Source organism: Xenopus laevis, chromosome 9_10L, assembly GCF_017654675.1.
Source record: "Xenopus laevis strain J_2021 chromosome 9_10L, Xenopus_laevis_v10.1, whole genome shotgun sequence".
Lineage (NCBI taxonomy): Eukaryota > Metazoa > Chordata > Amphibia > Anura > Pipidae > Xenopus > Xenopus laevis.
In genome coordinates this window covers 5,416,102-5,480,974 of record NC_054387.1, presented here as the reverse complement: position 1 = coordinate 5,480,974, position 64,873 = coordinate 5,416,102, and the positions used below count along the sequence as shown (strand labels likewise).

General features: G+C 40.6%; 3 protein-coding genes and 1 long non-coding RNA gene across 6 annotated transcripts; all 4 read left to right on the top strand.

The window, feature by feature from the left end:
* The first annotated feature begins 6,884 nt into the window (after window positions 1-6,884).
* On the top strand, window positions 6,885-14,354 carry pyy.L (peptide YY L homeolog). Its single transcript, XM_018236992.2, has 4 exons — window positions 6,885-6,974; window positions 12,272-12,459; window positions 13,502-13,585; window positions 14,038-14,354. The coding sequence occupies exons 2-4, from the start codon at window positions 12,272-12,274 to the stop codon at window positions 14,063-14,065; spliced, it is 300 nt and encodes a 99-aa protein (XP_018092481.2). The 5' UTR covers window positions 6,885-6,974; the 3' UTR covers window positions 14,066-14,354.
* Window positions 14,355-18,579: 4,225 nt separating this feature from the next.
* On the top strand, window positions 18,580-22,040 carry LOC121398132. The gene is made up of 4 exons (XR_005964125.1): window positions 18,580-18,624; window positions 20,410-20,585; window positions 21,425-21,485; window positions 21,836-22,040. It is a non-coding gene; the product is annotated as an uncharacterized LOC121398132 (long non-coding RNA).
* A 1,237-nt stretch (window positions 22,041-23,277) lies between these two features.
* mpp2.L (membrane protein, palmitoylated 2 L homeolog) lies at window positions 23,278-36,929 on the top strand. 3 transcript variants are annotated; one of them, XM_041576671.1, is made up of 13 exons: window positions 23,278-23,390; window positions 24,752-24,871; window positions 28,710-28,801; window positions 29,061-29,213; window positions 30,792-30,941; window positions 31,185-31,412; window positions 31,725-31,856; window positions 32,265-32,370; window positions 32,985-33,053; window positions 33,287-33,448; window positions 33,777-33,979; window positions 34,147-34,275; window positions 34,392-36,929. In XM_041576671.1, exons 2-13 carry the CDS (start codon window positions 24,835-24,837, stop codon window positions 34,566-34,568), a joined length of 1,638 nt encoding a protein of 545 aa, XP_041432605.1. In that variant the 5' UTR covers window positions 23,278-23,390; window positions 24,752-24,834; the 3' UTR covers window positions 34,569-36,929. The 3 variants fall into 3 exon arrangements, with proteins under 3 accessions (XP_041432605.1, XP_041432606.1, XP_041432604.1); XM_041576672.1 differs by having other exon boundaries at window positions 23,278-23,403; XM_041576670.1 differs by lacking the exons at window positions 23,278-23,390; window positions 24,752-24,871 and adding an exon at window positions 26,557-27,104.
* Window positions 36,930-48,759: 11,830 nt separating this feature from the next.
* On the top strand, window positions 48,760-50,097 carry LOC108701762 (Ig-like V-type domain-containing protein FAM187A). Its single transcript, XM_018236786.2, has one exon. The coding sequence runs from the start codon at window positions 48,767-48,769 to the stop codon at window positions 50,045-50,047; it is 1,281 nt and encodes a 426-aa protein (XP_018092275.1). The 5' UTR covers window positions 48,760-48,766; the 3' UTR covers window positions 50,048-50,097.
* Window positions 50,098-64,873: the final 14,776 nt, after the last annotated feature.

Genomic DNA, 64,873 nt, shown 5'->3' with positions numbered 1-64,873 from the left:
TGTCCTTCAGCAATGATGGAATGTTCTTATGAAGATGCTGACTGTGGCATAGTGTCCTCTGTTTTTTTAAAACCAAGGAGAGGAGAAGCAGCAAAGTATTTTGGTAATTTTGTCTGGAAATCATCAAGAGCAGGGGTCCCCACCCTGTGAGCCTCATACAAATGTTAAAAGAGTTGGGGAGCAACACAAGCATGAGAAAAGCTTCTGTGGGTTGTCAAATAATGTCTGTTGTTGGCTATTTGTTAGCCCCTGTGGACTTCCATCCTGCAGGAGGCTCAGGAAGTAAGCTTGTATCTTTATGCCTCCCAAACATGTCTCCAGGCCAAATATTTAAAAATGAGCACTTGCTTTGAAGCCATTGGGAGCAACAGCAAAGGTTGGTGAGCAACAGACTCTGGTTGGGGGACCACTGATCTAGGAGATACTTAAGGCTGGACTTCCACCAAAAAAAATGACACAATAAATGTCTTATCAACATTTCTAATCGGGTATATTGTACCAGTTAAAAGTGTTTTTTAAGCCTAAAGTAGAATTATTTTCCTTTTCTGACACTATTCTGCATCACTAGCCCAACGAGAGTTCCTCCACGCTCAATAACACTTTCCTCTGCACAATGAATTCAACCTCATTCCTAGATATTGCACTCGGGAGGCCACACTACTGCCTCAAATTCAAGGTAAAAACAGAGGAAACAAAGGCATTAGCGCAGGAAGCCTCTCTTCTGTGTATGAGATGCAAATCATTGAGCTATTTCTATATAGTTCATACGTTTCCACCTTTGCTTTGCTAGTATTCTTCATGCTGTTCATCATGACCTCTTCAGTTGCAAACCCTAGGGTGTGCTCAGTAAGTATAACCCCTTATGGTACATTACTGTGCTTTCTATCAGTGGCATTATCCATGCCATTCCCCATATTCATGAGCACACACTTATACTTTGCAGCAGTACATTTACAGAATTCATTACAGTGTGTGCAATGACATTGGAATACTGGGTGGAAAGCAATGCATTGTGGGTACAATTTGTGGTGCAATTTCTTTAGAGATAATTTATTGGACCACACACACCCATGAACATGAAGAAACTCTATAAACGGAATATGACTGTACCCTAGAGACACAAAGCTCAGATTAAGGTCAGAATTCAATGAGAGTTTGGCCTCCCATCTGCTGTACTTTCCATATATTCATACGGTGGGTGCAAGAATCAACATCATGCAGGACGTACCAAGGAATCCCATCCCTTGCTGTTTGTGTTTGGGGAAGGTCTTATATGTTTGGGACTTCAGGCTATTAGCTTAACACTGATGGGAACCCCTAGCCACATATAATGTATGAAGGATGTGCCCTTGACCTGGAATGTTTACTCTCCTTCTATTTGCCTTGTGCAGACTATGCTGCCTTTATTTTCCCATATGAAGTCACAGAATAATTTCCTGTAACTCTTCTTCTTCTTATGACCCATCCATGGCAGCCTCTTTAGTCATTACCAGATTCAACAATTGGCAGGAAGAGCCTCAGTCATTCTGGTGCCTGGCAGTTGCTGCTCCCCAATCACAGCCTCTTGTTAGACAGTTGGCAGTTGGTAGGGTGGGGGCAAGGGGAATCCCGTATTGAAAACATATCCTACTTGTAACCTCTGATCATTAATCAACGAGTTCATGCTAACAAAACTGGTTATTAGTAGGTGGAAAAGTCTATAAGCGTGGACATGTATGTACACTTCACCAGTTCTATTTGTAGAAAGACAAGGAGGTTCCGACCTGATTGGAAGATTTTCCAGCTTCTTTGTACAAACAGATAATGTGAGTGGATACCCAATTAAAACTTCACAACAGTATCTTATCTGGACGTACAAGACTGGAGTTATGGAAAGGTCACATGTGCCTGGAGCTAGGACGACAGACCTATGGGCTCTAAAAATAATTCTACCTTAGACTTTGTCTGTTGCCATTAAAGCCTGAGACATCTGTTAATTTAAATGTGTTTATTTTCTATATCAATATATATGAGGCAGGGTTTAGTACCATGTGTCCATGCCCTGTGAAGAGGGGCACCATAACATATTGGCCACAAAAGCATATATTTGGACCTCTAGTTCTTTCCCATAGTCCACCCTATGTAGTTTCTCTATATAACTCCTCCTATTGCTCAATATAACTCTCCCTATAACTCCTCATATTCTTTATGTAACTGCTCAACCTAATGCCTCCTGTTTCTCTATGAACATCCTAGCTAAAACTTCTCTTATTGTTCTATATAACATCCTAACACCTCTAATACTTATTTCCCCAGTTCATCTCTGCCTATAGTTCCACTTCTTGTTGTGGACAGATATCTATACCCTAAGATGACCATACGTACCCCCAATTTGGTTTGGCTTTTATTCTCATGTTGACCTCACTGCCCCTCAGTCTAATCATATATTTCACTTTGAGGGTCAGTTTTGATATACCACCCTGTGATCCTATTGTAGTTTGATATGTATAAACTGAAAGTATAATCAGTGTTTAGATGGAACATTAAAAGATGGGGATGGTGAAGGAGCACCAATCCGCCTCACTTAATTTTATATATATATATTTGTTTGGTTTGTCACACCTGAAGGAACTGAACAAGCGTCTATGGCTACATCATGCAATATCTTTTTGTTGGCAGGTCAACCGCTCCACCTTTAGTAATTTCTCCTAATTCCTTCTCTTCTGTTGCTCCTCCATGCTGTTCATTGTGAACATCTCAGTCATGAGTCCTATGCCTCTCCAAGTCTTCACCAATCTTAAAATATTTCTTATATCTCTTCTTCCAATCTACTGAATTCTCCTGCAAGTCAAATTAGGTTCTTGCCCGGTTTTCCAGCACTGAAACCCAACTTTTCACTGAAGCCCCATCACCTTGTCTTGCTCAGTCTAATCTACTCAACTATTGCTCCTTATTACTTGTTAAACCTTTCTCTTGGTGCACCTTTAGTTTAGAAGCTCCTATGAGCAGATCCCTCCAACTGTTCCAGTTTATATACATGTTTTTCCCACGCCATTACACTGAGCAATGGAAAGGGGTGCTTTATAAATTAGGGATGCACTGAATCCACTATTTTGATTTCGGCCGAACCCTACAATCCTTCGCGAAAGATTCGGCAAATACCAAACCGAATCCAAATCCTAATTTGCATATGCAAATTAGGGGGTGGGAAGGGGAGCACATTTTTTACTTCCTTGTTTTGTGACAAAAAGTCACGCAATTTTCCTCCCCACCTCTAATTTGCATATGCAAATTCGGATTCGGTTCAGCAGTGCAGAAGGATTCTGCCAAATCCAAATCCTGGTAAAAAAAGACCGACTCCTGGCCGAATCCTGTACCGAATCCTGGATTCGGTGCATCCCTATTATAAATATATAATAATAATATTGGCAATTGTCTAATCTATTCTAAATCTAAAAATGCACTTTTTAGCCTCAGCTAGGTACTAAAAATGTACTGTTTGAGGAAAAATACACTTTTTTTTGTATTAAAGGTGCGAGGGCAGGACAGAGGGATGTTTATTTCTTCTGCCTGACAAACTGTCCCTTTCCTTGGAGAAGGCAGTGATTTTATTTCTTCTTCCTTCTGTATAAATCTCATGGCTGGCAGTGGAGACGTTAAGTATCCAAGGCCCATTTACAAATAACATTTTTGACATGGAACCTCTTAGCCCTCAGGGTTAGTGACAAATCTCATCAAATAAGTCAATTACTCTGCCTTTACATGGACCGATACATCATTAAAACTGAATAAAACGAGACATATCTCTTACCCAGATATCCTGGTTTTCCTATTATCTATAATGGAAACAAAGTCTAGGTGAAACCCAGCAAGCATTTAAAGAGACAGCGGTTAATGTCTCAATGGTAATTCAGGGGAAAAAATGACCTTATGACAATGACATGTCTAGAAGATGAAATCAAACTACAGCCCGTGAGCTGTTGAAATTACAACTCCCATCATCTTCGGCGATTTGGCAACACTTGGACAACCCTGGATTAAGGACAGTGACATATTTAAGGGCAAATCCGCTGGATACCCTGTGAGATGCCCTAGTCAGTCTGGGGGCATTATATAATGCATTATAGATGGGCATTAAACAAATGACAGCTCTATATTGTCCTCTCATGAACCCAATAGTGTTTATGCAATCTGTTAACATAAACCCATATAAATGAGCTCAATTAAAATAGAGGGGTATATTGTTTATTTATGATTTGGGGTACCAATCCAAAACTTTTTTCTCAACAACATTCATGCTATTTAGGCTGCAAGGGGGGAAAGGCAGCAGTAAAAAGTGATTAAGCTTATCAGAACACAAGTCACATGGCTGAAGCCACCTGGGAAACTAAGAACATGTCTATCCCTATGTCAAATTTTAAAATCAAATCTGTTTGCTCTTTTGACAAATCAATTTCACTGTAGGATTCTGCTGGAGGAGTGCTAATAACTGATGCATTCTGTTTTCCCGTGCTTTAATGGCTTTCTCTAAATTTTTTAAATCCTAAAATGTAAAGATAGGTTTCCTAAATATTATGGGGGGTCTTTGTAAGCCTTTTTTATAGGTAGAAAAAAATCTTGTATAATCTTGTATCTTGAGACTTGTGCAGGAATATGAAATATTGAAGGTCCAAAAGATATCTTCTGAAAACCTTGATAACTCTACAACAAGTGCCTCCAAAAGTTTAGCTATGGTTTATCTAAGGAAGTATTTCATATAACTTCCACCTCCTTTCTAAAACCCATTGCTCAAACGTGTCATATGCAGAAGCGTTGGAGATGTCATAGCCTGTAGAGCCAAGATCTATTTACACTAATGAGATGTCTAAAGCGATGGCTTACAGATGAGGCCTCAGCTTCCCATCGCACACTTTCATTTTGCCGTAAAGACATTACAGAGGATAGAAGTTTTGTAATAAGATCACGAACAGTTTGAAAGGTTAGCACACAGCTTTATTTGCGCAACGGCCGCTTAAATCGGATGAATGTCCCGGGAATGGAGGATTGCAGGAACCAGTGAGAGGACAGATAAATGGCTTGTGTATATTCCAAGCTGAGCATTATTTAATAATGCTACCCCATCCTTCCGCTATTATCCATTATAAAATATTTCCTGATGGAAAGACACTGAAGCCAAGATTATAGATTGATCCCTAAGGAGAGATTAGTCAATGGGCTACGTGCTATCGGATTCAATGTACTGACCACGAGGAACTCCCAGCCCTTATGTAGCAGCTACTTCTAATGGGCATCATCAAGTCTTGTCTTGGTCTTTGCTCAGTAACACTGCAAAAAACAATAGTATTTCTGTGGTCTGTAGGGTTTGAGACCATAGGTCAACCATCGACCATTCCATCAGAATACAGGATAGTAGGCTGTGGTTTGGTTCCTTTACTGTTGGGACACCAGTAGGACTTTATTCTTGTAATTGATGATACCCTTTATAAGAAATGTGGGTATATACAATGTTTAATTCACATGTGGTGACCTTGGAGGAAGGTTAACATATATGGCTGAAACTATGGATCATAATAAATAATTTTCCTTGTCTTGAAGAGTGCTCTGTTCATATATATATATATATATATTATATATATATATATATATATTATATATATATATATATATATATATATATATATATATATATATATATATATATGTCTGTCCAGTAGGTGCACACTAGGACTAGGACTGATGAAGGTCTTAGTGGAGCCATTGACTATTTATAACGCATTCTGTGACTTGTTGGAAGTCCCATGAGTACATGCTGTAGCTGTAAAGGGTGGGGGTCCAAATATAAAAGTGACAGCCAGAGGGCCTAACTGCTTGGGGGTCAGTATAAAATCCAGCGACCTTGAATGTAATGGTGAGGAAGTTGACAGATAAGTAAATCTGTGATGTTCATGGCATAGAACCGGGTAGGGCAGTGTCATACTAGGGTGTCCAGGGCCAGGCCAGCTCAGGGCCTTCCACCCTAGTCGTGAGCTTCGCCTCCTCTAAATGCCACCCCTGGGAGTGCCCTTGCCTGGAGTTTTCAATCAGGGTCGATGTGGCCGTGGAACCCACTAGATTTTTTTACAGTGTCCAGCCACCGAACCTGGAGTAGGGTCAGTGTATGTGTGAGATTCAATGCTTAGAATTGCGAGGGTCACTGAGGTTGCATTCATATTTTTGGGTCAGAGGATAACGCATGCAAGACAATATGACTAGGCCACAATAAGAAGAAATAAAGTTGTTACTGTCAGTTAGAAGAAGTCTCTGGATATAGGTCAGAGTATGACCAGTGTATGTGTGGGGGTCAATATGCCAATATTTATCATTAAACCAACTACATACAGTGTGCTGAAGAGAGGAGCATGAGTGGTTTTATCACTTGCAAAAGGGCAATATAGATAATGTCTAAAATGGGTTCAGCCATAAAACTTTAAGATTACATATCTCATGGAAGAACAAGCAAATGTACACACATATAAAACACAGACACCTGTCAGTTCTACATCCTACTAACATGACCCCGCCCATACAAATGTTATTTTCAGACAACCCCCCCAAAAAACAACAGATCATCCAACTTTCAATGAGTTCTATGTGTCCCCAAAAATAAATGAGAACAATTGCGTTGTAAAAGGCAGATGATTATATCATGTCTCTAAAGGTTAATAGACAATCTTCTCCACTCCCACGCACACCTTTTACCCATTGGAACCTCACAATAAGCAAAACATTGATCAGTTTAGGGATGAGTGAGTATCTGGTATTAAGGGACGGAGCAGGGACGTTTGGGGAGTAGGAGGGGCTGTCTTACTTCTCCAGTATCCACAAGAGATATAAAGCCATTGATGAAGAACACACAACAGATTCTCCTGAGCAGCCTACAGAGACAGAGACAGAGGGATTGAGGACTAATTGTACCTTCCTACCTGACTGCAACCTTTCTTCTCTTCCATCACACAGTGAGTATCTGGATGATATCTTTTTATACCCAATCTCATCCTCTCCATCTTCATTTCCATTGTTCTCAAGGAATACACATCTCCTGGAGGATTTAGGTCAGGCTGTAGAATTAACAATAAGACAATATTAAATAACAGACAAATACCATACAATATCTAAAATATCATTTGCACAGAAGTCCAGCACTATCCCAATCACAGGTAGAACTTAAAAGGACTTAACCCCTTTCCCAGGACTCAGAATTCCATCACAACATAACGACATTGGAAGAGAGAATTGGACAGATGAACTCTGATTGTTGGATTTTGGTCAGATTGGACATAACATTACAAACTTTATAAAGTGTTTGGCAATTACTGTCTTTAAATTTCCTATGAATTTGCCCCAAAGATATCTGCCTATATATAAGCAAGAAAGATGGGCTGAAGCAGGGGATTCCTAGGTGTAAAGTTAAAAGACAAGTAGCACTAGATTGCAAGCTCTGTTGGACAGTGGCATTTATATAAATACATTTATCATTCCTCTTATATCTACATTTTTACATTTTCATTATTACAGGAAATATTTCCAAGGTGTTTTGTTAGTTGGAGCCCTCATGGTGTCTATACCCCAATATAAATTTCTATAGACACAGGGTAGATTTATTTGAGGAAGAGAGAGCAAAGGGTATTTATTTTTCTCCTTTTATTAGCAACGTTCTGCATTTCTAGCTTGGTGCTTAATGCAATGCAAAGGATGCAGCTGTTTTTCATTGTGCAGTTAACTTATCGAGTATTTCATTCTAATGTGCTTTGTAAAAACACGTAGAACTGGAATGTTATGGCGACCGACGGGAAGAACTTACCTAAACTCTTTAGGGAAGTCTCTGTTTGACGGCTACTTAGATACATCATCAACCCAATTTGTAATGGTGCCAAAGCACTTCAATGTTCATGTAGCATTAAGTATTCACTGTAAGTGGTTACAGGCTTCTTTTTAAACTGGTGTCTACAACTAAATATATAGTTCCCACTCATAATATGTATAATTCCTTACGGAAACCATGGCAGGATAATATAAAGTGCCCTCTGTCCTGGTTTTTGTAGGAACTTCTCAGCTTAGCCTCCCCACATATCCAATAAAATCCACCTATGCCTTCAATCCTTTCTGTTCAATGGAATCTCTTTCTGTTACTCGGTTCTTTTGTTCTTCAAAGCTTCATTCAATAATAACAATTGACTTAATGGCTTTCTCTAATTATTACTGAGCCTTGGTTTCAGACCAATGGTGTCTTCACAGGACAGTGCTGATGAGGCGTTTCCATATGTCTCCTGGTAGTATTATAGGAAGATAGAATAAAGGGGTAATAGGAAATGTTAGAAATAGTATATGGGTTATATGGGACATTAGGCATAGCTGTGTAGAGGGATTATAAAACTGTATGGAATAGCACTAGGGGAGGTTTTATGGAGCAACAGAAGTAGGGAGGGTTATATGGAACAGTAGTTGCTAATGGTATATAGAATAATAGTTGGATAATAGAGATATGTTATATAGAAATAAGTAATGAGTAATGAGTAATAGGAAGAGCTATCAAGCAAGTATATATATATATATAGTAATAGGAATAGCCATAGAAAGGTTTATAGTGAGCAACAAGGGGAATTTTAGAAGCCTTATATGGAGTTATAGGTAGGGTTATATGGAGCAATAGGAGGAGTTATAGGGAGGGTTATATGGAGCAATAGGAGGAGTTATGGGGAGGGTTATATGGAGCAATAGGAGGAGTTATAGGGAGGGTTATATGGAGCAATAGGAGGAGTTATAGGGAGGGTTATATGGAGCAATAGGAGGAGTTATAGGGAGGGTTACATGGAGCAATAGGAGGAGTTATAGGGAGGGTTATATGGAGCAATAGGAGGAGTTATTGGGAGGGTTATATGGAGCAATTGGAGGAGTTATTGGGAGGCTGATATGGAGCAATAGGAGGAGTTATTGGGAGCGTTATATGGAGCAATAGGAGGAGTTATAGGGAGGGTTAGAGGGTTGTCTGAAGCAATAGGTGAAGTTATAGGGAGGGTTATATGGAGCAATAGGAGGAGTTATAGGGAGGGGTATATGGAGCAATAGGAGGAGTTATAGGGAGGGGTATATGGAGCAATAGGAGGAGTTATAGGGAGGGTTACATGGAGCAATAGGAGGAGTTATAGGGAGGGTTATATGGAGCAATAGGAGGAGTTATAGGGAGGGTTATATGGAGCAATAGGAGGAGTTATTGGGAGGGTTATATGGAGCAATTGGAGGAGTTATTGGGAGGCTGATATGGAGCGATAGGAGGAGTTATTGGGAGGGTTATATGGAGCAATAGGAGGAGTTATAGGGAGGGTTAGAGGGTTGTATGAAGCAATAGGAGGAGTTATAGGGAGGGTTACATGGAGCAATAGAAGGTGTTATAGGGAGGGTTATATGGAGCAATAGGAGGAGTTATAGGGAGGGTTATATGGAGCAATAGGAGGAGTTATAGGGAGGGGTATATGGAGCAATAGGAGGAGTTATAGGGAGGGTTATATGGAGCAATAGGAGGAGTTATAGGGAGGGTTAGAGGGTTGTATGAAGCAATAGGAAGAGTTATAGGGAGGGTTACATGGAGAAAAAGGAGGAGTTATAGGGAGGGTTATATGGAGCAATAGGAGGAGTTATAGGGAGGGTTAGAGGGTTGTATGAAGCAATAGGAAGAGTTATAGGGAGGGTTACATGGAGAAAAAGGAGGAGTTATAGGGAGGGTTATATGGAGCAATAGGAGGAGTTATAGGGAGGGTTATATGGAGCAATAGGAGGAGTTATAGGGAGGGTTATATGGAGCAATAGGAGGAGTTATTGGGAGGGTTATATGGAGCAATTGGAGGAGTTATTGGGAGGCTGATATGGAGCAATAGGAGGAGTTATTGGGAGGGTTATATGGAGCAATAGGAGGAGTTATAGGGAGGGTTAGAGGGTTGTATGAAGCAATAGGAGGAGTTATAGGGAGGGTTACATGGAGCAATAGGAGGTGTTATAGGGAGGGTTATATGGAGCAATAGGAGGAGTTATAGGGAGGGTTATATGGAGCAATAGGAGGAGTTATAGGGAGGGGTATATGGAGCAATAGGAGGAGTTATAGGGAGGGTTATATGGAGCAATAGGAGGAGTTATAGGGAGGGTTAGAGGGTTGTATGAAGCAATAGGAAGAGTTATAGGGAGGGTTACATGGAGAAAAAGGAGGAGTTATAGGGAGGGTTATATGGAGCAATAGGAGGAGTTATAGGGAGGGTTATATGGAGCAATAGGAGGAGTTATAGGGAGGGTTATATGGAGCAATAGGAGGAGTTATTGGAGGGTTATGGAGCAATTGGAGGAGTTATTGGGAGGCTGATATGGAGCAATAGGAGGAGTTATTGGGAGGGTTATATGGAGCAATAGGAGGAGTTATAGGGAGGGTTACATGGAGCAATAGGAGGAGTTATAGGGAGGGTTATATGGAGCAATAGGAGGAGTTATAGGGAGGGTTATATGGAGCAATAGGAGGAGTTATAGGGAGGGCTATATGGAGCAATAGGAGGAGTTATAGGGAGGGTTATATGGAGCAATAGGAGGAGTTATAGGGAGGGTTATATGGAGCAATAGGAGGAGTTATAGGGAGGGGTATATGGAGCAATAGGAGGAGTTATAGGGAGGGTTATATGGAGCAATAGGAGGAGTTATAGGGAGGGGTATATGGAGCAATAGGAGGAGTTATAGGGAGGGTTATATGGAGCAATAGGAGGAGTTATAGGGAGGGTTATATGAAGCAATAGGAAGAGTTATAGGGAGCTGTGTAATGAAACAATATGGAATTGATATGGGATTGGGAAGATTTATAAGGAGCAGTTATATGGTATATAGGAGAAGTTCTACATGAAACATTAGCATCAGATTTAGCACTTGAATTATAATGGAAGTGCAATACAGTATGTGATCAAAAAAGCAGATAAGGAAAATATGCATGGGACAATAGCATTTACTGTATTGTGTTATCTAGAGCAATACGTTATAGTTGATCAATAGGTTATTAAGGTTCTAGAGCAGGGGTCCCCAACCTTTTTTACTCGTGAGCCACATTTAAATGTAAAAAGAGTTGGAGAGCAACACAAGCATGAAAAAATCCATGAGGATGTCAAATAAGAGCTTTGATTGGCTGTTTGGTAGCCCCTATATGCACTGGTAGCCTACAGGAGGCTCTGTTTGGCAGTACATATGGTTTTTATACAACCAAAACTTGCCTCCAAGCCTGGAATTCAAAAATAAGCACCTGCTTTGAGGCCACTGGGAGCAACATCCAAGGGGTTGGTGAGCAACATGTTGCTCGCGAGCTACTGGTTGGGGACCACTGTTCTAGAGCAAGAGGTCATATAGACTAGTTAAAGTTGAAGGCAGAGGTTTTTGGGAACAAGAGTTCCAAAGAGGTTAATGGAACAAATCTATTATTTTCTAACCCACAAGGTACCCGATTTCTTAATTGTCTAATGGATGTTAAATAAAATGAAAAGCCAGAATGGCAACCCTGAAAATTGAATTATTAAGTAACAACATTACTAATGGCCTTCAGAGGAACATTAGTAGAATAAAGTTATTACTAGGAATGCACCGAATCCAGGATTCGGTTCGGGATTCGGCCAGGATTTGGGCTTTTTCAGCAGGATACAGATTTGGTTGAATCCTTCTGCCTGGCCGAACCAAATCGGAATCCTAATTTGCATATGCAAATTAGGGGTGGGGAGGGAAATCCCGTGACTTTTTAGTCACAAAACAAGGAAGTAAAAAAATGTCCCCTTCCCACCCCTAATTTGCATATGCAAATTAGGGTTCGGATTCGGTTCAGTATTAGGCCGAATCTTTCACAAAGGATTCAGGGGTTCGGCCGAATCCAAAATAGGTGTCATCAGTTATAAACGGTGAGTCCTGATGTCATTTCTGTCACATGACTCATTGAAACTTGTGTATTATAATAAATAAAGTACCCCCAGTTGTAAAATATGAGGATATTAGAAGTTACCTTCTGCCTTGTGTTTTTAAACTCCTCGGTAAGTTATAATATCCTTATAATTTACAAGAGGGGCTACTTTGTTCACTATATATACATTCAATATAATCACCAGATATGTACACAGTGCTGAGAAGATTGGGAAAGAGATGGTAGTGGTGGTTTCTTTGCAGATAAAAAGCTCAAATTTCCATATGTTGCAGTGAGGGTCACAATAAGGACATCCATGTACTCAGTCTTCTTGCTCTTCTCCACCAGATGGTGAACTCCATGAAGCTCTGCCCGATGATGGTCACTATGGCAGTGTGTGCATTGATATGTTTGGGCATGGTAGCACAAGGGTATCCCACAAAACCAGAAAATCCTGGAAATGACGCATCACCCGAAGAGATGACAAAATATCTGATTGCACTGAGGCATTATATTAACCTGGTAACAAGACAAAGGTCGGTCTATTAACTGCTAATAACTGTGAATTCTCTTTATAGATATTTACCCCTACAGAGCTCTTTCCTATAACTCCTCTTCAGTATAAACTACAAATGCACTGAATCTTTATAGGCCCCTGATAAGGCCTCACCTTGAATTAAGAAGGATATTAATGAGCTAGAGAGAGTGCAGAGACGTGCAACTAAACTGGGTAAAGAGATGAAAAATGAAACTATCAGGAAGGACTATCAAGGTTGGGGTTGTTTTCTCTGCAGATGCTTGTGGCACGATTACTCTTTACACGTACATTAGGGGACATTATACACAGGTAGCAGGGGCTTTTTTCCCATAGAAAATATCAAAGTGTATATATATATATATATATATATATATATATATAATATATATACACTTTTCGAACACAATTTGGGCCACTGGATAATTTAAGGTGATAGGTTTTTTTGTATGCTGTAATTTTTTTAGGGGATCGTACTCATTTTCATATGCACATAATTATAATGTGGATTTAGTGCTTCCCTAGTATAAACCTCGCTATAACTCCTTTTATTGCTTCATATAACCTTACCTAGATCTCATCCTATTGCTCTATATAACCCTCCATAAAACTCCTCCTATTGCTCCTAATAACCCTCCTTATAACTCCTCCTATTGCTCCATATAACCCTCCCTATAACTCCTCCTATTGCTCCATATAACCCTCCCTATAACTCCTCCTATTGCTCCATATAACCCTCCCTATAACTCCTCCTATTGCTCCATATAACCCTCCCTATAACTCCTCCTATTGCTCTATATAACCCTCCCTATAACTCCTCCTATTGCTCCATATAACCCTCCCTATAACTCCTCCTATTGCTCCATATAACCCTCCCTATAACTCCTCCTATTGCTCCATATACCCCTCCCTATAACTCCTCCTATTGCTCCATATAACCCTCCCTATAACTCCTCCTATTGCTCCATATAACCCTCCCCGTGACTCCTCCAATAACCCTTCTTATAACTCCTAATAAGATCTGTAACTGTTTTGGTGCGTAGATATGGGAAGAGGGACAGCCCAGCTGATAGTCTTCTGTCTGACCTTCTTACTGGGGACTTTGAAAATTACAATAGCAGATCAAGGTAAGAACTACCTAAATACAACATGGGGCAGGTAAAAGAAAAAAAGAGAGAAAGAAATTACTTCTCACATATAAATGTTACCTTCTGGTTGGTTGCTGGATTATTGGACCTGGAGAAAACTCTACACCAGGGTGTGGAATCAACATAAATTTACCCTTGAATGCACACTCTACTGTCTTCATTGTGGGGCAGTCTTTGCAACTACTGTATATGAGCAAGTGAAAAAATAGCAAGGGAACGAAACCCATGCTTGAGTGAGTTGTATCCAATGGTCCAAAAACAAAGCACAGTCATTCATGCTTCTAATGCAACTGACCACAGAATGTGAATATAATAGATACAAGTGTAGGAAGTCATGGGACCTTAGAAAGTAAGCTCCACTGGTGCAGGGACTGATGTGAATGATGAATAATCCAGCAGAATACTCTGACTCCTGTGCTCTCTGTCTCTAGGTTTGATGACTCTTCCTACAATTGGTGACCAATCAACGCATCTGCCCCTCTCCTCATTGGCTGACAGCTGCCCCTTCCTTCTTTTTAATGTATCAATTATTTTTACATCACAATGCATTCCGATGGACCCCGTGTCACATGTCCCTCCCCAGCAGGGTGTAAAGAGAAGGCTGCGATGCCCTTGCGAGATGAAATGTGTGTGAGCGTGTGTGTGTGTGCACGTGTGGGTGACGTTATGTGTGTCTTTGTGTGTTGCCTCTCCCATGACACAAAGTCCGTGATATTTCCAGAATTAAAAGCAAGTTTAATGGAACTAATACTAGTGTGGATGTGTTTTTATTAATAGGTAAATCTTCATGCAGTAGTGTGTTCAGTCCTTCTGGGTTAAAACAGTGGAAAGCAAAGCAAATGCACTCTTGAGTAATAAAGCCATGGACCTCTTTTAGCTTTGCTGTTTCCTAAATGAAGTAAAGGTGCAGAATTGTGCATGCTCTTGTAAAAGAATTCAGCTTCTGGGTTACTTATGGTGAGACAAAGATCCTTCCCCATCTTTATATCCATCCCCTGAGGACTTTCCTAATTGTAGAGGAGCCTATATTTAGTTGATATATGACCTGGAAACTCATTATGCTGCTCAAACAGCCCATTTCTATGATTATTTTTTGTTTTCTGAACTGCAACCCATGGGACCTTGGAAGAGCCTGAGAATTATTCAAAATACATATAAAAACATATGTTTATTCCTAAATGTTCTATCATTTATCAGGAAGTTTATGCACCGTCCCATACAGACATATACACAGCTACTTCTTTGGGGCTTATCTGCAGGTACAGGCCATTCATTTCTTGGTGCTGTTGGGAAAGACCACAGCCTGGTAGTACCATAAAATCAGATCTAGTTCATTTTGGTGATAAGGTCTGGCACTGTATGTAGCACTGGTACATTCCTCTGGTAGCTCTAGACTTGGAGTACAGTATGATCCGTGGAACTCTATCATTTGAAACAAAAGAGAATGATATTTTTGGTTGCGGAGGTTAGTCATGGTCCTCTTTTTTCAAGACAACAACTCACATTCACACTTTAGGATATGGCAGGTACAAAAAGATTCCTTTTAAGAATAAAACTTGTGGCAGCAGAATGCCATGCTTAACACAAACTGTGGAGATCCATATAGAACATTGCAGGCCAAGTGAAGGCCCATGTGTCCTATGTGGTCCTCAAAGTGATTTCTACGGACCATGGACTCAACATGGTTCTTTGTATGACCATGTCAATTAACCCGGCTCACGAATATTTATTTATATTGCATAAATCACCCACTTATATGTACAAATTTAGAAAGCACCGCTGTAAAACACAAAATTGATTATATTGATATAGGACAATGATTGTGAACCCTCAATACACCCTTCCTCTTTATCAGATAATATCTGATAATATACCCTGAAGGGACAATAAGAAAGCTGCATCGGAATCATTTATTTTCCAAGTCTCTGATAGTCAACAAGATAATTCCATTACTGACCAGAGTGATGCCCCTTGGATGAGAAATCTAGATGTTACTGAGAGTGAGGAGATAGCGACAGATTTGATGTATCGTCAGGTCATTTTTCCAACTGAATGGTATTGTTTTAGGGTAGGTGAGAGAATCATTGCTGCTGATTTTCTTTTATTAAATCATCTGTCAGGAGATGCAAGTGTCTGTCTGTATTCCCCACACTGAACATAAAGAAAGGAGAGAAAGCAGAGGAACCAACCTGATTAGGGTTAGATGGGCTAAAAGGAGCCAAAAAAACATGCAGTGTTAGGGCTTATTTGCACCAAACTTTCACATCTGGTTCTTCCCTAAAACAAGGTTACATTCTGTTACATTTTCCTTCTGTTCCTGAAAACCAAAAACCAAAAGTATTGTCTCACCTACCAGCCTCTACACCAGCCCACATCTCCTGTTCCATTAAACCTTGAATTTGAGCTTTAGAACTTCCATCCCTCACATCCATCCACATTTCTTCTTTAATCATCTTCTTGAAGGTCCTTCCCATATCCTAGTTAACCCTGTCTTTATATCTTCTCTTTTCAATATTATCTTATTGAGCTCCTGTAATGCAACCGATTGTATTACAACCCCAACAGACACCCGAAAAACTTAATTTTTTGCTTTCATCAAAACTAATCTTACAAGTTTGATGGCGGACAAGACAGTGGCTAAAATACTGTAAATTAGAAATTAATCCAATTATCAAGGCTAAGACATTGAGTCTGCTTACCAGAAGGACAATTTCTAATCAATAAAATTTGATTGATCCTATCTGATTTGTTTTGGAGAGATTATTGAGGGTAATAAGTATTATTGATCGTTACTGACTGATTGCAACTGACCATTTAAACATGACAAGTTGTAAATCTGCCCCATATTTATTAATCATCTGTCTTTCATTCCTTATTTTAAACTTTAGTAAATCTATACCATTCCCTAAATCCAAAACCTGCCTTGCTACTGCCCAAATGTCCAATAAACTGCTTGGCATACTGGAAAAGGATGGGTTTTGGATAGTGAATGGAGGAAATGTGTTTTGCTCTTATCATTAAGGAGCAACTTGTAATCATCTAATGATCTGACTGTTGGGTTTCCAGATACCTGTACTGGTCAGTATTTTATTAGCTTGGCTGGTAAAAAGATTATTACACTGGGTGCCAATTGTATTAATAGTAAAGAAAAATAATAACTCCTAGTATTTATTCCAAGAAAAGCTGGCAACCCTTTGAAAAGTCTACAGGGCAGACTTTGGTAAGATAGATTCATGTGTGCCAGAAAAATCCTGATGTGTCAATCCCACAAAAATCTTGATGTGTCAATCTGAGTAGTTCAGAAAATATAAAATGAAGAGAAATGGTCTTAAAAGTATAACTAACATTATGGTCAAGTAACCCCACTTGATAATGACCATAACCCTGGATTTCCTATACTATAATAAAAATATGTTGTTTTGTGGTTGATCACCTTGAGATATATCCTCTTGAGTTTGTATGCGGGTTTGCTCGGTAACTAGTACCAACTACATACACCGCAAATGCCACCTGGTGGGCAAACTATGGTGCTGCAACAGGTAAGGCTGACAGATGGATGGACCTAGTGTTCAAACCAGCTACTTTATATTCAGGAGCAACAGCTGCTTTAATGCCTTATTGAGACAACTGAGCTTGTTCTCAGCTGTTTCTTGTTATAATTAGGGATGCACCTAATCCAGGATTCGGTTCGGGATTAGGCCAGGATTCCAATTCGGGCAAATCCTTCTGCCTGGCCGAAATGATTCCTAATTTGCATATGCAAATTAGGCACAGGGAGAGAAATCTGGTTTTCCCTTCCCACCTCTAATTTGCATATGCAAATTAGGGTTCGGATTCAAAGGATTTGGGGGTTCAGCCGAATCCAAAATAATTGATTCGGTGCATCCCTAGTTATAATTAAGCCTGGAACTATTCTATCAGGTTAAGGGGTTGAGTAGATCTGGGAAATGTGTTACTTCTGTGGGGTGGAAAATGTACTGCCTGACAAAGGGAGAGTTTTCATTAACTGGTCATCATTTATGGCACCAATAGGCGATGCTATGAACTACAATTCTTTGTGTTTCCTAACTTTTATTGAAGCTCTTGTGATGTCCAGGCACCTCAACAACAATAGTATTACTGTGACTAAAGAGTAAACTGGGGTGCCTGGGCTTACAGTTTGTTTTGTTAATCAATAATTCAATGCTAAATACAATATATCTGCTCGGTTTTTCTTCTCAAAATTATACATCCACAGAGCTACAAAACGTATGAACCGGGACACAGACAAATAAGCTGTCCTGTGTATCTTCTACACCAGTGTTCAGAGAAAGGTCTTCTCCTCATGTGCAAGCACCAGCTACCTCAGCACTTGCCATTGATTCAGAGGCCTAGGAGAACAACAAGTTTTATCTGCAGGCAATGGGGTTACCTACGGTTCATCATTTTATTACAGAATGTCAAAGCCAACACTTTTAAAAGGGGTTGCGTTCTAATATCACCCTACTTTGACTTCTAGACTTACAAATCACTGACCTACAATTTATTGACCCCTTTACAGGAGCACCTTGAGTGGAGAAGGGTAGGGTAAGAAGAGTAGTATTTCTACTTATTTCTTGGGCAATTTCCATCACATTAAATGCATCTTCACACTGAATAGAATTTGGGGTTTAGTTCCAATATCCAGAAACAAAATACAAAAGTGCATTGTTTTTGTGTCCTAATTCTACCATTTTGTGTTGTCCTGCAAATATACAAAACAATGGCAATGTGTTCTCTCTTTCCAGACAAGCATAATCTCAGCCATATTGGTGTCTATGCTTGGGCTTTATCAACCGTAAATATTTAGCTTATTTCAGAGGTAATGCGCAACTGTTTAACTGTAAAGGTGACTTGTTGACAGGTAGCAAGGGGGGACAAGGATGGAGGGTAACCACGAAACGGCGGTGACTAAGAAGTGGGAAGGGCCACAAAGCAGGATAAAAACGACATTGTTTTTCCAGGGTCAATCAGACTCCATTAGACGTGAACTTGTCAAGGTAAGAGCTCCCCTTGTTTGTCCCATAGAACATTCCCTTTACTCTGGGCTAAAAGTGCAAAGCGTAAAACCTTGGGAAAGTGTTTAGTTGCGGATTTAAATGTCCATTTTTCTTCCATTGCCTGACAGGATTAGGCAGGTGTGCGAGGAATCTCGGATGAAACAGACGTTCTCTTATAAAGTCCCCAACATTGGTTCAGCTCAGTTTATTTTAAAGAAGTTGAGAGTTGAGACCATTCTTTAAAAAGTTAAAACATTTTAAATTCTGGCTAAAATCTTTTCTGTTTTTGTAACTACACAAAAGGAATGACCTGGCTCTTTACAAAAAAACAAGAACTTTGGACTCCAGGCTGTGATATCAGAATTTAAATCATCCACTGTTGAATGTATAATTAAAACGTTTAATTATCATTCACTCACTATAGCTTTGCTCTCCAGTTTTAGGCAGAGCATAGCCTACTTGCAAGTTCTCTGTTTCCCCAACTTACCAATCATGTTAAAGATCAAAATGATTTAGGGAAATATGATCAATTTTAGAAGGCATTGCGACAAAGAACAATCTCCGTCATCTCAGAAGGATTGAAAACACAGAAAAAAATTGAGTAATGCGATAGGGAAAGACTATTAAATTCTAGAGCTGTTTGTAGTACAATATGAGGCTATACTGCCTCAGACCAGTGAGTTTGGATTAAGCAACTCAAACTATAGGACCAACGTTGCAAAGTCAACATCTTTGGTCAAAGTCCAAAGTCTGAGTATTTTTGTATCTTCTGAACTTGAAACCCAAGTCCATAAAAGATAGTGTCAAAGACTCTTTGAACGGGACCATTGGTTTTGTTAAATTCTCTTGGTGATTTACTGAACATTTTTTTTGCTCGGTTTGCAAACAAATACATATCCACACAAGGTTAGTCTTAATGTCGGAGCATTTAACTGCTCTTGTTGGAGGACAACAGGCTAAGAACACAATTTACCTTTCAAAAGTACCATTTATATCACTGGCTACTTAGAGCAAACACAATTTGACATGATTAATCTGTATTCAGAAGCAAAACAGAGTTGCTCTTGTGTGACTGTAGACTTGCAGATAAGCAAAATGGTAAATGGCTCGATGGTGTTTACCTGTGAAGCGAAACTAAAGCCAAAACAGATTAATCTTCCGGTCTTCATACCAAATAAAAGAAAAATATAAATACATATTTCTGGGTGACTCTTCTAGAAGCTTGGCATCTACTGTATTTAAAATTTAGACTATACAGTACTATTAAAGGGTTTCTTAAACCATGGGTTCCCATGTTCAAGGTGGGTCCTATAGATCACTTAATACAGTAAAATATTTTCCTACAACAGAATAGAAACTTAGAACATCAGATGTCAGCAGAGCCTTAAGATGTCTAGACAAATGTACCCTGTCTTTACTCTATGTTCTTACTGCTGGGCAAATGGCAATATATCTGTTTAGTACTAGTTTCTATCTAAGTGACCACAGGATTTCTGTCCTTAAAAAAGGTCACCTAATGGGAGAGATTTAATGAGCTGAATTAATGAGAGAACACACAACCATCAGATGAAGAGCAGCTGTTCATTGCGCTGACTCTACTGGAAGATGCAGAAGGTGGAAATCAGGACCACAAATAAACTTAATGTCTGTTAGAAAAGGTGAAACAGTTTTAGAAAGATGGTCGAAAAAACCATGGGAGTAGAAGTTAAGAGGGTCACAACATTTCAGTCTTGTTCTTTTGGAAACCATTGAAGTCAAGCTAAACCTTCTACCGTTCTAATGCAGATGACCTCCCTTATCAGCAAGTTCTTGGTTCTTTTCTTCATCATTTTGGCTGTGAGCTTTGAGTGCTCCGCAGCTCCCAGTGAACCCATGCATCCAGGAGATCAAGCATCCCCAGAGCAACTGGCCAAGTATTATGAAGACTGGTGGCAGTATATAACTTTTATCACCCGCCCCAGGTAGGTGAACAGCTCCATTCTGATATCATGTTGGTTCCAATACCCAACAATCAAAACTTCTACCTCCTACACTAACCTTGTTTACCATCAATGACATCAACATTTGTGCCACTAAATTAAATTCCTGCAACATTCGCTGTCCTACAGTCTATATTACTATCCCTGTATATCAATTATTATAAAATATTATGGCACCTAAGAATTTATAGGTAGATCAGGACCTGGACTGGTTTTAGCAGAAAAAAACATAAGCTAGAAAAATAAGGTGGAAATTAGGGATTCATTAAATTCATTTAGTCTAGTGCTTCTACAAATTTGGCTGAATATCAAACCAAATCCCAATTTGATTTCTATATTAACATTTGTCTAGAAAGAGAATATGCCATTAGCTGACATCTGTTAAAAGATACTGTCAAATCCAAAATAGGTAGACTCCATTCCTGATCTTGTATTGACTTCTAGACATTTGTAATAGTACTAAAAACTGTAAGATTTCCTTCATGCAACAGATTGTTTAACTCAGAATGTTTGTCTTCTCATCCCATTGGATACCCACAATCATCCACCTACTCTCTACTTCTTCATACTGATCAGATCTACCAGTGCCCCCCAACTTATACCAACCATGTTCTATGGACATTTCAAAAGTGGGGACTTGATAGGATTTAGGACTTATGGAGATCTTATTCATGAGGATGATGTTTAATGGGGAGTTAAATAAATAAAATCACAGTACAAGATATTGAATGGTTCATTAAATGTGCATGGATTGGTACCTTCTGAGGCATCTACAAGGATCTTGAAATACATCATTATTTCACCTGTACTATTCATTTTAGATTTGGAAAAAGATGGGAACAACCTGGGGTAGAAAACAGTCACAGCTTCTAATAGTGTATGGTGAGTAATCTCAGTTGTTGGCTGTTGGTTTTCCATGATGCTTATCAGACATTTGTCCACTGTCCCTTTATCGTCCTCTATTATACTATACTGATACTATTTTAATCTTGGTTTCTGCCTGCTTTCTTAGCCTAGAGTACCTATAAATATATCTATTTTTTTCTCCAAAATCAATAAAAGTCTTACTTCCCAAAGCAGCTGTGAATTTGTTCCTACGGAACTTGTTGGTCCACTTATTCTCTAATGTTCCTGTCCTGAATTTGTTCCACCTGAACTTTTTGGTTTGCTTCTCCTCTCATGTTCGTATTCTATTCCGTTCATTTTTCCTTTCTTCTTAACTCTTTCTTTAGAAGATCCTTGAGAATAAAGAACCCAGTGGGAGAATGATCTTCTTGGTTTTAGGAGACTGCAGTGGAACAGGCTGAATGGAGACAGGAGACCCAAAACACCTCTCTAGATAGACCTTTTGTGTTTGAAATATACCCATCTTGTAGTGTTGTGTAAAGAAAATTACTACTTCCCTGGTGATCTGTGTAATAAAAACCAATTCCAGCCTATTGTCTGATGTGTGTTTTATACAGGGTAACTACTGAAAGAACAAAAACAATAGTTTAGTATTACTTAGGCCAGACTGTCTGACTTATGGACCCTATTGGATTGTTTAAAATTATTGGAACTAATATTTGCCACTTTTATTGAATTTTAGGAGGTATGGTGTCCCTCTTTCTTGATGAGACTGCCTGCTCATTCTCTGTATCAGTGGTTACTGAAATGTGGAGGTGACCCTGTAGAGAGGCCCAAATAGGTAGCTGGGGTGCCAATCTTGAAGCACCGTTGTGCTTGTTCTCCTAGAAACTCCTGGAAGTTCAAAGTGAAGGATAATTACATGAAGATAGAGTAGAGGATGAGAAATTGTAAAAGCCATTGCTCTAGAATGATGTTTAAATTCAGCTAATTGGGGGATTTCTGCCCATTTACACGAAACATCAGCAAATTGAACAACCGCATGATATGTTTGGAGCCACAGGGACTGTTCCTTCATGCATATACAGAATACATTTGGTATTAGAAAAACACAATACCCTTAATATGTATACTGACATATCCTTACTCAGTGACTCTATTGGCATTTCCCAGGTATCTACTTAAACTAAGGGTCTTATATATCTTAGGCCTGTGTCTGTGGTCCCAGTAATGATCCAGAGGAATCCACAGACCTGACCAACCTCAATAGAGTCAAAGCTGCTACCGGTCTGCTTTCCCAGCTCCCGAATATTATGTTCCAAACAAAAATACAGCTAATGCAACCAGTATAAAAGAGACCCTGCTCAGTATAGCTTAAAATCAGCAACTGTTGTACTACACCTCCCAGCATCCTTTATACCAGTGGAAGAAGGTTTATTTTAGAAGGCTTTCCATGGAAGCTTATATTCCTATATATGACAGTTGTTCTTTTTTTTGGGGAAGCCAAGCTTCTCTTAAGCTTTATTATTCTTCACCTATGCCTTACGCTCCCTCTGAAACCCTCAGTCTGCCATCCTATACCACCGTAAAGCACAGAATCATGTCACTGGGTAGTGCCCTGATGAACTTCTCTTTTTTGGGGGAAAACTATATCTAAAATAAGAATTCACACTAGGCTTTCAAAATCCCAATATGTTCATACATTCTTTATTACACTGGAAGCGAATATATGTGGTGCAGTGAGGCGCTGCTTTTATCCAGTGTCAGTGTTGTCCCTCACAGTACCCCCTACAAACACCCTTTCATGTTGGTGGGCCCTAGTGCTGGCGATGCCCCTTTAAAAGCCAGCAGCATCTAAGCTGAGCCACAGCTGGGTGATAGGAGAGCTATCGGGACCTTAGCACCCCAGGCCCTTTCTATCCTGCCATCCGCATTGAGAGGGTAGGTGTGCACAGTACGTCTATATTCCTCTATATATAAATATGCAGTGTGCATACCCTGGCTGTGCGTGTGCATAGGAGACACAGACATTAGATGCGCGTGTGCATGCGTACTTGTGTATCGATGTAAACAGGTGTGTTTCTATGTATTTCTGTCCTTAGGTATTTTCATCTTTATCTGTAAATGTTATAAACACTTCTCTACATTCTATCCTTTCTTTATATAGATATATATATCTAGCACACGCTAGACATGCACACGCATACTGTATGTCATATATGGGTGACTGAGTTCTTCATGTGACTGCCTGTATGTCATTTCACTGCTTGTAGAAAATATACTGGGATTGTAAATCCGTTTGGGATCTGTCTCTGGCACCAGGAAAGTAGCCTCGGTTTTCAGAAGGGGAATATAAAAAGTGTCCTATTAATTAGGAGACATATTGTACAGAAGATGGGTGCTGGTCCCTCCCTGGTAATCGCTATGACTCGTTAGGAGTTAAAGTTCACCTCATTAGTTCAAAGTCCAAGGTTTGTAAGACACAGTGAATTAATTGGGCTGAAATTGTGGGGCAGTTTGTGTATTTTCAATGCCAGGGCCTTTTTTTTTGAAACCCTCACTAAATTGAAGTTTCCACCCTTTTATAACATAATAAAGCCCCATGCTGCATGGCTATAAGTTAGGAGCACTTCTACGTGGCCTTGCAATATGAATCTACAGGGTGTGGATTGTGTAGGTGTTCCGTTTTGTTCAGTGATGCAGGAATTCTACAATTTAAATACAAGGTGCCTTGCCAAATTTTAATTGGTTGCTACGGGGTTACCACAAAATTTTATACCAAGTCATCAGGGAAGTATTAAGTATTAAGTATTAAGAAGACATAATCAGACTCAATCTAGGGAAGCCTAGGCTTCATCTGAAACCATAGTGCTTGCAAAACTGTCAAAACGGATCAGGAAGTCCAAGAGAAGACCTCTAGAGGTCAGGAACTGTAACATCTCGGAATCTGCAAGGAATTGTGTATAAAGGTTTCCCGGGGCTTACAGAATCCTTAGAAAAGCAGAGCAGTCCAAGATAAGCATTTAACACACAAAGATGATTTTGGAATAATCCTACAGAGATTCAGGTATTTGTTGATCTTGTCTGGATCCCACTTGAGTAGGACAGTGGCACACAAGCATTCTCCAACTAGAGGACTGCCTCACAAAAGTGCAGATGTTTTGACTGGAGCAATTATTTTAAAATAATATTTAAGGATGGCTTACACAGTGGTATCCATTCAAAATCAGCATGCATATAGGAAATGGCCTACATGAAGCTGTAAGATGGTGACTGTCTTTTAACACCTCTGTTTGCTGCAGGTAACCGAGGATCTCTTGCACAACTCTTCATTTGTAATATTCTCTCGCTCTCTATTTTCTTCTGGAAATCTTTTGGGTTCCCAATGCCTGTCGCTCTGCCTTCCCACAATTCAGACCCTGGTAAGTACAGATAAATCACAAATAAACTTTTACTCAATGGTGCTCATGATTCTCCCTTGCTATTGTCTTACTCATTCTTAAAGTTTCAGAGTCCCCAAAAAATGGTCCATCTCGGCACGTCACTGACTGTACTCTCACCATTCTCCCTCTATACCTGTCACTTTCTTTAGTAGAGGTCAGTTTTCCTCCTCACTGCTACTCACTACTACTCACAACTCACACTATGCCTTACACTGTGGCTTATCACTGTCACACTTTTTGAGTCACACTATAGAGTTCGAAATGGTCACAAAATTTCAGTTAAACCTTTTATTTTTCTCTTCCATTATTAGTAACAATTCCTCCTCCCTACTGCTCACATGTCTCCTTTTTACTACTCATGTCTCTGCCTCTTTCTCACTTATTTTTCTCCCTCATTACATCTACCAATTCTCCCTCACTACTACACATACTACTACACATAGGTATCTAAAATACTCCCATTTCTGCTGTTTATTCTTCTCTCTCGCTACTACTCCCAGGCATCTCTACTACTCACATCTCTGCTTCACTCTTCTCACAGCTTTCATTACTACTCCCAGCTCTGCTTTACTCTCACTTATCCTTCTCCCTCATACTCCTTACAGATGCATCTCATTACTGTACACAGTTATACTACTCCCATATCTGCTCCTTATTCTTGTCTCTAATCACTACTCACAGTTCATATTCACTGCTCTGTCTCTCAACCCCTTACTTTACTCTTACTCCTGCTCCTTGAGTAAACTGTACATTCCAGTTACAACTACAATCATAGTTAAGGCAAAATGTGTCTTTCTAACCACAAGTAAGTACAATTGTGCTCGTAGTGTCAGATTAACCATTTGTGTAAAACAGACTTAATCTGGGCCTTCAACAACACAGCGTGGCCTATTTCTGCTGCCTTTTATCCCCTTATCTCAGAAACATCCTATCCCGTGCTTGGCCATTATTTTCCTTGTTTTCCTGTTTCTCTCTCCTTTTCATTCACAGTATCTGCCCCATTGATCTTGATCACCCCCTGTCCTTTTATTTTCTTCTCTGTTCTTTGTTCCTACCCCAGAGCTGTCATCTAGCCCCATCTTACTGAGGTGATAATATCCACTCAGGGCATTTTAAGACCTTGTTTCATGTTACCATTAAAAATGAAGAGGAATTAGGTTTAAAAAACACTTTATGCCCCTAATGTCATGGGGTTAGTTGATACCTCTGCTTCTCTGCATTTTCTCAATGCTCTGAGCCGATACATTTTATGCTCGACCCCAACTCTTTCTGACTGTTTCCCCCCTCCCCCCCATTCAGTCTAATGAGGCGGAGCTTGGATGCAGGCTCACAATAATTAATCTGCTCTCGTTAACCTGCCCAATGTGTGAATTATGCATATGCATGTTACAGGAAAGCACCCAGCCATTTAAATTCCCTCACTGAATATTCATCATTTATTTCAAATTAATTTCTTCTCTCTAGATATATTTATTATAAATAGACTCTGTATATGTCTCAAAGCAGTAGAGGGGGTTAACATTCCCAGCATCCCGGCTGGTACCCATACTGTGTAATCCAGGGTTACCATGGAAACTGGAGAGAGTGATGCTCCGAGAACATGAGCCTTAAAAGGGCACTCATGAGGAGACGAGGATAAGCTGATGAGGAATAGAGAGATGGAAATGTAGGACCCCCCTTGCTTCTACCCAGGCCCCTGGATATGGAACATTTTGGCTGCAACCAACCAGGATAAAGCCTGGGGACTATCCTTTTCTTTTATTGGTTAAAGAGCTATCTCATATTTAACCCCCAAGAGGTTACTTTCTAAAGGGATATTTTGACCCCGATCTTCCCTGTTTGGGAGAAGTGACTGTATCTATTTGTATGGTTATCCTTTTTCTTTCCTGCTGCAGTCATTATTCCCAGGAATCATCTGTATGGGAATAACTGTGTTGGGATGGGGAGGGCGTGAGACGGAGAGACACAGAGAGAGGCAGGAGAGCAGAAGGCAGAGCAGCCAGAAGGGAAAGCGAGAGAGAGAAGAAAATGAACTGGTACTGATCCCACAGGAAAAGCCTGGGACACTCTAGGAAGAAGTGTCAATACATTGGGAAGGGAGGGTTTCCCTAGGCTATAGATACTGGTTTCACAATGGGAAGTCCAATAAGTGGGGTTTCTGGCGAGGGGGTTTCCCTGGACTCAGCAGAGGAGCTGGAAATACACAGAGAAGGTAACTTACTGTCAATCACCCTGCCTACCACCAATCCCCAAATATACCTTATACTTGTGCCTTGTGCCTCTTACCTACCTTGTACAGCCCCAATTGTTCCCAGTGTTAAATGTCAACTGACAACATACCAGTCTTTCTCTTCTTTTACCCACAACCACAACCCAACAACAAGTTCCTTTGTCTTCCCCGTATACCTAATGCATCCACAGCCTTCACTGCTCAGCCTACCTTTTGCCCTGTGTTATTCCATATATTCTACACTTGCAGTGCAACAAATACCCTCTCTTAGCCCTCCCCTTCTAAATCATTGAAATGCTTCTTAGCTATATTATCCTTGTAGAGACCACAGCAATCTTGTAGTCACTACATATATTAGCCGACCCGCAGTGCCTTTAAGCCAAATGAACATTATACCCTAATTGCTCGTTCACTTTAATTCTGCCCATTGCAGGCTGGCCATTAATTGCATTGCTATTATGTTTAATTGATACCAGATTCACAATTAACTACTAAATTCCAGATGTAAGGAAATTACATCTTTATCTTGCCAGTACCTGAGATTTTGCTAAGAGAGTATTCATATTCTATTGGTTAGGACCACCTAAGCAGTGGAAGATACCATTAAATGTTTAATTATTGCTTTGTTAATCCCATCCAATTCCTCCCGATCAATAGTGGTGCTAAAAGTTGTTTTGACTTCACATTTAAAATAGGGTTTGGATGAAATGGTATCATGCCATAAAGACATGATATAGTAGTGCCTTCTTCTTATTAATCCCCAGGCTTGTTATTTCAGGATGTATCCAAGCATTTTGTTCATTTCCAGGCGGCACTAATCCAACAAATATTACATTTATCTGTCCTCTAAGCCAGGACTGTCCAACTGGAGGCCCAAGAACCAAAAGTGGCCCTCCAAAGTATTTTAATGGCCCTCTGCCTGCCTATGGGCCCCATAATTGCTTTGTATAACATCATCAAATTGATATAATTTTCCCAACTAACTGGCCCACTACATGTAAAGAGTTGGCCAGCACTGCTCTTAAGGTGGCCATAGACGTAACGATTCTTAAAGATCGTAAAGATCTTTTCAAGAAAGATTGTTTGTTTCAACACACACGTGTAGAGTTGAATCATCAGATATACAGGTAGAAACAATTGAATTCTACCTGTATCTGACGGTTCATCAATGGCCGATGTTCAGGTGCCTTCAAAGGCACCCGATCAATATTTTTCATCCAGCCGACCAATATCCAAGTCTTCTGCCGATATCGGTCGGCTCTTTTCCCACCATACACACATCGAATATCGTACGAAAATTAGTTTCGAGGGATATTATCTGTGCGTCTATGGCCACCTTAAGGCATTCAGCTTCATCTATCCACTCTTAAAACATCTAATGACAACACTGGCTAATCTCTACTACTTAGATAAAAGCACTACAATCTATTCTACCCACTAACCATTACTACATGACTCAACCCCCCTCTTTCAGTCATGTAGTAATAGCCTGTGTTTCTGGTTCCCTGTCCATCTCCCAATTTGGAAAACAGTAGGTCCAGGAAACTATCTGAGATCTCTAACTGATGCTCTTGACTTGTCTCACAGCCATGCAGCGGGTCCTTCACAATCTCTCAGACCTTCCTCCTTCTTCAGATCTGGATCTGATTTTCCTCAAAGGAATCATGGAGAGTCCAAAGGTGAGACAACTTGCAAAACCGTGGAATGTTTGTAGAGTTCCTGGGTCTGAGACAAGGACATAATAAGACAGGGTGTGTGTTGGTGACACCAATCTTTCATGATCAGTAGAAGAGGGCAATGTACAATCCAAAAAACCCAAAGGATGACTGGAAATGTTGGTGTTTGAGCAAATAGTGAGGCCCATTCGTCTTTTACACTTGTTGTTTTCTTTTGTTTGTTTCAACCCTATTTTTTCTGTATTTTTCATACACTATCTAGGCTCATGAATGCTTGGAGGAGACCCGTCTGGAAGCTGTGAGAGAAAATAATCTGCAACTGGTACAGGAGATTCTGCAAGATATGGCAGGAGTAAGAGACACAAGTGATATAGCAGCTGAGCTGCAGGGAATCCTTCAAGAACCTCACTTTCAGGTATACCAGTTCTCTGTTTCTTGACAGGAAACTACTCATGTCTAAATAGACAAAAGGTACTTAAAGGACAATGGGATGGCACCCCCTTGTCTTACTACACTTTGGATAAGCTCTGCCGTGTGCCTGTGATGAGGATGCTTTTTTTGGACAGTGGGGATTTGCTTCTCTTTCTGATACTACCATCCTCAGGATTAGCCGACCCATAGGGGTAAAGGCCAAGAAGTGATTAGATGGTTCCGAAGGTTCAGATATGCTACAAGTTTTGTTAACAATGTTGCATCACGCGATACTCAGGGAGAATGTACTTGCATTGATAACAGTAGTCTTGACCCTTGATGCATTTTATAGTCTATTTCACTTGTCGTCTACTTGATTGGCCAATAGTTGTTGAGCGTGTGGTGTAGCTTAAGATGCATTCACTTAATACAAAAAGCCGAGTCTGATGAATGGCCACTCTTGGCTCCATATTGGTGCATTGAACCATGCCACTTTGCTCATGTAATCTATGCTGTGCACATGTACAGCCAATAAACATATCCTCTCATTGACTAGGCCATGGGATCAATTAAATATTTCCCTTAGGGTGTAGGCTAGATAGATAGTGAAGCTTATGCATGAGGGCATCTGTTAAAACAAGTATAGTCCATTTATAATTCTTGACTTTATGTCTGTGCTCTGCTGTCGTAGGTCAGTATATTAAGGGTCATTTACAAATGCAGCCGCAAGGGAGGTTGTTCCAAAATAGAGATAAATGTGCCAAATGTTGGCGCTGTTAATGAAGGCACGTGTGTCCAATGATACGCCTTGCAATTGCACCAAGCCATTGCATCTGTCCTATCTTTTCCATTGAATCATGCACAAGTGCGCCTATAGCTGTCAGAGAACCCTGGAGCTCAACCACCCTGAATCTGGCCCTGGAGCTCCACCACCCTAAATCTGGCCCTGGAGCTCCACCACCCTAAATCTGGCCCTGGATCTCCACTACCCTGAATCTGGGGATAATTCTAGGGTTCCCACAACAGGTTGTGTCAACAGAAGCTGCAGACTTGCGCCAAAAGAATCACACACTGATGCCTTTTAACGATGGACAGAACCTCAACTTGTCATTGACAACTTGCACCCGATTTGAAAACGTGCACAGGTGCAACTGGGCTTGTTTTGACACATTGGAGGGTGCAATTATGGTGGAATTAGAGGATAAAATGCTGCATTTTGGGTAAAAACCTGCTAAGTTGTCTCCTTGTCTTCTTCAATGATCTTTAAACATTTTAAACCTGCTTTTCAAGTACAAGGAAGGAGGACCCGAATGTCTGTGCATCTGAAATCAATGTAACTAACCACAGCACCATCATGCTGCCAATACAATTGATCTGTTTCTCTTTGTTCATCCTTTTTTCTGACCTATCCTCCCCATAGTATCCAGATGCACTTTATAAATTGTCAGTCACTTATTTTCATTACCTTTCTGCATTTTACATTTTCATTGTCCGAAAAATGGCTGCATAATTTGTTCTCCTGGTAATTTAAAGGTAGTTGATTCTTCCTTTTGGAATTCAAATCCCTCTCTGCCTGTTCCAGTCCCTATTACAGACTCACGATTCGGTTGCTTCAAAGAATTACGAGACACCTCCTCCCAGCCCAATGTTGGACCCCACCCTGAGTAACCAGCCAGTCCCACCTGATGCAGTGCGCATGGTGGGAATAAGAAAGAGTGCTGGAGAGCACCTGGTAAGTTGGTATGCTTTCTTACCCTATAGCATAATTGGAACCACATTGGTGAATTATTCTATAATAGACTAGGTATGAGCAAATTTTCTTTCAGAGTGGCAGGACTCCCTTTCATTTTGCACAAGAAACAACACAGAGATAAAAAATGGCCATGGATGCCAATGCACATGGACAAAAAATTAGGTTTCCAAAAAATATGGACATTTGAAGGCTACTTTATTTTCTTGTCTGTGTCTCATGCAGGGTGTGACATTCCGTGTAGAAGGTGGAGAGCTTGTGATTGCACGTATTCTGCACGGTGGGGTCATTGATCAGCAGGGCCTCCTGCATGTAGGGGATGTGATCAGAGAAGTGAATGGGAGAGAAGTGGGCAGCGACCCACAGGCATTGCAAGAGATGCTCCGAGAGGCCAGCGGCAGCGTGGTGCTGAAAATACTACCCAGCTATCAGGAGCAGCATCCTCTGCGGCAGGTATCCTGATAGAATGGACATTTTTCTTTGACAGTTATCCTTAACTAGAAACTTAACACATTTTGTAAGTAGGTTCAGTGAATGCTGGTCATTTGATCAGTCTCGAAAGTTATGTCCAACACAAATACCTTTGTCACAAGGTTTGGTAGTCCCTAAGGACCTTATTTGTGCCTAGAAGCTTTTCCCCCTTCTCTACAAACATCAAGTTTTGGTGACTGATTGGTCTAGACCAGTTCCATTCACAGTCCCGTGTTAGCACGTATGAAATGTATGAAATTCCTTATAATACAATAATCGTTCATTTTTTTGCAGGTGTTTGTTAAGTGTCACTTCAGTTATGATCCTTCCAGTGACAGTTTGATACCCTGTAAAGAGGCTGGCTTGGCTTTCAAAGCTGGAGACCTTCTTCAGATTGTCAATCAAGAGGATCCCAACTGGTGGCAGGTAGGGGTACTGGATATATATATATATATATATATATATAAGATAATCAGGAAGCCGGCACAGCACGTCAAAAAGTCATCGCTGCCTGGGTGCAATATGCCCAAAAATTAAGTAGAGAAGTGAAGACGCTCGCACTCACAGGACTTATCAAAGTCAAAAATTGTGTTTATTTCAATATAAGTAACTAACGTTTCGGCTTTCCCTTTGAGAAAGGCTTGAGTGCAAGCCGAAACGTTAGTTACTTATATTGAAATAAACACAATTTTTGACTTTGATAAGTCCTGTGAGTGCGAGCTTCTTCACTTCTCTCTCTCTCTCTCTATATATATATATATATATATATATATACATAAATTATAAAAATAGATATGTATCTCTGTCTCTTTTCTAATTGTTATTGTTCCCCAGGCCTGTCTGGTGAAGGGTGGCACTGCAGGTTTGATCCCCAGCCAGTTACTGGAGGAGAAGAGGAAAGCATTTGTAAAACGGGATGGGGAGCTCACTCCAAACTCCAGTTAGTAATTTCTAATAGAAAAAGTATTTTGAGGTCGGGATGTGTACATGAAGTAGACTGCATCGTGTGAAATCAAATGTTTGTCATATAAGAGCAATATACCCTCTTTCTCAACATTGGTTCAATGAATAGGGCTTATAGAATATGTAAACCTCAAATAATGAAGTAAAATAGCTCAGGGTGCTCTTCTAAGCACTTTTGCACTTTACATTCATAATTTATCTTTTTTAGTTTCCGAGCTATCAACTTTTTTTTATTAACTGGCAATATAATGAATTGTGTAATAACAGCACCACCTGTTGGTCAGTTCCTCTGACTGTACCGTACTTTTGGAGAGGGCTACGATCAGAAGGAAAACAGAGCCATATTCTGATGTTCACCAACCAAATCAAATAACCTTGTGTATTTATTATCTAGTATGCATCTGTCTGCAGGCACACTAAGGGTCAGTTTTGATGACTCTGGGCAAGAACCCTAAGTGGTGTAAGAGTATGCCCCTTAGTGCTCAGGAACCTCTCGCCAGTCACCCAGTGTTGTACGAATATAATCTTCATGCAATTGTAATGGTGAATAACATAGCGTCAATGTTAACATTCACTGTTGTGTGCCCATAGGTGCTCTATGTGGAAGTATTGGTGGAAAGAAAAAGAAGAGGATTATGTATGTAACGACAAAAAATGCTGGTAAGTTATACATGTCTTTCACTCTTTGCACCCTGGTCTGCCTTGAGGCTCAAAGCTCCAGGCTCAAAGCACATGGTAAAACATAGTAGAAAATGACAGTACCCTGGACATCTCACTCATAGATGACATGTCAAAGGTTTGCAGTTACCTATGAGTAAGAAGTCAGAAAAATGAACTCTAAATCATTAGACAATTAGACAAGCATACATACTATTATGACTTTCTTTCTGCAGAGTTTGACCGCCACGAGTTACTGATCTATGAGGAGGTTGCGCGTATGCCCCCTTTCCGTAGGAAGACTCTCATCTTAATCGGAGCTCAGGGTGTGGGGAGGAGAAGCTTGAAGAACAAACTGCTGACTTCTGACTCTTCAAGATATGGCACCACAATCCCATGTGAGTCCTACTCCTTTACTCATTAGACAAGGCAAGGGCTTCTCTAAAGCTGGACATACACATATCATCTAGGTCTGCCAGCTGTCTCATTAGCTGCCAACCTAGAGCAGGATCTTTCCAGTCTTCTGTAGTCATCTGAGCTGACCAAGTGGCTAAATAATGTCCAGTTGGTCTGATAAATATTTTTTAAAGTGTTGTTATTATTGCTAATTTGGCCTCTGGGAGAATAGTTCCCTTGAAGTCCTTGGAAAGGATAATTTTATCATTAAGAAGAAGGTGTCTTTCTTTGTGTTAGTCTGTTAATGCCCTTTGTATCATTTGCCCACAGACACTTCTCGCAAGAGAAAAGAAGGAGAGTGGGATGGCCAGTCATATTCCTTTGTGACCAGGTCAGAGATGGAACAGGACATCAAGGCTGGTCGATATTTGGAGCATGGGGAGTACGAAGGAAACCTATATGGCACCAAAATCAGTTCAATCCAGGAAGTGGTGGCATCAGGAAAAATGTGTGTGCTGGATGTCAACCCCCAGGTCTGTGAACATTGAAGCAACCCAAGAAAGGGTGAAAAATTCCTGAAGTTAAAAAAGATAATATGATTTTATTAAAAACTACTTAGCATTTTACAGGAACCAGAATAGCCTACATTGCTCTCTAACTATCTGGACTTCAGTGAATAAACTGAATTTTTGTCCCTTAGGCTGTGAAAGTTCTCCGGACAGCAGAATTTGTACCTTATGTGGTGTTCGTCGGGGCCCCAGACTTCCAGACTCTAAAATCAAACAATCTGTCGGCTGTGGAGGTGGGAATTACAAACAAGCAGTTGACGGTGAGTATAAGGTCTCAAGTACTTCCACATTCATTAGTTTCACTGCTTCTATGGAATCTGTTTGATCAGTCCCAAACTCTCCTCACTCTAAATTGTCTTCTTCTATATTTGCATAGGATGCTGAGCTTCTACGCATTGTAGAAGAGAGCGAGCGTCTCCAGCAAGCTTATGGGCATTACTTCGATCTTACTTTGGTCAACTACGATCTGGATCAGACATTCCAGGAACTGCAGGAGGCTCTGGAGAAGCTTAACTCTGAGCCACAGTGGGTTCCAGTCAGCTGGGTTTATTAAACCTCAAAGTTCTCATTTTCTCAGTTTAATATATATATATATTATATTATTTATTGGTCATGTCCTTAATAATTCATATTTGTACAGAGATTTCACATAATGGTTCCTTTCCCATTAAGCTAGAAAGAGACACATCTGTAGAACTACAAATCCCAGATGACTTAACTAAGAGGATCTTGGGGTTTGACCTATATATCCACATCTAATTATATCCATTTTTATATTCGTATATCTGGAAATTTCTAAGTCCCCGCAAAAAGCAGGAACCTGGCATCTTTTTGGATGGCAGGAGAGCTATACATTCAATTTTTTTACCCATTAAAACTATCATTGGATTGGCTAATTTTGAGAAAAGTCATGTAACTCAAAAAAAAAACACAAGACCATTGATTTACAGAGTTTAGGGGGAACTTCAGACCTTTCTGCTGCCTCAGGAGGCAAACTGGATGCTTCTCTTCAATTCCTTGAATTCAGACTGGGCTAGGGGGGCACAGTAGTTAAAGGGGAACAGTTATAAAAACATAAAAGTGTCACCTAAGCCAAGGTCCTCATTTTGCATCATTGCTTGTACCACATCACAGAGATAATGTGTAATTTGTAATAATTAACTTATTAGAAATAGTATGAAATACACAAAGGGCACCATTTTGCAACAAACCAAAATATTCTTGATGACCATAACCAAGACACCAGGCAAAAATGTAAATATTACTGTTTTTTAAGTTCATATTGAATAACAGTAGATATATAGGTGGTAGAACATCCAAGCTTCATATCACCCAAAAGATTCTTCAGGATCCAAATTATGAGCGCATCTCGACAGCTCATTGGACCACATAAGGAAGCAAAATCATCAGTCTTTATCAACTGGGGCTGTTGGGAAATTGGTATTGGTGATAGTTCACCTTAGTCCAAGTGTGCAATCTGGTGGAACTTCCCTGGTCCCCAGGGCAGAGGCAAAACACTTCAGATCAGCCTTATTAGGATGCACAACTGTTAGGGTTATGTATGACTATATGGGACAATATTGTTATTAGGTAATAAATAATGATTTCCCATGTATAGAAACCTATTGTAACCAAAAAGTAGTTGGCATTTACTCTACACTATATGGCTAAAAGTAGTGGGACACCTGCCAGGAAAAAAGCATTCCCAAGCAATTATTTTGTTGCTACTCTTCTGTGAAGGCTTTCTACTAGATGTTGAAATATTGTTGATGGGATTTGCTGACATTCCACCTCATCACACCTAATAAAGTTGGGCGCTGATGTTGGGGATCTGGTTGCAGTCAGAGTTCACATTTATACCACAGGGTTTCCATTGGCTTGAAGTTTGAGCTTTGTGCAGGCCAGTCATGTTCTTCACAGCAAAGCCATTTGTAATGGACCTGGTTTTGTGCATAGGGGCATTATTGTGCAGGAAAAAAACCTTTTCCAAAAGGTTTCCACAGGGTAGGAATTCAAGATTATCACATTGTAGCCATAAGATTTGCTTTCAGTGGAATCCAGACTTTTCCGTCAGACTTTCAAATGGTGGAATTACATTTATTAATCCAGAGCATTTCAACCACTTCAAAGTCTAATGATGGTGGACTTCACACCATTCCAGCAGGCCCTTGCCATTGCACATTGTAATGTTATGTTTTTTTTGCCTCTATGAATAGTTCTTGAGCTGACATTCCTTCGTCAGACAGGTTGAAACTTAACAACGATTGTTCCAATCGAGGGTGTCATTTTCTATAGTGTCTGGATCCTTTAGGCCATATAGTGGGCTAGTGCAACTCAACAATTGAAGAAAGCACCCAAGTAACATCGGTGGGTTACTACCTTCAGTTTACCAATTAACTTTATTCAATATCTGTTTGTTTAGCCATTTTAAATCCTCCAGCTACATTTTAGTCTAGATTCAGAATCTAAAAATGGCTAAATATCCCTGCCACTGGTCTCGGAATAATCTACCTGGGTCCTACATCTACTGTACCTGACTGTTAGTTGAACAAGACAATGGCGTGTTCCAGTGATAGGCATACCTATGTATTTGTGTGAATATTTTAGATTTTATATTTTCAACTGATATATTTAAAGATAACTATACTCAATTTATCTGTACACAGTATTGTTTCTGTAGGAATGTGACTTTTGTAGTGTGGATACTTCACTGTAGGCTTTTGAGGCCTAATGTCAGAAAACCCAACATGATGTGGTTTTCTATTCACAGCATAGCACTGCCAGATATTTGTGATATACTATAAGTTGACCCGATACCTCCCAGAGTGTAATTAGCATTTTCTCCTTGTAGCATTTTATGTTGTATATTTCAGATTTAAATAAAAAGTTATATATCTCTATATATGAAATGACAGAACATTGTTTTGGTTTTCTTTGTGGGTGGGCTGGATCCTTTGGTTCATCGCTGTCTGTGGTTTGTAGTTGAGACACCTGCTGGTGCTTGGCAGGAATGACAAGGGCTCTTACGAGTATTTCCTTATGAAATTATATAGCCATTAAGATTCACCATTCCATTTGAGAAGCAGAAGCACAACAAGAATTATAGGCAGTGCTAAACTTACAATATGAACACAGCAGAAAGTGTGCAATGGAAGGAAAACCCCCTAAATAATGCACAAGGTGTAACTTTTTGGGAATCTATACCACTGCTCTGTCAGTAGCACAGATGCCAAATGATTGCAGATATGCCTCCTGCATTTATAAAGACCATAAAAATAACAACAGTTTGGGATCCAGCAGTCATTATCCAAGCATAACCCCATTGTCTTGATGGGGAAAGTAACCCTGTGTCCCATCAAATTCCCATTCCCTTCTGCACTTGTTTGTTACAGGGCAGGATTTGTTTAGCAGTGGTCTGGCAGGAGCGGCACATGGTGGGCTGCTCTGTTCCTGTGTTGTTCTCAACCGGATTCTGTATCTGGACTAAATCATCATGAAGAAGAGACTTAAAAGACAAAGTGGGACATTTACTAAGATTCGTAGTTGAGCCAGGCGTAACTTCGCCGCACTTCGCCGGGCGTAGTTTCTCCAGCGCTCCGCAAATTCACTTGAATTTGCGAAGTAACGAAAATGTCCAACGCTAGCGAATTGACGCTAGCGTTTGGCGCTTCGGTGCATAGTGAATTTGCCCCAAAGAAGTAAGAAAATGAATTGAGGCTAGGGTTGCCACCAGGCCGGTATTTTACTGACCTTGCTGGTAAAAATGATGGTTGATCCCAATGTTATAAATAGGGAAAAAAGATAAGTATATAGACAGGCCTGTATTTTTTTTTTCAGAAAATGTGGCAACCTTAATTGAGGCACACACAAACCTATCCCAGCATGTGCTCATAATGACGTATCCCCCACCCCAGCAGCACCCAGGCAGTGGTGCATAAATGGAAATGAAAATGCACAGCAAAAGCATCACATAGTAAACAGTGTTGGCCAACTTTGTGTTTACAATTTGTAGAATTAAAGGTTTACTCCATTTTACACTAAATGTCCCAGCATCCACAAAGAAAGGCTTGCTGATGGCACTAGGTGTGTTAGTCTGGTTGTCATTGTCTATTGTGTATATAAATCTAAGGGCATGGACTGACATTGCTTGCTCAACCCTCATCTTGTATTGAATAACTGTTATACAGTACACACCACTGCACATATTGTTATATAATAATTCAGATTTAATTTTATTTTGATCCTTTATTTTCGGGCAGGAAGCATCACTTTGTCCTCTTCTCTTATACTTCTTCTTTATTGTATTATCTTCATTCTCTTTGTTCTTTTACCCAGCAATACCCTAAACCTCCTCTGAGAGGCCCATGTACTTCCTACTACATCTCTCCTGTGTTTCTTTCTTACTTTTCTTACTGTTTTAACTCAATAACTCAATATCATCATATTACCACATATTACCCTTTCTTTTAACTATTATTCCTCCAAGTGCTTCCTATAATTACTCTCTATAGCTCCTCTATTACCCCTATTACTCTTCCCTATACGTTATCTGATTGATTCATGCTACTATTGTCCATGTAACCTCTTTTGCATCTTATAGCCCTCCTTAAAACTATTTCTACTTCATAAAACCATCCCTATAACTCCTTCTTTTGCTCCATATAACCCTCCCGAGTCGCTCCTCCTATTGTTCCATATAACCCTTCCTATAACTTTTGCTATTGCTCCATATACCCCTCCCTATAACTCCTCCTATTGCTCCATATACCCCTCCCTATAACTCCTCCTATTGCTCCATACACCCCTCCCTATAACTCCTCCTATTGCTCCATATAACCCTCCCTATAACTCCTCCTATTGCTCCATATACCCCTCTCTATAACTCCTCCTATTGCTCCATACACCCCTCCCTATAACTCCTCCTATTGCTCCATATAACCCTCCCTATAACTCCTCCTATTGCTCCATATAACCCTCCCTATAACTCCTCCTATTGCTCCATATAACCCTTCCTATAACTCTTCCTATTGCTCCATATAACCCTCCCTATAATCCTCCTTTTGCTCCATATAACCTCCCTATATCTCTTCCTATTGTTCCATAGACTGCCTTCCTTTGACACTACCTCATGTTCCATTAAGTGCCCCCATATGACACCTCCTGCTGTGCGGTATAATTACTACTTTTCACTCCTGTTCTTCCTGTGATTTCTCCTGAAGCTCATTATGACACTTCCACAAAAACTCCACTCATGTTTCCTAACACTGCAGCCGATCCATCATTCGTGCCTGAGCACAAATGAAATGACCTATCTCGTGGGCGCCACATTCAGCAAAGTCCTGGGTCAACTTTCTCCAAGCCTGAGGGAAGATGTTCCTGGATCCTGGATGACACTGTGGTAGGAAGGAGGACTGGCATCACTCGGAGGGTAAAGGAAAGGTTTGGATGTTACCTAGAGGGAGAGATACAGGAATGTTTAGAATTAAGAATTTCCAATCACCTCCAGAAATTAAGGGACTAGAGTAAGAAATGAGGGGCCTCAAGCAATGGATCAAGAATAGAAACCAACCATTGCTATAGAAATGAAAGGACCAAACAACAATAGTTTCAGGTGCCACCAAACCCAAAAAGGGCAGCCAGAACTCACACTAGACCCTCTATCAGAATCTCCACTAAATAATAGACTCTTCATTTTAATGCCCTAAAAGTTCTATATGGCCAATTTTTAGAAACGTCTGATATTTGTATCCTATAACAGTTGACATCAATACATCCTTTAAATCAATGTTTCTCAACATTTATTTCTCAAGGGACCCACATTAAGTAAATACATTAACTTATTATAATTACTATTCTGTGCTGTAGAAAGCAATTTCACATTAGTAAAGGGAATCATTGGGAGTATGACAAAGGTGAATAGAGAAAAGAGATCTGAAGGACAACTACTGCAATATGGATACATCAGAATGGGTTGGAGGTCCGTAACTTTCAGATTGAGGCTGCAAGAAACTGGGGAGCTACTGGCCTGTATATGGTGCAGCCCCCTCAACTGATATCTGGCTGGAGAGATAATGGAGCTCAGAGGGGTAGATTATACAGGAGAGCAAAAGTGAGATTATACAGAAATCTTAAACAAGATAATCATAGTGTAGAGGGATTATGTAGGATAATAATTGGAGGATAGATTGAAAACCATTGCAGAGGCTCTGAAGTACCCCACACACTTACTTCACTATAGGGAGGCGGTGCCCACATATCTCTCATGGGAATTCCTCTTGGAGATGGAGATGGGGGTGCAGAACGAGACTGAGACTGGCATCCGTTATTACAGATCCCGCAGAGACAGAGCACAGAGAACACTACCAGCATGCATATAAACAGGGGCCTGGTGAGAGGGAGCATGGACAGGATTAGCATACATATAGGCAGGATTCTGGGGTGGGTGGGCAAGTGGGACGGTGCATGGACAGGACACCAGGGAAGGTTTAGGACCATTGAATGGAACATATCTAATTTCTGCTGCCAGAACTAGTTGATTTCATTCAAAAGCAAAATCCCATATCCACTGGATAAGATATTAAGATTGTGACCTTCCAGTGGCTGTGGAATACAATTCCCAGCACCCAGCACCCTTTGCTATCAGCATTTTCAAACGTTTTTATGGGTGCAGCAATATTCCTTTCCATTCAAATGAAGTGACCGCAATATATGTGGAGCGGAACAAGCACATAGAATTACCCACCCATACCAACTGTAGTCCAGGTAGGTTTTAGACTCAGGTTCACAGCAATAAGTTCCTTCCAGGCATCTGTACATTAAACATGGTTAAATGATCAGAAAGGTTATATGGTGTAGAATGAGCAGGATAATGGAGCAATAGGAGGAGTTATAGGTAAAGAAACAGTTGAGATATGTAAAGCTAAAGGGCCTATATTGTATTGAATTATATTGAGTAGTAGAAGATATAATTGTAAGGTTTCTCAATCAAACTTATACTTACTCTGTGACACTGCAACGTGGCACCTGGAAGAGAAATAAATAACAAAATTACTAAACAACAAGGTCATCTCGTGTTGGACTGGCCTACTGGGATACCAGGGAAACTCCTGGTGGGCCCTCATTTAAACATTTGGCCTATTTCATGGCCATTCCCCATTTACAAAGAGGCTAAATAGATGGAATAATAAATTATAGGTTATGTAAAGAAAAGAGACTTGGGGAATAGAGGTTGAGTGAGGAGAGGAAGAATAATAGTACTGAGAGTGGGCCCCTGGTCTAAGGTTTTTTAGTGGGCCCCTGGTGTTATAATCCCAACACAGAAAAGAATACATCAAATGTTGCTCCATGTTTGTGACACTGTGGATATATCATGTCCCAGCCGCCTTTGTAATTACGGTATGCTTGGATAAGATCTCATGACGTTCATGGCTTCAGCAATGAGCCATACTAGAACCCGCTGATGGCAGTTTATAGGGCAAGGATTAGGCGGCCTTTAACTCATGCTGAGTTATTATGTATTCCTGAACTATAGTTGTCTACTACCCACTTATCTGCTAGTACTACGGCCGCTGTGTATTTATTCTGGAGTTTGTCCCGACTTTGTTATTTTATAACTTTTAATTGTCCTGTTGTTCAGCACTATTACTTGTTACACTTCATGCACCCCTGAGCACCTACCTTTACCTCTTTGATATGTTTAGCTCACCCGCATGACGCAAGAGCAAAGATTAATGTGTTGTTCACCTTGTTACATATTTATTGTTAATTAGTTTAATTTTAAAGCGCTGTGGGCCCGGGGACATATGTCAGTTACAACTGCTCATTATACACCTAAGCATCTCCCTCCCACAGGCTTTACATGGGTGAGCAGTACTAGTACAAATGTCCAACCCGATGTGCAGTTTATAGAAAATAATCCTTATATGTGATACCTGGGATGCAAGTGAGCGCCTTTATATGAAAGGCCAAATCAACGAACCCTGCAGCAGTACTGCCTCTGCCCTTCTGATGGCTTCCCTGACTGTTAAGCGTGGGTTTGTCCAACTAGAGACCCAATGGACTTCTTTGAGTGATATAGATGGAGCAAGCTTAGCTTGGACATCCCACCACTAACACAGTCCACAGCTCAGGGTGACCACTGCACTTAGGGTGTGGGTCATTTATACTAGCGATGCACCAAATCCACAAATTTTAGGCTAGGCCGAATCCCATAACCTTTGTGAATACCAAACCGATCCCTAATATGAATAAATTACGGAAACAAGGGGGAAAGAGAACTGACCGAATCCTTCTGAAAAAGGCTGAATCTTGGCCGTATCCCGAACCGAATCCTGGATTCCGTGCATCCCTAATTTCTAGTAGAACATTTTTCTATGCTTCTCTTAAATCGACCAAAGAAGGTCTCTAGCACATGGTGCCCCACTGAAAACAGCTAATACTTTTTATAAGGAGGGATATGGTCAGCCATCTGAAACAAAGGTCTAGATAAAGTTCACAACCAAAAACAGACTTATAGGAAATTAACATGGCACACTGCATAACATCTGAATATTAAATATCAGGCGATATTAGGCCACTACAACAACCCAGTCCACTTTTGAGGTCTGCGATTCATGGCTGACATGTCTAAATCAAGACCAGTGTCGGACTGGCCCACAGGGATACCAGGAAAACTCCCGGTGGGCCCAGGTGTCAGTGGGCCCTCCTGCTTCAAAACATTTGGCATATTTCATGGTCAGTACCTATTTCTATAAGAACAAAGAGACTAAATAGATTATAACATGTAAAGAAAAGAGACTAGCAGAATAAAGGTTGCGTGAGAAGAGGAATTATAATAGTACTGAGAGTGGGCCCCTGATCTAAGGTCTTTTGGTGGGCCCCTGGTCTTAGATTTTTGGGTGGGCCCCTGGTGTCCCAGTCCGACACTGATCAAGACCTTTGGGATGTTTTTACAAACATGGGTGGAATCCGGGGGTTGCTTCCTTAGAGTAAGGGCACATGTGGCACTTTGTCCTCCATGGGAAATTGTGCTGCCTGTGGACAACAAGGCACCTGAACATATCTGTGTTGGTGGTGCCAGGAATCTTCATGCAGGCCTTAACTAGCATTATCATTTTAATACATGTTTTTTCTGTTGGTATCAAAGCATGCCATCAGGCACTACCCTACATGAGCCAGACCATTTCCATTGTTACCTGATTTTATGACACACTTTTATCACTTCTGGTTCTGTCTGTGTAAAGCCTGGAGCTTTGGCCCGTGCTACACTAGGCATAGCAAATGCTCCGTGTGGCACAAGTCAAGAAGGCTGGGATCATTTAAAAATACATTTTCAATCCTTAAACAGTTGCTATGTAACGTTCTACACGCATCAATGCTGCCTAAAAAAATTAAGACTGTGTTATGAAAATCCATAAGGTGTCAGAAAATCAATGCTGTAACACATGACTCTGACAGTAATTGCCTAAATGTAATATAAATCTGCCAGACAGAACCCCGTAGGGACCCGGTCGTCTTGTTCCATGCTCAGAGATTATGGCCTGTGACATAACAAACCTGTGCGAGAGCAGCCCAGGCTTACTTGACTACTGACTACAGTAATCCGTCATACGTTCATGGAAAGAGCCATTGGGCCCTGTATATCATGCAGTTACCATAGTATCAACACTCAATAAATGGTGTTATGTGCCATAATGTCACGTTGTTGCTGCACACAGATCCTTCCATTTTCCCAACTATAATGGCAGAATCAATTCTATAAATGAGTATAGGTGCACTATAATTTATCCAGTTTGTTGGTGCAACTCCTGACAGTCATGGGCAAAGAATAATGACCTGATGGAGCAGGGATATCTACCCAGCATGCCAAGCAACTAACTTGGACTAAGGTCTATGTAGGGCCCCCACAGAGATAGCAGAAAGATATAACAACAGTATTGCTTTGATTCATTGTAAACATTCTTCCTGTGTCCAAAGTAAATATTTGATGTATTATTCCATGATAGTGTATTCTACACCGAGGATAGCCCACATCGGTGCACTATATCTCCCAGCATGCCAGTAGTAAAAGTAATGAAGAAACACTATACAACAAATGGATAAAAAGGAACCAGCGCTGGTTTATGGCCTACGCCAGGGGTGCCCAAAAGGTAGATCGGGATCTACCAGTAGATCTTTAGCTGGTGTATGGGCACTCCTGGCCTACGCCATAAGAAGGACAACAGCAGATAAAAGTACAACGGACATGTTGTGTTACACAGTTTAGGTATTGTAATTTTACACATCAGACCTCACAAGGCTTCATTATTGGGCTCCCACCCCTTGTAAGTGTTTATTTGTGATATATGGGTAAGTGCTTAAGGGCTGCCATCTCTTACCGCTTTGATGACTTGTATAAGGCAAGTGGATAGGAGCCTGATGAAGACTTTCTTGCACTGAGAGCAGTCAGCCATGTGTATCAGCTTTCTTCCTCTTCCACCTGCTCTTCACTCAATACTATCCTTCCTCCTCCTCCTCTTCACAGTAACTTTCTTTTTCTGCTGCTGTCACCATACATCCCCTCTCAAGCCTTTCTTTTCCTCACATTCTCCCCATTTCCGCCCCTTCTCTCCACCCCTCTCATTCCTCCCTTTGCTTCAGATCTCCACCCTCGTTCCCAGCCTGACCTTCTCCCAATCTCAGACTGTCACCGCCTTGTTGTCTTTGTCTGGGTTTCACATTGCCTCGCTCTCTGTACACCCTCCCCTTTCTCTCCCATTGTTTTTGCTGATAATTATTATACAGACTTTCTCCTTCTCTCTGCTCCTTTTCCTGAGCATTGTTAGTTAATTGAGGTTATTTATAATATTCAATATGCTACATTAATGAGGATGCTACCATGCCAAGGGTATGAGACCCCAAAACAAATATTATTTCTACCCCTGCCCGGAAACTGATCCCAATCCTTCCAAAATGTAAAGCAAACCGGACATATATTGGCCATTATTTGACCTAAAACATCCAAATTATTCGATTGATGGCATTGCCATTGGTGCATTCAGAGTCGAACTTGGTTTTTGCAAGCCCTCCAGAAATCCTCGGATCATTCATCCGAAAATTACTCTTTTCTCCATTTTTTATTCCATTATCTCCTATACCCACCCTTGTCTTCTCCTATTTTCTCTCTGTGCCTAGTCTCATTACTTTTTTCTTAATACCTTTAGTCTGACGCCATCCCAGTTTTCTGTTTTCTAGTCTCCAGTAACAGCACCACTATGCACTAGTATGTTGCATCAATAAGAACCCCCCCCTTTTAATTTGTGTCATCACTGTGTTTAGTGATTTTGAGGGAGAAGGGGCATTGGTTATCACAGAATCTATAGAGGTTATTTATCCTTTTGCTGGTGACCATGGCAGTGTGTAGACAGGTACAGACAGCAGAGTGAGCAGCTATTGTCCATCATACATCATGGGTGATGAGAAGGTAGTTTGGCATCTACCAGTAAGCTCTTGAGTTGGTGATCCCTAGATCACAGTAGTGATGGGAGAATTTGTTCACCAGGAGCAAATTCGCGGTGAATTCACGCAATTCTCCACCAGCGAATAAATTCGCGAAACCCCCGAGAATTCACCAGCGAAAATTCGCCGGCATAAAAAATAAATGGATGCCGGCGTCCGTTTTTTTGGATGCCGGCGCAATTTAGCGAAAAACAGACGTCAGAGTCCAAAAAAACGGACGCCAGCGTCAAAAACAGACGCCGGCATCAAAAATAAGATGCTGGCACCGTTTCACAAATTTTTCGGTGAACCGAAACGGCCCAAATTCGCCCATCACTAATCACCAGCAATGCTCACAAGCTGCTTCATTAAATCACATTTTTTTGGATACTTCCCTTTATTTTAATTATCTTAATTGCTGCTGTTCATTGAAACAATATATTATCTGTTTTCTCTCAGTTTAATTCATGTAAGTGACATTTTTGCACGGCAGTGTACCAACTGAGGAGGGTAGACCTAGATGAAATAAATACATCAGTAAAGTCTGGGCAAAAGTGCTATATGCTGTTTAGCCTGCAGTTATGGCAGTTATGGCAGTTAGAGAGACCTGTGTATAGCAAGCTAACTGCAGAGCTTTATAAATAATCATTTGTTATTCTAATACATATGGGCCCAGCTGCTTGTATCCTAGAAGCTTTACATATCCACTGGGTGGCAGCATTGTACCATATATTCATTTATATGATCTTTTTTAGGGGATCTGGGAGTGGGATCTGTGTCCCAGAACTACACAATGGCATCTAACACGAGTAAAGCTGGTGTACAGATACAGTAACTAATGATCAATACAAGCCCTAGCCCTAATGAAAAGTTATCCTACATTTCTACTACGTAATGGCCCTTCTATTAAAAATAGATGCACAGTGGACAACTGGAAAAGTTAGTTGGAAGTGCCAACCAATAGAAGTACAGGTGATTAGCCTATTGCCCTTTCCCAGTCTACTGGACCATGCCCAGCTATGTTCCACCTTACTTAAAGACAACTTTGAAATAAATACATGGCACTTTCTTTTATATTGTTATAGCATGTTCAGTGTCAGTAATGTCAGGTGCATTAATTCATCTCCACCAAAATATTAAAAGCAAATAGCTAGTTTTATTTATTATCAAAATTAAACATTGTAATATTTGCCTAGTAAATAAAATAGTACAACACTTGCATAACAAATCTACTGAATGGGTAGCATTTTTGTATAATACTTAACACTATTGCCTTCCAATACTTGGTTCCTAGCTTTGTAATATGCTATATAAGTAAATAATACATCATTGGTCTGTGCTGTCTTTGCCTAGACAATGTATTAAAAATAAATAAAAATATGCAATGTAGAGGAACATATTACAGTTAGGGGTTAGTGAAATCATAGAGAACTGTTAATTGATTATATTTATAAATTGTATATTTCCATGAGATGACATTTATTTAATTGTTTTTGTTTTCATGACTATTCCTTATAAGAGACATAAGAGGAAGAAGGTCCCTTATCCATAGAGTTTAAAATCTAAGTTCATCCCCTGAAGTTTAAGCTATAGCTAATTCAGTACTCTTTATAAAAGCATATGGTTTCTGCCTGGCATCCTTTATAGTCACATGACTCCTCCCCCTGAACAGAAAATGGTTTGCTCCATCTAACTAGTATACTCTAACCATTGTGATGTCATTCTGATAACCATTATGATGTCATTCTGATAACCATTATGATGTCATTCTGATAACCATTATGATGTCATTCTGATAACCATTATGATGTCATTCTGATAACCATTATGATGTCATTCTGATAACCATTATGATGTCATCACACCTGAATAAATAAAGCTGACACATTCTGGTCAGTCAGAGTTGAGGCTGCTAAGCTGAGACTCAGACGTCTTCTTCCTGTTCTTTGTAAAAACAGACAACAGAAGGTAAGTTATGGATAAATACACACACACATATATATATATGTATATATATATATATATATATATATGTATATATATATATATATATATATATATATATATATATATATATATATATATATATATAAAACAATTATAATGTAAAATATGTACATTTATTATTCAATATAAAGACATCAAGGGGCCGATTCACTAAGCTCGAGTGAAGGATTCGAATGAAAAATACTTCGAATTTCGAAGTATTTTTTGGGTACTTCGACCATCGAATGGGCTACTTCGACCTTCGACTACGACCTTCGACTTCGATTCGAACGTTTCGAACGAAAAATCGTTCGACTACTCGACCATTCGATAGTCGAAGTACTTTCCCTTTAAAAAAAACTTCGACCCCCTACTTCGGCAGATAAAACCTACCGAAGTCAATGTTAGCCTATGGGGTAGGTCCCCATAGGCTTGCTAAACTTTTTTTGATCGAAGGATTTTCCTTCGATCGTTGGATTAAAATCCTTCGAATCGAAGGATTTAATCCTTCGATCGATCGAACGAACGTTTAGCGCTAAATCCTTCGACTTCGATATTCGAAGTCGAAGGATTTCAATTCGAGGGTCGAATTTCGAAGTATTTTTTACTTCGAAATTCGCCCCTTAGTGAATCTGCCCCCAAGTGTTATGCAGGTTACAGAGCTTCTTATATATTGCATCATTTCATAATAGAGTTGCGTTATTTAGTCTAATGCACAGGCTTCGATTTTGAGGAAAACCTTATATTTATAGTCTTTTTCCTTCTGCATTTTGGTTTGGTTTAAGGGAGTTTAGAAACTGAACTTTTTTGCATACATAGAACATTAATACCTTATTTAGTCAGCAAAATAGTGGTCTTTTACTAAAAAATTTGTAAATGAATCTAAATCTATATGTGTGGGCTTCTACTATAATGTAAAACGATTGTTCAGTTGAAGGGAAGGACATTACCCATAATATTTTGTTACTGGGTTTGGTTCACTCCATCTGACCATTGTGATGGCATAAAGACGTTAGACTATATATGTAAGGCTAACAGTGATTGGCTGATCAGTCTGCAAGCTGCTAAACTCTGACTCACACATCTTTTTTTCAAAGTAAGCTGATTTTTAACAGACAACAGAAGGTAATTTATAAAAGATGATGGCCAATATTTAAGGCTGATACATAAATATGTATATTATCTATAGAATATGGTTATTACAGTGTGTAGCTTTCCTTGACATTACCAATTCATAACATCAACTGACTGGTTTTTTTTTTTATTTCTTTCAGAATGACACTAAGAAAAATGTATCAACTTTTCATTATCTTCATTTATATTTTCATCCGGATAACATTTCTAACGAGTGCTTTAGAAGCCGATACAAGGCTGGATGAGCTGGACTGCCCTGCTATCTTAATGTATGAGCAGATTGCATTTGTGCAGGATAGTGATATTGAACTTCCGTGCCGCTGCAAGACTGATGGCACCGCATCAGTGATATGGTTCTACAAAAGGCATCTTAAGAGCAAGCACATCACATTATTTAAGGATAGCACCAAAACTAAAGTGATGGTGGATAGTGCAAAAGATAAGAACCAAAAAGATTTATATGCAAGGTTTGATGTCATCGACTACGACCTTGTGATTGTCCATGCCAAACCCGACGACTCTGGCATTTATATCTGTGGCTCAAAGACGGGCGAGTTCTATTATGGTTATGAACTTGATATCCAGAGTACAGGTGATCGAGTGATATTCATTGAAAATGATGAAACCCCTCTTCCAGATGTTAAAACAGATGGATTTCAAGCCTACACCAGCTCCGAACAATGGTCCAAATGCGATCGATGTGGGGTTAGAGGAGAGCAAAGAAAAATTGGCCTGTGCTATGCCAGTAGCCCGTATATTGATCCACGTTTCCAAATCAAAGGTGACGAAGTTTCATGTGGCTCAGATGCTATCCCTGAAAGATTCAAGTCACTGATTGCCAATCGCCCAGCGGAGATATTTATAAGGAGCTGTAAAGTCGACTGTCACAATATATCAGGCACGGTGGGAAAAGTAGTGAATTTTGTGAGCAATGTTGTAAAAGGGGTTGGATCGTTTTTGACAGACAAATTGAGTTTTCTCCAAAAACACGTATTGCCCACCCAGAACCATGTTTATACTTTGGGTTCAAAAGTGATACTTACTTGTCCAGGAGCAAAACCAAATGATGCAGTAGCCTGGGACAAAGGTAGAGAGAGACTGTACCGCAGTGAATACCTGATTGGAACGCGCAAATACATGAACCATTTCATAGACCATGGGAACAAGTTACAAATGAAATTTGTTGAATTCACTGACCGAGGATTTTACACTTGCTGGCTTAACGGAAAGAAGGTAGCTAATTTCCAGCTGGATGTAGTCACAGAACCGACCTCGCACCGACAATTGACAGACGAAGAGTCTATTTTTGCTATGAAGTTCATTGGTTTCAGTTTTCTAGTCTTCACAGTCATATTGGTCATGATTCATTTCATCAAGTGCTGGTGCTACTACTGCAGATGCTGTCCACCTGAATACTCTACAGAAAGTAAAGTTTAAAGACAGTGGTGCCTTAAGCTATTTATCAATAAATATAGGACTTTTTGTTTTTAAACTACTACTTTGTATAATATATTTTTAATAAAATTGTGTTACACACAAAAGAATTTTTGTCTCCCTTTCTTCGCATAGTAATGATCAATCATTCAATAACACAGAGGAATGTGGGGTATTGAGGGTGGGATATGGTAGATTTAACTTGGAAGATATCTAGTTTCTGGATAAGAGATGTTGCCGGATGGAAAAATGTAACTTAACGGAAAGCTACAATTAAGGTGGCAATCAACGTTATAATTTCCTGAAAAAGATCTATCCAAGAAAGAGTGTATGTTTCAATACACACGTGTAGAGCTGAATTGTCAGATATACAGGTAGAAACAATAAAATTTAATTCAGCACTAAGGGGCCGATTCACAAAGGGTCGAATAATTAATTAACCCTCAATATTCGACTGGGAATTAAAATCCTTCGACTTCGAATATCGAAGTCTAAGGATTTTAGCGCAAATAGTTTATAGTAGTAAATAGTAGATTATTCCTTCGATCGAACGATAAAATCCTTCGAATCGAACGATTCGAAGGATTTTAATCCAACGATCGAAGGAATATCCTTTGATCAAAAAAAACTTAGGAAAGCCTATGGGGAAGGTCCCCATAGGCTTTCCTAACATTGATTTCGGTAGCTTTTAGATGGCGAACTAGGGGGTTCGAAGTTTTTTCTTAAAGAGACAGTACTTCGACTATCGAATGGTCGAATAGTCGAACGATTTTTAGTTCGAATCCTTCGATTCGAAGTCGTAGTCGAAGGTCGTAGTAGCCCATTCGATGGTCGAAGTAGCCCAAAAAACACTTCGAAATTCGAAGTTTTTTTACTTCGAATCCTTCACTCCAAGCTAGTGAATCGGCCCCTAACAGTGGCCGATGTTCAGGTGCCTTTAAAGGTGCCCGATCAAAATCTTTCAGCCTGACAGATCGACGAGTCGACCGATATCCAAGTTTTCTGCCGATATCTGCCGGCTCGTCTCACACCATACACACACCGAATATCGTATGAAAATTTGTTTTGTATGATGTTATCGGTGCATCTGTGGCCTCCTTTAAAGATGTGTTGTGGAACGGCCAACCATTAATTTGCTTATTCATAAATGTATATTTGCATTCATCCACAGAGACCAGGGGAACTTTGGTGAACATTTGAATAAATAAACCCTATTATTGCTGTTGCCACAAATAATATTGAGCTTTTAAGTTATTCTTTCCGCAGCCGGGCAGACAGCAATTGTCTTACTGAGTAAGTTTGGAGCTACAATAAAGTAGATATTGCTCAGTATTATTTGTAATACATTGTTGATTTGACCAGGTTGAGGGGAATGGTTTTACAATTGTGTTGCTCTGCTGCATTAGTACTTTATAAATAAGGACCTTTACCTAAGACATAACAGAACTGCTTTTAGATAATTCATTCGGATGTTAGGGATGAGTTGTACGGACAACTGTTCTACAAAGAATTTTTTATCATCGGGACAGATTCTTCGGAAAGCTGTGAGGTAAACGACACGGAAGACTGTGGGATCCCACATGATCGGAGAACAGTTCTAATAATGGACTGACAGGACTCCACCCAAGCAGGACAGACTATAGTGAAATAGCCCACCCACAGTATTGCAGTCACGGCTCATTGCAGGAAAATTCAAATTTTACATTTAGTACAAATACAGCCTGCCGGCCACGAGTGACTATTCACCTGCACAAGACTTGTTGGACCCCTGACCAGCTGGGGAACCCTCATTACATTTGTTTTTGGAAGAATTAATAGTTTGAGGCCTTTTTAATTGCAGGGGTAACATTAATTAGACTGCTAAAGATTGTGAGTGAGGGACTGGGCTGTTAAACTTTGAGTCACCAGGTGAGGAGGGCTGAAATACGGTGATAATTGACATGTCTGAGTTTCTTTAATGTCCTGACAGACACAATCTGCCTTTGGGTTTCTATGGCATTGAAAAAAGCACACGTTGATCTTCAGAACCCTGACAATGATTCCCTTTTCTTTCTCACACTGACAAGAATGCCCTCATAAGCCTGTCCCTCCATCCCTCTCCCTCACACTGCAGCTTCCTTCCTGTACAGCCCAGAGGGGCGGAGACTCCTCCCCTTCCCTCACTCCCTGTGGCCAGAAGTTTCCAGTCAGTCACTCACCTCTCTGGGAAAGTGTGGTATCAAATATGTGCCCTCATATGTACAGCACAGATACAGAAAGCACATTCCCAGATGGAACACCAAATACAGGGTTCCTGCCATTCATAAAATGAGGGTTATCCTGAAATGACTATCACATATTATGGGCAATTTTATCAGGGGTTGGATAACCTGCCTCAGGCCTAGGGTTGCCACATTTCTGGAAAAAAATACCGGCCTTCCTATATATTTATCTTTTTTGCCTATTAATAACATTGAGATCAACCATCATTTTTACCGGCCAGGTGGCAACCTTACTCAGGCCCGGACTGGCAATCTTTGAGTTCTGGCAAATGCCAGAGGGGCTGCTGTAAGATGCCATTGACAGTCACTGTGGAGTTGGATGGTGGGGGACTGAGTGTTTGGGCCTATTTTTGAGTGCCAGTCCAGACCTGACCTGCCTGCAGGCCCGGACTGGCAATCTGTGGGTTCTGGCAAATGCCAGAGGGGCTGCTATAAGGTCCCTTAGAAAGTCAGTATTTAGTGGGCTGGTGGGGGGCTGTTTGGGCCTCTGTGTGGGCTGATTGGGCCTCTGTGTACCTGAAATGCCAGAGCCTATTTTAATTCTCAGTCCGGACCTGCCTGCCTGTATGTATTTGGAGTGTGGGTGGGAGTGCCAAGATGAAACCCACACAGACACGGACGCTTCAAAGGGCCTGACGGAAACAATGACAATTCATGACAAACAGTTGCAGGGCCATTTTAAGATAGAATGTTTACATTAAACATTGGGGGCACATTAAAACAAATTACCTCAGGGTCAGGACATTTATTGTTTTAGTTATTTATATGGTGGCGACATGCAGTGCTTTACAGCGATTATTCGTGATTCTCATCAGTCCCTGCCCCAGTAGAGCTTACAATCTAAGGTCCTCATCACATTCACACACACTATCAGGGGCCGGATAACCTGCCTGTATGTATTTGGAGTGTGGGCAGATACCAGAGTGCCAAGATGAATCCCACACAGACATGGACGCTTCAAAGGGTCTGACAGAAACAATGACAATTCATAATAAACAGTTGCAGTGCCATTTTAAGGCTTTGGTGGGCCCTGGGCAAAAATCCAATGGGCAGGCCCCTATTATCCTACTGTTAATCCATAACAAGCAATTAAGTTCCCCGGCAATGAGCGCTTCATTAACTTCAGGCATTAACTCTCCCTTTCTATCTGCCTGGTTTGCTAAAACACCTATGAAGGATTCGGAATCCTGCTGAAAAAGGCCGAATCCTGGATTCGATGTATCCATATCTGAAACAGTCGGATTTTCAGATAATTCCACTCCAGCGCAGACCACTTAAAATTCCAAATAGGATAGGGATCTCTCCCATTGACTTATATACAACCTCGGTAGGTCTGAGATGCCGGATTTCCAGATTTGGACTTTTTCCATCCTCTGAGGTTTTTTTCCACTAAAAAAATCTGATTTTATAGTTAAAAAAAAACCCCAAGGGTAAGTCCACACAGGGCGTTTTGGGGAGATTTGATCGCCTGGCGACTAATGGCCTCATTTTTGCGGCGACCAGTCTCCCCAAACACCTTCCCTGACTCTGTGCCGGCTAAAATGAAAAAACGCTGGCGCTAATCACACGCGGTGATTCGTTTTCCGAAGTCGCCCGAAGTTTCCTCGTAAAGGCGTTTGGGGAGATTGGTCGCCGCAAAACTGAAGCAATTAGTCGCCAGGCCACCAAATCTCCCCAAAATGCTCTGTGTGGCCTGACCCTAAAAGTTAACTTAAAGGTGAACCAGCCCTTTAATTATCTTACTAAAAACTGAAACGGTTACTACATCAGCATATAGAAGGACTTTACTTTTGAGCTACGTCAACACAAGCAAAGTAATATAATCCAGCTGTAGGAAGGAGGGGTTTTATTCCACTGGCTTCCAGCGCTGGTTTACATTATTGCAGGAACCCGAAAACAATGGCTCCCCCACACACACACATATACTCTCAATAGCAATAATGACTTTATGAGGCTTATTTGACCTTAATGAGGCACATCAAGAAAATCATTCGCACAAATGTTGCCGGTTGTTAAGTCCTAAAATAACATTTCTATTTGTATATAATATGTAAATATTTGAAATGAGGCTTAACCACATGGTTATGGACATTCCTTCGCTGATGGTAACTGATTTTTAAACGGTAGAGAGCAGATCCTGAGCTTTGGAAAGGAAATAATAGTAGGTCCACATGTGTACTCTTATAACACAATCTGCTTTTATAAGACCTATGATATTCCTGCTCAAGTTGCAAACTAAAATATTATAACTTTTAGTATGTTATAGAATGGCTAATTCTAAGCAACTTTTCAATTGGCCTTCATTTTTTGTACTTTTTTATTTACTTGCCTTCTTCACTGACCCCATCTAAAAAACAGATACCCTGTAAGGCTATTGCTATTGCTACTTTTGATTACTCATCTTTCTATTCAGGCCCTCTCCTATTCATATTCAGATCAATGCCTTGTTGCTAGGGTAATTTGAGCACTAGCAACCAGACGGCTGAAACTGCAACCTGTAGAGCTGCTGAATAAAAAAGCTAAATAACTCAAAAATTGCAAATAATAAAACATGAAAACCAGTTGCAAATTGTCTCAGAATATCACTTTCTACATCATACTAAATTTGTTTAAAGGCAAACAACCCCTTTAAGTCTCTATCACCATCTCACAAATGTATTCCCCTATACCAGTGATCCCCAACCAGTAGCTCGTGAGTAACATGTTGCTCTCCAACCCCTTGGATGTTGCTCTCAGTGTCCTCAAAGCAGGTGCTGAATTCCAGGCTTGGAAGTAAGTTATAATTGCATAAAAACTACATATGGTGCCAAGTAGAATCTCCTGTAGGCTGCCAATCCATATAGGGGCTACCAAATAGCCAATCACAGCCCTTATTTGGCACCCCAAGCGACTTTTTCATGCTTGTGTTGCTCCCCAACTCTTTTTACATTTGAATGTGGCTCTGCCCCCCTTTAACTGTGATCCGCATCTCTCATGTTTAGCTGGCCAAATACCTAACAAATTAAATTAACTGTAATATATTGTAGTTTACAGTGAAGGTGCGTGAGTGCGGCAGTTCTGCTATCTTACAAAATTCTATAAATTCCAGACGTATCTTAAAGTATATATAGACAGATATAAATTTCACCGTAGAGAACAACGGCTGCTTTAATAGTAAAGGTTTCAGCATGCGATGGCTCTGTAAAAAATAAAAATACAAATAGCCGACTTAAAATGTTTTGCCATGTGTTATGTATTATAGAAAATGACCCCATTTCCAATTACCCATGATGTTTCTATATAACTTGTCCTCTCCTAGATGTCGTCTTCATAAACCCACGTGGGGCACACAAGTAGTTTATTAAACATTGTTCCTTGTTTACGCTCACACAGTGGGAGCGGGTTGGGCGAAGAGGCCAGTCCAGGGCACTTATGTAAATAATAATATTAATAATAGTATCCCCCATATAAATTGAACACAGAATTACTTTCAGGCACAAGCTTTTAATGTAGGGATGCACCGAATCCAGGATTCTGTTCGGGATTCGGCTAGGATTCTGCCTTTTTCAGCAGGATTTGGCTGAATCCTTCTGCCCGGCTGAACTGAATCCGATATGCATATGCAAATTAGGGGCAGGGAGTGAAATCACATCACTTTTTGCCATAAAACAAGGAGGTAAAAATTTGGATATGCAAATTAATATGCAAATTAGGAGTCGGTTCGGTATACGCCCGAATCTTTCGTGAAAGATTCCGGGGTTCAGCCGTATCCAAAATAGTGGGATTATGTGCATCCCTAATTTGATACAATTCCCCTTTAAGACTTAATAATGAACTTCACATTACACGATTTCTGTGAACGTTACTTTTAAAATACCTGTCTTCCAAGCCTAAAGTACTGGATGTTGCAGACCCGAGAGCTGTTAAAACAAACACGGCACATGAGTTTGGCTGCACTGGAATGTTGTCAGAACATTACACTCAATTTTGCAGAAATGTTTGTATTTGAAATGTGTGTTTGGGTACATGCGGTTACATTATTCCCTTGTCTTTATTTAATACGTTAAAGGAAATTTATAATGAAAATCAAAGTGAGGAGGAAAAAAATGACTAAAATTTGAGTGACTTTGATGTCATAGGAATATCCTCTTGAAACAATAGAAGGTGAAGAAAGAAACTGATCTAGATGACAAACAGAGAGACTGGCACTTAGTCTGGCCACTCATCAAACATCAAATACCGAAATGCTGAGCATTATCTGCTCCATCGTACTGCTTATCTCATACAAGCACAGGTATTCTGCATGCCAACGATATCACTTACTTTATGTCATCACAGTCTACACACACATATATATATATATATATATATATATATATATATATATATATATATATATATATACACACACAAAAGCCATGAATTTCTTGTAATTTATATCCTTATAAACGGTGAGTTCTGATGTCATCAGTTATAAACAGTGAGTTCTGATCTGTCAGGGAGCCGGGAGCCCCCTCTGGGGAGTAGTCCGGATCTAGGAGGAAGCCCCTCACGAGGAATCAGGGTCGTGGTATCCAGGGGTAAGGCAAGAGAATAATCAAAGTCCAGGCACAGGTCAAAAGACAGGCAGAATACAAACAAAGTTCAAGGCCAGGCAGGGGGTCAATGGCAGGCAGAGAATCAGCGAAGTCCAGGTCCAGGCAAGGGGTCACAACAAGGAATCAGGCAGATAAGCAGAGGAAACAGCAAGGGAACCCAGGAATACTCAGGGAACAGAATCCTATTTTCGGGCGCCATCTTGGCGCCTCAGGCGTCCTTTTCTATTCGAATTTGGCGCCCTTGCGCCAGCGTCAGCGCGCCCGCGACCGTCGCGCCGCGCTGACGTCACGGCGCCGGCGTCGGAACTCACGTGGGTTGCCTGGGCGCCGCCATTTTGGATTCTTCGCCGCCGGGAGCGGACGCGACTCCTCGCACTCCCGGCGGTCTTGACATGATCTGTCACATGACTCTTGAAATAAAACTTGTTTATTATAATAAATAAAGTACCCCCAGTTGCAAAATATGAGGATATTAGAAGTTACCTCGGAGTTGCATGACCTGTATAAAAACACTCTGCCTTCGGCCTCATACTTTTATATGGTCATGAAACTCCTTGATAACTTATAATATCCTTATATTTTACAAGAGAGGTCACTTTATTCACTATATAATATCATATATAGACAAACAGGCCTTTTAAATTATATTACAGTAATACTTTCTGTTTTCTCTGTTTCCTCCTATTGCTCCTTATAACCCTCCCTATTACTTCTTATAAACTCTTTCTATTACTCTCCACTAAGGTTTGATCTGAAAATTCCTGCTCTAACATCTTATAATCTTTGTTTGGCCCTTATGGTGCAGAGGAATTAAGGGTCTTGGCCACAGACATTAAAAGATTTGATACAAAGAGTGAAGCTAAGCGTATTCCTGGAAGTTTTTGTGTGTTACTATATCAGAAATCCAGAAGAAATACAGGTATGGGACCTGTTATCCAGAATGCTGGGGTTTTCTGGATAATGGATCTTTCCATAATTTAGATCTCTGTACCATAAGTCTACTAGAAAATCATGTACATTACATTAAATAAATCCAATAGGCTGGTTTTGCTTCCAATAAGGATTAATTATAATTATAATCAAGTACAGGGTACTGTTTTATTATTACAGAGACAAAGGAAATCATTTTTAAAAACATTGGACTATTTGGATAAAATGGAGTCTATGGGAGATTCCGTAAATTCTGAGCTTTCTGGATAACGGGTTTCCTGATAACGGATCCCATTCCCGTATTTGATAGATTGGATTTCACATTCCGTGTCGTGGGACATTGTAAACAAACAGCAGTGTTTTTATTTCTCTGTAATAAACACAATATGTCAGCAGGGCTGCAGCAGGAAAGTGTGTAGAGCGCAGCACTCAGAAATCACTATTAAAATAAATGTATTGCTAAATGCTGGTCTAATCCGATCTCCCACTAGAGGGCGGCAAATACTGAGTTTGGGTCAATACTGAATTTAAAAGGCAATTCGGTAAGTCGGTACCTACACTGTAAGTGCGACCGTTTTCGGTTTCAAAGTGAAGCATTGAAATAAAATGTATTAATATTGATATCCATTTGTATACAGCACTGTACATAAAACCATGTAGGTACAGCCGACCCCAGCATTCTGGGCAGGTTTGGACTATATATCAAAATAGACCCTGGCATTTTAAGTACTCAGAGTGCCAAACAGTCCCCTACAGGATCAATAAACAGTGATTGTCTATGGCATTTTACAGCAGCCCATGTGGCAGCTGCCAGCAACTGCCAATCCAGGCTTGATTATGGGGGTCTGCTTACTGGTCCGCAGTCACAGGATTAAGTACTGTTAAGACATTTTTCACTTCTATTTCCAGTTTATATTTGGTTTCAAAAAAATGTTTTATGGTTGTTAAGCATAGTGGCCCTAGCAACAAGACCATACCTTGTACGTTACAAGTAAGAGTCACAAAGCAAAGGCTAGAAACAAAATGTATAAAAATTTTTTTAAAAAAAAAAGATATATTTGCTTTCTGTGATCCCTGGCAACCAGATGTCGTTTTATCTTTCACTTTGGAGATAGAGGGAAACAGAAAGAGAATTCCAAAACCACAGAAAGAAAGAAACAAGGCCAATTGCAAAACTGCTTAAATCACTTTCATCTGCAGCACATTCAATCGAAGTAAAATGCGAACGTCTCCATTTTTCCGTTTTCCGTTTTTCTTTTCTAAATTCAGGCTTTTTAAGAGGGGGGAACTTCTCAGGGAGCTGGACTTGGCATATTTGAGTTTCACTTAGTGGGAACAGTTTTGGATATTTTCAGGAAAACACATGGGCCCGTCTGATTGTTTTTAATCATTATCAGGCTCTGAGTTGGTTTGGATGAGATGTGTTACAATGACAAATGGCCTATTCTCAGAAACTCTCCATTTTTTTTTTTTTTAATTATTTGCTTTCCACTTCTGACTCTTTCAAATAGGGAAGCTACAATTTCATGGGTTATAATTATAATTTTATATTTACTTTTTATTCCTTATCTTTCGCTTTCCTTATCTTTAGGTGTCTTTTTTTCAAGCCACTGCCTGGTTGCTAGGTTACGCTGGACCCTAGCAACCTGAGAGCTGCTGAAATTCCAAACTGGAGAGATGTAGAACAATAAGCTAAATAGTTCTATAACCACAAATCATAAAAAATGAAGGCCAACCGCAAATTGTCTCGGAACGGCATTCTCTGCCTCATGCTAAAAGTAAATTTAAAGGTGAACAACCCTTTAAGGGCCTTCCTGCATGCTAGAATGTAAATCGACGGCGGGATGGCAATCTGTGCGATTCGTTTTCCGCCTCTTGAGGAAACTTCGGGCGACTTCAGAAAACGAAGCGCTCAGGCGATTTGGACTCTAGCCGGTGGGAGGCAGTTCTAGGAGATTAGTCGCCCCAAACAAGAGGCGTTTTATTGCCGGGCAACTAAATCTCGCCGAATCTGAGCGTGTCTCTGCCCTAATCATGTACCAAGAGCTTCCGTACCTATTTTGCCTTTTAATCTCTCCAGAGAAGGCATTTCAGCTGCTCCACAGACCAACCATGGCGCCATCTTTACATCACTCCAGCCAACCCATGGCATGGATGTTATAAAAATATAAAATTATAATTATAACCCTGCTCCTAAGCAAAAGTCCTGCTGATGGTGCAGTGTCTATCTGTTCAACTAGAACTCAGAGAAGCCTCTGACACCCAGAGTTCCAGAGGGTGCTGGGAGTTGTGACTCATCAACAGCTGGAGAGATTTGAAGGTTGGATTATAAACAGTGAGGCCTCATGCAGGGTATTTTCCCAAGGAGAGATGCAATTGCTTTGTGCGGTGTATAATGACATAACACTTTGTCTGCTTAATGGCAAAACCAGTGCAATCCTCTTAAAGGAACGGTACTGGTCTCAGTACCCATAAACAAGCAGCCTTTGAAAAAGGGCATCAGATTTAGTCCTTACCAATACAGGGGTAACTCAAGGGGCTCTTCCAAGAGATGGTGCTGTCAGATTCCAGTAGCTTTGCCAATGCCCCTTCTGGGCACATGGATGGGACCCGTCTCGGCTCACCTGACACTAACCCTCCTTTAGTACACCTGCACCCACTTATAACGCTACTTTTTCCAGCACCTGAACCCCAGGTGGTGTCACAGAATGGGAAGGGCCACTGATATAAACAAAGACAGGGGGGACAGCTGTGCCAGCATCTCAACCCAACACATGCACAGTCCCAGAATTCTTAGGAATAAAACGACATATTGTAGTTGCAGAACTGCATCCATGCATGTCAGTTGAACTGAAGAAGCTGCTCGGATGAGTAGTGAAACGTCTTCATTGATTACTCAGCAAGTCCAGTTGTTTTTAGATTGACCTATACTAAATGCATCCATGCACTCGTATACTATCCCTACAGTGACACGGAACATCTAATGCAGCAAATGTCATCTACTCAGTGCCATCTGCTGGTTAGGGACAGCTATGGGGAATTCTAGACATCTGTAATTTCAAATATGTTGTGTGGCTCAACCGCAGAGAAACAAAAACGGTTCCATCTGCCTGCCGGCAATGTGGCACTTTTTTTTACAAATTAAAAGTGTCCACAGCTGGGAGTTGTCAGGGCATCACGGGAGTTGGTACCTGGATTAAACTGTGTCCTGCACGGTTGTTCCCAGCATAGATTTAAACCTGAACCCTGAGACAAGTCAACCTGTTTTTCCCATTGCAACATTGGCATCCCGAGTCTGATTTCAACTGCGGCAATATATACAAGGAGTGTGTATGGTCTCCCCATGCCTACGTGGGTTCTCTCCCATGCTCAGAATACATATACAGGCAGGTTAAAATAACATAAGCAGGAGGTGAACTTGCTCCTGATGAAACTGACCCTAGAGAGTGTATGTTGTATGAATGTGATAGGGATCTGAGATTGTGCTACAGATTGTAAGCTCCTCTGGGGCAAAGACCAATGTGAATGATGAACAATCTTTAGGAAAGCGCTGCAGTAACCATGTCAGAGCTATAGACAGAAAGGATAGTGATTATAATACAAAAAGAGCCAAGGCAACAGGGGGTTGACAGGCTGGCTGGGAGTCTCTCTGTAGCAACATATGTGGGGCTGCCACTTAATGGGATCATGAGGATCAGCAGCAGCACTCATGTCTGTTGGTTTTAAGCAGCCGAGTCTACGCAGCTGTTTCTGAAACTGCAACACCCACCATCTATAAGCAGTGTCTGTCCTCAGAGCCAGGGTTTGTTGAGCATGTAATGGCAGCTCCCATTAATATAGACATGTAAATAAAAACAACCCAGGAAGATAAAGAAACCTTAAAGGGATACTGTCATGGGAATTTTTTTTTTTTTAAACACATCAGTTAATGCACTGAAGTCAGTTTCCCAGCTGCCCCCAGTCATGTGACTTGTGCTCTGATAAACTTCAGTCACTCTTTACTGCTATACTGCAAGTTGGAGTGATATCACCCCTCCCCCCCCCCAGCAGCCAAACAACAGAACAATGGGAAGGTAACCAGAAAGCAGCTCCCTAACACAAGATAACAGCTGCCTGGTAGATCTAAGAACAACACTCAATAGTAAAATCCAGGTCCCACTAAGACACATTCAGTTACAACAGCCTGCCAGAAAGCAGTTCCATCCTAAAGTGCTGGCTTTTTCTGAAAGCACATGACCTGAGATGCACCTACACACCAATATTACAACTAAATACACTTGCTGGTTCAGGAATGAAATTTTATACTGTAGAATGAATTATTTGCAGTGTAAACAGTGTCATTTAGAAATAAAAACTACACCATAAAAATCATGACAAAATCCCTTTAAATAGGGGATGTTTAACCTATAATAAGAAATATGTTTTAAATTTAATATATTGGCTGCTGATGACATGCCCTCTGCTATAGGACGTTATGTGTTCTTATCCATACTATTTTAATTTGGATGAATATTGCATCCTCTATGAAACATTTGACACATTCCAAACAGACTGCTGATTTGCCTATTCAGTGTACATGGCAGAAGTGTCCATTGCTCCTGGGCCCACGCAGCACAAGTGCCTCTCCTTCTAGCTCCTCAGCCGGCACAGGCTCCCAAAATGCCCACCGTTGGTCCCCAACCATTTACTACTTTCCGTTCTTTGTAACTCCAACCTTTATTGTGCTCATCCCACCTGCACTTGAGACACGTGCTTCTGCTGCCTACCCCTAGTTCTGGCCCTGACACTTGCACCCACGGGATTTCTGGTGCAGAGTACATTGCTCTTGGGTGCAGGGGAGCACTGCAATTTACCCCTGTAGTAGGCATGCAGTAGGTAAAGTGCTTTCTGGGGGTATCCAAGGGGGCACCCACATGCTACCCTACCCGTTATAATAAAGTGCTACTGAACCCAGGCAGCACTATTCAAAGTAAAGTGTAACTCTTTGCACTGCAGTGTGCAAAGAGATGGTGTAGCCTGTTGTGCAAAGTGCAAAAAGCACAGCCCTTTTTTTTTTGCACTTCTACACATCATCCCGGGGGCGTAACTACAGAGGAAGTAGACCCTGCGGTTTCTGGGGGGCCTTGGAGTGTAGTTAGGAGTGCTAATTAATGAGCAATTTTAATTTATCTTGGTAGGCTAGGCCAACTTATCAATACTTTGGGGCCCTAAATTGAATTTGCTGAGGGGCTATTGACATCACCCCATAAATAAATGAGGCTCCTTGTGTAAATGAAAGGAATGGGTTTTTCAGTGGCGCCAAAGCAAAACGACTCCCTGTAACTGCTGCTCCAATGGAGCCTTTAAAGGAATGGCCGAAACCTGTTTGGGATTTGCAGCTTTGTCGTAAAGATGATAATGGGAATGAACCCCGACTGTAAATGTGAACCCCCTCCTATTGGGGTTGCCAGGTAGAACCTGATTAACTCCGTACAAGGAGAAAGTCATGTTCCATCTGCTCCACATGTGAACAACTTCACAGGCCGGTGCTGATGTGGCAGACACAAGGATTTTGGGACCCACTCCAGACCCCTCTTTTTCTCCTCCCCTCCCTGTCTGCATTGTCTCCCTGCATCCTCTGGCTCTCCCTTTCTCCCCATTGCCCCCCCTTTCTCTGTCTCTTGCTGGGAGGGGCAGGCTATGGACTCCTACACATTTTGCAATTTCTAGTTGGGGGGGGGATAACACAGCTGAGCAGGAAAATAGACAAAGGAAAGAGAGAGTTTATGATTCTTTAGCTCAACGATTTTAAGTTTACAGTCTTGAAAACTACATTTCCCAGCATCCTCAGCTACCCACTGCTTTAGGCTTTTATCGCCATAGCAGGGAGAGGGTTCATTCACAAAGTACAATTGGAGAAAGGCCCAGTACCCAGGATGCTCAGCAACCCTCTGCTTTAGGTTTTATGCCAGTCTATACGGATAGCTGTATGGATATGGAATCAGATTAGTCACGTTGCATCATATGACTGTTCTCATTGTCATTGCGAGTGTCTAGAAGAGGTGCAGAAATTGCTCAGTGCAATAATCCATAGCAGCCAAGGCAGCTGTGCCCTGTGTTATTAAATGAGCAGGGACAAGAACCATAGCAGCCTGGCCAACAACCACAGACCTATGAGCTAGTTATCCGTATCCTCCAGGATAGGTTTCATTGTCTTCTATGGAACAAGACACACGTTGTTGCAGAGCTTATTAGGATCAGAGCTATTTGTCCTTATTAGGGACAAGGAACATTAGGAAACAAGCTAGTTGTTCATATCCCAGAATTTGGAAGCATAAAACTGTTTTTCGTTTATTTAAAACAAGAAAGTAATCCTTTTAAATGGCATTTAGAATAAAAGTCTAACTCAACCTGTCATAGAAGTAGAGATACATTGTTGCCTATAGTTTTCCCAGAGCCTAAGAAGAGACGGAGAAAATGAAACGAGCCAATGAAATGGCTGCATTGTATCCAGTGGGTACAGGGGGTTAAAGGAGGCCTGCGGTGCACATGGCACCAGAAGAGCTAACATGTTATTTCCTTTAAGGGATCCCTCTCTCTCTCTGTGACTCTGATCACAGGATATCCCCCATGTTGGAATTGGTCCAGAATAAACCAGCAGAGAATCTCCATAGTCTTTTTCCCCTTTGCTCCTTATACATCAGCTCTCTGAACCTTGTACTCGGCTCTCAGCACCCCGCAGCTCTGGGCTTTACAGGTGTAGCTGAACTGCATCTTCCATCATCCTCTACTGAGCCACTGTCTTTACCTCTATGGTCAGGTTTAGGGGGGCTCACGTGTGCCAGGAACCCCAAGGGGCAGAATCAATTTGATGTGAGCATGAAACGTCGCTAATTATCTGTCCAAGAGAAGCCCATTTTTAATAAAGGCTTTTTAAAGAAACTCTCCTACGTGGTGCAATGCAGAGCCCAACTGCTGTTGCTCAACTACACCTCCCAGGTTTTCCAGCACAAAAACAATCCTTTACTTGTGGTCCTGCAAGAATCAGGCGATTGGCTCCCTCTATTAGGCAATGGGATTGG

Excerpts from the sequence above, each read along its gene's own strand:
- pyy.L (XM_018236992.2), top strand. The coding sequence starts at position 12,272 with ATGGTGAACTCCATGAAGCTCTGCCCGATGATGGTCACTATGGCAGTG. Across the intron at positions 12,460-13,501 it reads AACCTGGTAACAAGACAAAG|ATATGGGAAGAGGGACAGCC; the intron begins GTCGGTCTATTA and ends TTTGGTGCGTAG. Across the intron at positions 13,586-14,037 it reads AATTACAATAGCAGATCAAG|GTTTGATGACTCTTCCTACA; the intron begins GTAAGAACTACC and ends CTCTGTCTCTAG.
- mpp2.L (XM_041576670.1), top strand. The coding sequence starts at position 27,026 with ATGGGAAGTCCAATAAGTGGGGTTTCTGGCGAGGGGGTTTCCCTGGAC. Across the intron at positions 32,371-32,984 it reads GGAGCTCACTCCAAACTCCA|GTGCTCTATGTGGAAGTATT; the intron begins GTTAGTAATTTC and ends GTGTGCCCATAG. Across the intron at positions 34,276-34,391 it reads TTACAAACAAGCAGTTGACG|GATGCTGAGCTTCTACGCAT; the intron begins GTGAGTATAAGG and ends ATATTTGCATAG.
- LOC108701762 (XM_018236786.2), top strand. The coding sequence starts at position 48,767 with ATGTATCAACTTTTCATTATCTTCATTTATATTTTCATCCGGATAACA.